Below are 72,089 nucleotides of genomic sequence, written 5' to 3'. Positions count from 1 at the left end.
GAGGGGGGTATAAATGGAAATTGTTGGCTTCTGGGACGGGAGATCAGTTTACAAAGATGGGGAACAAAGCCGGGTGACTAGGATGGTTGGAGATGTTGGTAGAAATGTATACACCAGGATGAGAGGAGCTGTGGAAAGATCGGGTGATAGAAACATAGAAACATAGAAATTAGGTGCAGGAGTAGGCCATTCGGCCCTTCGAGCCTGCACCGCCATTCAATATGATCATGGCTGATCATCCAACTCAGTATCCCGTACCTGCCTTCTCTCCATACCCTCTGATCCCCTTAGCCACAAGGGCCACATCTAACTCCCTCTTAAATATAGCCAATGAACTGGCCTCGACTACCCTCTGTGGCAGAGAGTTCCAGAGATTCACCACTCTCTGTGTGAAAAAAAGTTCTTCTCATCTCGGTTTTAAAGGATTTCCCCCTTATCCTTAAGCTGTGACCCCTTGTCCTGGGCTTCCCCAACATCGGGAGCAATCTTCCTGCATCTAGCCTGTCCAACCCCTTAAGAATTTTGTACGTTTCTATAAGATCCCCTCTCAATCTCCTAAATTCTAGAGAGTATAAACCAAGTCTATCCAGTCTTTCTTCATAAGACAGTCCTGACATCCCAGGAATCAGTCTGGTGAACCTTCTCTGCACTCCCTCTATGGCAATAATGTCCTTCCTCAGATTTGGAGACCAAAACTGTACGCAATACTCCAGGTGTGGTCTCACCAAGACCCTGTACAACTGCAGTAGAACCTCCCTGCTCCTATACTCAAATCCTTTTGCTATGAAAGCTAACATACCATTCGCTTTCTTCACTGCCTGCTGCACCTGCATGCCTACTTTCAATGACTGGTGTACCATGACACCCAGGTCTCGCTGCATCTCCCCTTTTCCTAGTCGGCCACCATTTAGATAATAGTCTGCTTTCCTGTTTTTGCCACCAAAATGGATAACCTCACATTTATCCACATTATACTGCATCTGCCAAACATTTGCCCACTCACCCAGCCTATCCAAGTCACCTTGCAGTCTCCTAGCATCCTCCTCACAGCTAACACTGCCCCCCAGCTTAGTGTCATCCGCAAACATGGAGATATTGCCTTCAATTCCCTCATCCAGATCATTAATATATATTGTAAATAGCTGGGGTCCCAGCACTGAGCCTTGCCACTAGTCACTGCCTGCCATTGTGAAAAGGACCCGTTTACTCCTACTCTTTGCTTCCTGTTTGCCAGCCAGTTCTCTATCCACATCAATACTGAACCCCCAATGCCATGTGCTTTAAGTTTGTATACTAATCTCTTATGTGAGACCTTGTCGAAAGCCTTCTGGAAGTCCAGATACACCACATCCACTGGTTCTCCCCTATCCATGCTACTAGTTACATCCTCGAAAAATTCTATAAGATTCGTCAGACATGATTTACCTTTTGTAAATCCATGCTGACTTTGTCCAATGATTTCACCACTTTCCAAATGTGCTGCTATCCCATCTTTAATAACTGAATCTAGCAGTTTCCCCACTACCGATGTTAGACTAACTGGTCTGTAATTTCCCGTTTTCTCTCTCCCTCCCTTCTTAAAATGTGGGGTTACTTTTGCTACCCGCCAATCCTCAGGAACTACTCCAGAATCTAAAGAGTTTTGAAAGATTATTACTAATGCATCCACTTTTTCTGGAGCTACTTCCTTAAGTACTCTGGGATGCAGCCTATCTGGCCCTGGGGATTTATCGGCCTTTAATCCATTCAATTTACCCAACACCACTTCCCGGCTAACCTGGATTTCACTCAATTCCTCCAACTCCTTTGACCCGCGGTCCCCTGCTATTTCCGGCAGATTATTTATGTCTTCCTTAGTGAAGACGGAACCAAAGTAGTTATTCAATTGGTTCGCCATATCCTTGTTCCCCATGATCAACTCACCTGTTTCTGACTGCAAGGGACCTACATTTGTTTTAACTAATCTCTTTCTTTTCACATATCTATAAAAACTTTTGCAGTCAGATTTTATGTTCCCTGCCAGTTTTCTTTCATAATCTATTTTTCCTTTCCTAATTAAGCCCTTTGTCCTCCTCTGCTGGTCTCTGAATTTCTCCCAGTCCTCCGGTATGCTGCTTTTTCTGGCTAATTTGTACGCATCATCCTTCGCTTTGATACTATCCCTGATTTCCCTTGTTATCCACGGATGCACTACCTTCCCTGATTTATTCTTTTGCCAAACTGGGATGAACAATTTTTGTAGTTCATCCATGCAGTCTTTAAATGTCTTCCATTGCATATCCACCGTCAACCCTTTTAGAATTAATTGCCAGTCAATCTTGGCCAATTCACGTCTCATACCCTCAAAGTTACCTTTCTTTAAGTTCAGAACCATTGTTTCTGAAATAACAATGTCACTCTCCATCCTAATGAAGAACTATACCATATTATGGTCACTCTTGCCCAAGGGGGCACGTACAACAAGACTACTAACTAACCCTTCCTCATTACTCAATACCCAGTCTAGAATAGCCTGCTCTCTCGTTGGTTCCTCTACATGTTGATTTAGATAACTATCCCGCATACATTCCAAGAAATCCTCTTCCTCAGCACCCCTGCCAATTTGATTCACCCAATCTATATGTAGATTGAAGTCACCCATTATAACTGTTTTGCCTTTGTCGCACGCATTTCTAATTTCCTGTTTGATACCATCTCCAAATTCACTACTACTGTTAGGTGGCCTGTACACAACACCCACCAGCGTTTTCTGCCCCTTAGTGTTTCGCAGCTCTACCCATACCGATTCCACATCCTCCAAACTAATGTCCTTCCTTTCCATTGCGTTAATCTCCTCTCTAATCAGCAACGCTACCCCACCTCCTTTTCCTTTCTCTCTATCCCTCCTGAATATTGAATATCCCTGGATGTTCAGCTCCCAGCCTTGGTCACCCTGCAGCCATGTCTCCGTGATCACAACTATATCATAGTCATTAATAGCTATCTGCACATTCAACTCATCCACCTTATTACGAATGCTCCTTGCATTGAGACACAAAGCCTTCAGGCTTGTTTTTACAACACTCTTACCCCTTATACAATTATGTTGAAAAGTGGCCCTTTTTGATTTTTGCCCTGGTTTTGTCTGCCTGCCACTTTTACTTTTCACCTTGCTACCTATTGCTTCTACCCTCATTTCACACCCCTCTGTCTCTACGCTCACACATTTAAGAAACCCTTTCCCTTTAACTCCATCCTCCACTATCCCATTCGACACCCCACCCCCCTCATTCGACACCCCACCCCCCATGTGTGGGGGGTTGCATTTAAGAGAATTATTTGTTCATAATGTTGGGTTGGAAGCAGCCCATGCAGAATATGTGGTGCTGTTCGTCCAATTCAGTCTTCAGTCGATGTTTTACTAACAAAACGATCATCATCTTTCTCTGCCCTAGCGTGATAACAATCATTTTAAACAATAATTTTAAACAATGAGTGTCATTCTCATGGAAGTGAAAGGGTCAAAAGTGAATCCTATATTTTATGCAATATACATGAGAATTAAACTACAACCTGCCTAGATATGGTCTACACCTCTCAAAGCCCTGTCTGCTCATGTGTCCATCTAAAGATCTCTTAAATGCTTCCATCATATCTGCTTCCAATGTTTCTCCTGGCAGCATATTCAAGGCTACCACTATGTAAATAAAAACTTGCTTTGTAAATATCCTTTTAAACTTTCCATCTCTCATTTTAGAGCTGTACCCTCCAGTATTTGACATTTCTAACCTGGGAAAAGACTGACTATCTACCATATCTATACTTCATATAATTTTACATATTTCTATCAACCTTCAACATTTCAGAAGTTCAAATATCTTAATCTTCCATTTAAAGCTAAATGGTTGTCATTGTTTCAGATGGAAACTGCATAGAATCACAGAATCATTGAGTAACACAGTACAGAAACAAGCCCTTCTGTCCAACTCATCCATGCAAGTGCCATTTGCCTGTGTTTGGCCCATATTCCTCTAACCCTGTGTTTTGCCCATATCCCTCTAAACCTTTCTTATCCATGCACATGTCCAAATGTCTCTTAAATATTGTTATTGTACCTGTCTGTAACTGCATAGTGAGCGGATAGGGGTGCAGTGAGATACTGTCTAGAAATGATATGCCAATATCTTTTAGCAATGTTATTCAATTATTAATTACCACATTGATTTCTTCAGATGAATCTTTGGAATGTTTCTCAGCAAATAGCCTCAGTTTAATGACTTCCCAAAGCTGAAATGTTTGCCTCAATTGATTGCTCCGATTTCCACAGTGCGCTCTAGTTTCTCAGTTTTCTGACTTAGTGATTATACTCCAGTATTAGATGACGTTTCCTGAAAACATCACAATTATCTAATTGAACATCCGGTTCAAGATCAGTAACTTGGAGATGACGATCTCATATAAAATTACTTTAAACTAAAAAGATGAATGTAAATAAAATCCCATGGTAATATTCATGGGGAAGAACTTCACAATGCCCTAGATAATATCCTTGCCTCAAGCAACACAGCCAAAAGCAGATTATATCATGCAAAGTTCATCCAGAGAATGTTATTGGGTGCAATGTAGTTGAAAGTTATTTTATTTCTAAGTCCAGGATTGATAAATGTAAACCATATGAATAGAATCTAAGATTAATCTTACATATTTGCATTCTTATTCCAGACCATATTTTGCTGGGAGCATATAATGGAAATTCATATGTGGAGATCAAAACACCCTGTAGAATTTTCTGCTGGAAGTGCTGGCAGTGAATAGGCAAGTCAGGAAATGATATGGAAAACATAGGAAATGACACACCAATGCCAAATACATCAGGGTTTTTTTATGACATGGTTGGCCAGATATCAAGCATAATCATTGCTTGTGTAGATATGCCATTCAGATTTATGAACTGGCTTAAAAGCTGTTAGAAATAAATCAGAAGTTTTAAATTTGAAGCGTTAATAGCAACTTGAAAAATTTTTTTTGCTCAACTTGAGCTGCAGGTGTCAGGCTTGTCCTTGCCACAGGGTGTGGTTTAAAGTCGCATTCCAAGGACTTGCACAGACTTCATACTACCTCTCAGGTGAATATGCGCTATTCAAAGAAGAGGAGGGGATTCTGGAGTTTTGACTAATGTCTAACCTTTGACAGCGAGCAATAAAAGAGATTGGTGATTAACTCTGATTGCATTTAAAGTGGGCATTGAGATTGCAACGTCCACCACAAAATGCACATGTTTGACTTGATGAAGAATGTTTAAAGATGTTGTGCCACAATCTCATTTTATGTGAGTTCACAAGCGGGCAGTGGTAACCATGCAGTTTGTTGTCTTGCTGTTTAAACATGTCGGCCCAACCTTGTGAATGGCTAACAAGCGATGATTAAAGGCATGCCTGCACCCAGAAAGGGAGAGTGCTGTTAGGCTGAATTTGGTGCTGGAAGACAATCTAGATGGCTCAACAACTTCCTGGAAGACTTGGCAGAACATGGGCAGCAGCAGGCAGTTCAGTTTCCTGGCATCTCTTCCAGGAAGTTACCTTTTGAACTCAAGGTGGGTGAGTTTGAGAAGAGAAATGTTTTTGACTTAGTCACACATCAGTGGGAGTAGGCAGCAGTTAAGGTCAATGCAAGGATTTAAACCTTAATGAAATTGGCTCGTGTTACAAGAGAATGTGTAGCATCCCACTAGAGGTCATGTCAATGAATATATAATCTAACGCCATACAGTCATCAGTTACATCATGAGCTTTGCATCTTGTCCCACATTGCCATTCACCTACTAACGACAGTCAGTCAAAGCTGAGGCAGATGTGGGAAAACAGCTGCATTGTCTCTTGGATGATTGGGTCTTCTTCTGAGGCCCTTTTCACCATCTTAATCCTCTATCTTCTGGAATGTAACTGATGTTTGCAGGATCCTCCTTATCCTCCTGGCCAGACTGCAAACTCAAACGAATCTCCCAATTCCATCAGGCTAAAGTTTGGCTACATCTTCAGCTGCATATTTACAAACCTCGGCAACATCCAAATATCAGATGACAGTTAATTTCCACAGTCTTCACTTCCTCCAAGTGCCAATCAGCAATGAGGTTGGGAGGGGAAAGAGGAGGATTCATTTCTATTGCTAAACGCTGTATTCTAAATCCCTATCATAGTGCATGGTCTTTGTTGGGTTGCTGCACTCATGTTTGGGGTCAAACACGCATTGGTGTCAAACAAGCATTGCACAAGGATTGGCACTGCTTATCCTACATACTTCAAAGCTGCAATAGTGAGGCAATGATACTGCCATGTCAATTCCCTGATCATAAGGTCATAAGTGATAGGAGTAGATTTAGGCCCATCGTCTACTCTGCTATTCATTCATGGCTGATCTATCTCTCCCTCCCAACTGCATTCTCCTGCCTTCTCCCCAAAATCCCTGACACCTGAACTAATCCAGAACTATCTATCTCTGCCTTAAAAAATATCGACTGACTTGGCCTTCGCAGCCTTCTGTGGCAAAGAATTTCACAGATTCACCACCCTCTGACCTTTTGAAAAATATATCTGTCAATGTCTTGATCTTTGAAAAATATATCTACTTTCTCTTTAAATAACTCTATCCTCTATTACTTTCAACTGATTCACTCCCCCGTGTTAGAAACGGTTCCTTTACACCTCTGGTTTTAAAGCCTTGTAGCCATTCTCCTTAATTGAGATTCTCCCACTCGTGGAAACCTCTTGAAATCTATCTGTCATACATCCTGAGAATCTATTAAATATCAATAAGATGACCAGTGATTCTTAAGAATATAGATTATGATGGTTTGAGTTTGTTGTGTGATCACTATAATCTCTATGACCTGTGCAGTTCTAACATTTCAAAAATATTAGATTTGCAGTCAGCATCTTTGGCTTGTCTAGTAATTGTCAATGTCAATGGGGGAGATATTGAATTGAATACTTTATTGTCACATGTGACAAGTCACAGTGAAATTCTTTGCTTGCATACCTTGCCAAGGTATGCAAATAGTCGCCAATACAGGCCACTTACAAAGTTACTAATTCCCCCCCGTGCCAGTTTCCTCTTTGTTCTTCCCCCCCCCCCCCCCCCCCCCCCCCGCCCCTTCTCCCCTCCCTCATGGCAGTCCCCCCACGCCGGGTTCTCCTTTGTTTCTTCCCTTGATGTTCCATCGTAGCCATGTCTGAAGAAGGTTCTCCACCCAAAACATCACCTATACGTTTTCTGCAGAGATGCTGCCTGACCCGCTGAGTTGCTCCTGCATTTTATGTCGATCTGAGATGTTCCATTGTTCTGAGATCTCCGATCATCTGTATCTCTGATAAAAGTCTGTTTTCCAGCTTCCTCCCATGCCACTGTAATCTGCCTGAAAATTGGTCCTGACCCACCTGTCCATTTCATTGACAGCTGCTGCCTGACCTGCTGAGTTACTACACACTTTGCGTTTAGCTTCGGATAAAGGTGTTATTTCCAGCCTGGTCCAGGGTGCTCCATACACTGCTATAGTAATTCCAGCAACACTGCTCCCGGTTAGAGACAATCTATCACTTTCATTGTGGAATTATTGTAACCCAACAAGACAGAAATAAAATGGATAAAACATATATTGAATCTGATTAAATTAATACATCTGATTTTGAAGTATGCATTGTCATTTTAATTGCTACTGTTACTGATTACTCAGAATCATGGTATGGGTGATCTTTTTAAACATAATTACCCCCATTTGTCGATGTGATTTCAGGAATAAATTCACAGAAACCAGCAATGCAGGTACAATAGTGAAAAATCATGCCCATGCAGTTTTATTGATTATAGTTTAGTCATGTTAGTAAATCTGTCCTATGGCTGGATAATTAGTAAAGATTGTATTGTATTTCTAACAAATTAAATTGTTGGAAATAACATGATGGTGCAGCTGTAGAGTTGCTGCCTTGCAGCGTCAGAGACCGGATTTGATCCTAACTACAGGTGCTGCTTGTACGGAATTTATACGTTCTCCCTGTGAACTGCGTGGGTTTTCTCCGAGATCTCTGGTTTCCTCCCACACTCCAAAGATATATAGGTTTCTAGGCTAATTGGATTGGTGTAATTGTAACTTGTCCTCAGTGTGTGTAGGACAGTGTTAGTGTGCAGGGATCGCTGATCAGCATGGGCCGAAGGGCCTGTTTCTGTGCTGTATCTCTAAACTAACCTAAACTAAATAACATAGTGTGCAGGGATCACTGATCAGCGTGGGCCAAAGGGCCTGTTTCTGTGCTGTATCTCTAAACTAACCTAAACTAAACAACATAAATCTGGCCAGATTAACAGGCTACTCAATAGCAGTGTGGATCAACAGTATTCATCTCAAAAATCTAAGGCTCGGATGCATTATTTTTCTGTTTGATGGAGGTTGGGGAAAGGCGGGATAGCAAAGTAGTTATTGTTTTCAGTCTGATAAGCGATAATCTAAAAAGCACTCACTTCCTCCCTGGTAAATGCACCCATTGCATTTAGATTAGCACCTGTTTGCCCGATTTATAGATTACAACATAACGTCAGCTGCTAGGCAGCTTCTACATGGCACGTTAGAGTTGCATTATGTATTTTTATTCATTTTAATAAATCATCCATGGTGCTATAATGCTCATTACCCTGTCAAGGGTCAGGGACTTGGAGAATGTTAAAGTTATCCTCATGGTGTCAGCACCAAGCATTCCATAAACTGCACTGGATGCAAATAGCAAATTAAATCTAGTGCCTTTGTACTGGTTGTTATCCCAATTATCTCTGCAGTTCATCTCTGAACACCATTGCCAATTAAGAGCTAATTTTCCTATTGTAGGCTACATGGCAGAAAATTGTCAATGCTTAATTATCCTACTACATTCAACCATCTGCGATTATTCAACAGGCATTCAACATATTACCAGCCTGCAGAAGGGTCCTGACTTGATGTTGCCTATCCATTTTCTCCAGAGTTGTTGTCTGACCTGCTATGTTAATCCAGCAATTTGTGCCTTTTTTTTGGTAAATCACAACCTACAATTCCTTGTTTCTACAAGGTCTTACTGAAGGCTTGGCTATGTTGCCCAAAGTCAAACATGACAATGGAATGAAGAATTGGATTAGAAAATAATTAGTTTCACTTTTAATTCCTAAATTGTATGTAAAACACATTCTGTGCAAGTTTTAAAGTATTTTTGAATTTTGAAGTCTATATTTTCAGTGCAATTAGACCTTACAAATATCCCAAGAACACATGGAAGCTGTTTGAAAATAAGTGTTGAAGTTGCTGGAAATCTGAAATAACAAAAATAAATTGTAGGAAATACCCACCAGACAGCATCCATGGAAAGATAGAGAGAAAAAAATAATGTTAATCTTTCAAATTGATGATGATCTGGTCCAGATGCAAATGAATCCCTCTGGAGTAATGTACTCATATATAGTATCCAATAAGCTACAATCTATGCCCACATTGAGAAAATCTGATGTTTAAAACAAAAAGCAAAACGTTAGCAATTGATCCTCAGTCATTGAGCATTAAATGCTCAGTAGAGCATTAATTTTTTTTAGTAGAACTCAATTTCAGAAATCAGGTTGCATTATTTTTCCACCTTAATACCATTTTTATTCATGAGATACTCATGTGTCATGACACATTAAAACGGATTTGGAAAAAATATCTCATCTAAAGAATGATAAAATTGCAGAAACTGGTATTATTTGTAGTGGGTGGAGCAATGAGTGTTTGCATTGAAATACTAACTATATATGCGTTGAGGGAAGAAAGGAATAAAAATGTACAGAAAATGTAATTTATGTGAGAGAGACTCGGGTGGGACATGAACCCTCAAAGCTTATATCAATCAAGCAAAATGTTTCTCTTCTGTAAATTGTATTTAATGCAGTTGTGCAATTTACACGCTTGAATTGATATTAATGTTCATTAAATTCAATTACAAATGACAAATTGAATGTTGCACATGACTGGAAAGTACCCAGTTTATAACTTTATTGTTGTGATACATATTAAACCTATTTTGAAGATGTTGAAATATAATTTTGATAGTTTATGAAACACCTGATCAAAGGTTCAAAGGTTCTTTATTAGTCACATACACCAATTGGTGTAGTGAAATGTGGATTGCCATTGCAGCACATTAAAAAGAATACAACATAACAATAATAAAGAAATGTAAACATAAAAACATCCCCCCCACAATGGTTCCCCATTATGAGGGAAGGCACAAAGTTGAATTGAATTGAATACCTTTATTGTCATTCAGACCTTACGGTCTGAACGAAATTTCGTGCCTGCAGTCATACATACAATCATACAATAATAGACAACAATAAACACAAATTAACACCACCACAGTGTATCCTCCAAGCACCTCCTCACTGTGGTGGAGGCAAAAATCTTAGGGTTACTGTCTCTTCCCTCCTCTTCTCCCTCTGCGCTGAGGCGATTCCCCACCGGGCGATGGCACAACAGTCCCGCGGCTCACCGAACCCCGCAAACGGGCCGGTTCAAACACCGCGGCCCGGGGGTGGTCGAAGCTGGCGCCCTCCAGTCCAGCACACGCAGCCGCTGGCCCGCGGCTCAACCCCGGACTCAGGTCACCGCTGCCAGAACACCGTCCCAGCCACCGGAGCACCGTTCCAGCCCCGAGCCGGATCGCCCTCACGTGAGTACCGTTCTCCCTCGGGCTGGGCCACTCCGACGGGAGTGCCGTTCTCCCTCGGGCTGGGCCACTCCGACGGGAGTGCCGTTACACCCTCGGGCTGGGCCCCTCCGACGGGAGTGCCGTTACACCCTCGGGCTGGGCCACTCCGACGGGAGTGCTGTCCTCCCTCGGGCTGGGCCACTCCGACGGGCCACAGCCCCTCACGGGAAAGTCTCTCAGCCCCTCGCCAGGCCGCTCTCACGAGAGCGCAGTTCCAGCCCCGGGCTGGGCCACCCTCACAGGAGCTCAGGGCGAGTCCTGTCAGCTGCCTCCAGAGTCCCGAGGTCGCCAGCTCCGCCATTAGGCCTCAGCGTAGACGGAGGCAGAGAAGGGGGATACGACAAAAAGGTCGTATTCCCCCGAAGGGAGAGACAGCAAGCCCCGTTTCACCCCCCACCCCCTCCCCCCCCCAACATAAACACGACCTAAAAACCAAAAACGTAACTAGACAAAACGAAAAAAATACAACACAAAAAAGTAAAAGACAAACGGACTGCAGGCGAGCCGCAGCCGTTCCCGGCGCCGCCACTTCCGGATCCTGAAATATATAAAATAAGTCCAGTCCCCATCCTCATGTCCACCCATAGTCGGGTTTATTGAGGCCTCCGCAGTCGCCTTTACGGAGGCCCGATGTTCCAGGCCCTTCTCGCCGGACGATGGCGCTCCGGCGTCGGGAGAATCCTCGCAGCGGCTTGGGATACCTGGAACGGCTGCTTCCTTACTCGAGACCGCGGCTTCCGAAGCCGACAGGCCACGCTGGATGGAACTCCACCACTGGCGATCTCTGCGAGAGATCCCAGGCTTCCGATGTAAAGTTCAGCGCTGTCGCCCGCAGTTGGCCGCTCCACAGCCCCGCGATGTTTTTACCGGAGTTCCAGCGCGGTGACCCGGGCAAGGCATCACCCGCTCTACTCCGCGATAACGTCCCAGCGCTGTGTCGCTGCCGAAGCCGAGGTTCTGGCCGGTCCCCTCAGGAAACGCTGCTCCAGACCCCGATGGTAGGCCGCGAGGATGGGTCGAAGGTGCTGCTCGGAGCAAAGCTGCCTCTCTGACCAGGTAGGGACCCTGAAGCACAGTTCCCCCCTTCCCCTCCCCCACCCCACACATAAAAAACACTAAACCTCCAAAACTAAAACACTTTAACTCACTAAAAATTTTAAAAAGAGGTGAAAATATAGACAGCTGCAGGCTGGGCAGCCATACCCATACAGGACGGCGACACCTACCCTATCATAGGCTTCAAGATTAAATTTCACAGGTTCACTTGACACACAAACTGAATTGTTGCATTCCTAGAATTATGTGGCTTGAGAATATCATGGTAATATTGTCCAATCTTCCTGAAAAATGCAAATCATCAAGCCCGACAAGTCTCAAATGATAAAAGTACACTGCTCCTTTGTTCGAAGTTCCTACTATCTGATAAACTAAAACAAGTTTGACAATTGCACCTTTGCGTTCATGTTTCCAGAGTATCACATGACATGAAGCTAGTGTATATCTACAGGTAACTGGGTGCAGGCATTTTCCAGCTACACTTTCAGGTGTAAGTGAATACAATTTTATGATATAATGTTTCTGACCTGATTTTGTTTTCTTTTAGGATGAAGGCAGGATGAGTGAAGTGTCAAAATACAGCATGAACTCCGTTGCACAACATCATTATCTCAAGAACAACACACAACGGATCTGAAACAAAACAAGGTTTGTCAAATGCTTTTCCAGGATGCAGATGTCCTTTTAACTCGATAATGGTAATATAGATCTTATTTACACTGAAAATGGGCATTTTGTATTGAAATCCTTTTTATATATTTCTCTCCTTTTCATTCCACTTATTTCAATGTTATTAGGTGCAGTTACATGGAAATCTACTGGAATTTACTTGGTTGCAAATAATTCTGCTTGGTATTCCTTCAGTCTGAAATATATAAAATAAGTGAAAACTTTTATTTGAATTCTTTAAGCACTTTCGGGAATAGGTAACAATCATTGCAGTTCATTAGAATGTATCATAACGAGTCACAAATTTAAGCACAATACACATGTCCTCAGATTCCGATGTAGACAAAAAGCAAAGCAAAGGGCTGTGCTACCTGTACCCAGATGTTTTCTTCTCTGAGTATAAAATGTGGGAAAAGTAGAAGATTATTTACCTCCTTAAAGTTCAGTCATTAGTTGAGATCATAAGTTAAAATTGAAGCTCTTTCAATTGCAATGTAATTAATATTGCATAAATTCCAAGTGAATTTAAAATTTCCACCAGTGTAAGTTTGTACATGATTTCAAAGTTCATGGCTCTATTTTCAAGACAAACAGAACACATTCTTCACCATTGATTCCATCTACACATTACGGTGACACTGGAAAGCAGCCAACATAATCAGACTTTTCCCAGCAGGCTCCCATTCGGCAAAAGAAACAGAAGCTTGAAAGTGCGCACCACCAGACGCAGGAAAACCTTCTCCCCCTTCAGATTTCTGAACAATCCTTCAATTAGCTTGCCCATGCTGACCAAGATGCCCCATCTACACTAGTCCCTCCTGCCTGTGTTTGGCCCATATCCCATTAAACCTTTCCTATCCATGTACCTGGGGAAGGGGAGTCAGTCTACCCCACGACAGAAGGGGAGGAGTTGTTCTGTTTGTTAGCTATAGAGAAAAAGGATCTCCTGTGGTGTTCAGTGCTGCATCTTGGTGGAACCATTCATTTGCTGAGGATGCTCCTCAGGTTGACCAGTGTGTCATGGAAGGGGTGAACTGTATTGTCCAAGATGTTGCAGTTTTGCAGTTTGAGGAGCATCCTCCCCTCCAAAACCATCTCCAGTGAATCCAACTCCACCCCCAGAATGGAATCAGCCTTCCTGATGAGCTTGTGTTCTGTTGGTGTCCGCGGCCTTCGCCCTGCTACCCAAGCACACAATAGCAAAGAAGATGGCCCTGGCCACCACCGATTGATAGAACATCTGCAGTATCTTACTGCAGACGTTGAAAGAGCAGAGCCTTCTCAGAAAGTACAGATGGCTCTGCCTCTCAAATTCCTATTAAATCTTTCCCCTCTCACTTCAAATATGTCCTCTGGTTCTTAATTCCCCTGCTCTGGGTAAAATACTACTCTACCTATACTGCATCTACTCTATCTATTTCCATCAAGATCTTATGCACCTCTGTAAGATCACCTTTCATCCTCCTTCGCTCCAAGGAATACAGTCCTAGCCTGGCCAAATTCTCTCTATAACTCAGGTGCTCAAGTCCTGGCGACATTCTAATCAATCTTCTCTGCAATCTTTCCACCTTAACAACATCTTTCCTAGAGCAGTACCAATGCTGTGTAGAGCTATAACATAACATTCCAACTTCGATACTCAATACCATGATTGATTAAGGCCAATGTGCCAAAAGCCTTATTGACCACCTTATCTACCTGCGATGTCCCCAAGAAACTATGTACCCGCACTCCTAGATCGCTCTGCTCTACAACACTCCCCAGAGCCCTGCCATTTACTGGTCCTGCCCTGATTAGACTTCCCAAAATTTACCATCTTGCACTTCTCTGTATTAAACTCCATTAACCATTCCAGTGCCCACTTGCCCGACTGATCAAGATCCTGCTGTAACCTTTGATAACCATCTTCACTATCTACAATACCTACCAATTTAATGTCTGCAAACTTACTAGTCCTGCCTTGCACATTCTCATCCAAATTGTTGATATAAACCACAAACACCAATGGGCCGAGCACCGAACCTTAAGGCAACAGGATGGTTGCTAGTAGTAACAGGATGGATTTATCTTTCTCTTCACTCTTCCAAATGTACTTGAGTTTGGTTTGATTATATTCATGCATAGTATTATCTAATTTAATTGGGGGGTATGCAAAAGAAAATGTTTCACTAAACTTTAGTACATGTTACAATCATAAACCGAAACATATTACAATAATAAAGCTAGCCTCCACATCCTTGTGCTACTAACTTCAACCACCAGCAATAATCCTTGAAATTAGTTTGTGTAAAATATTTCTGTGCACTTAATATGCACAAAGGACACCGGTACACTGCAATTATTTCAATCATAGCTCAATGCAGGTTAGGGATTAATGTGTGCAGTCACTCAAAAATCTGCACATGCGCACAATACCTTGTGTTGTGCAATGGATTTTGCACAAAGGTAGGATGGAATTGCTGCATCTGTGCTATACGGATGCAGTTTTAATTAAAGTATCAAGTTACCTCAGAAGGCCCTTCTCTTAAGAATTTGCTGTAGAGAGCTATGCATTCTGCATCATTATTATTCAATACTGAAAGAGATTGAAGTTTTGCCTACAGGGTAATCGACATTTATAGAAATGTAGGAAAGTATGGTTGTTCAGAAATGCTATAGGGCGGCACAGTGGTGCATGTTTAGAGTTGCTGCCTTGTAATGCCAGAGAACCAGGTTTGATCCTGACTATGGATACTGTATGTAAAAGTTTGTACTTTCTCCCTGTGGCCGAGTGGGTTTTCTCCGGGTGCTCCAGTTTCTCCCACATTCCAAAGACATGCAAGTTTGCCAATTAATTGGCTTCTGCAAATTGTCCGTGGTATGTAGAATAGAACTAATGTACAAGTGATCACTGGTCGGCCCGGACTCAGTTGGCCACATGACCTGTTTCCACGCTGTATCTCTGAACTAAACTAAACTAAATCAGATCAGCTTTAATCTTATTGAGCAGCACTTAGGGTTTGAAGTTTCCAATCGCCAACTCCAACTCTTAATTCTTATATTCTAACATACATTCTTTGTAGTAAATGCTCCTACTAGCATGGGTTTGCTCTTCCATGTCATTTTAGCATATGCCTTTATTCAAGGTTGCATTTCTAGGCTTTTTGCTCTCTCAAGGTCTATGGAAAGTAATTTTAGTTTGTACTATCTTTCCTATTAATTTAATTGTCAAGCCTGTATATCATGTATCACTGTTATCTCTCTCCAAAGCTAATATTTCATTGGAAAAGTGTGTTGCCCAAAACTGCTCCCAATATTTCAGTTGCATTCTAATCAGAATTAATAAAAAATAAACAGAATTCATATTAAATACACTGATTAATGAACAAGTAAATGACTCATTTTCTTCTCGAGGTTTGGGCATGTATATCCATCATTTTGGTCTCCTTTATTCCAAATTTGATGACTTTTTTTATACCTGTGCATAGAACTTCAATGATTGGTATACATGGGGATCTACATATAATTGAGATCTGCTGCCTTCAGGTTTTTACTCTGTTGAACAAATTGTGTTCTTTCCATTTTATGTTCAAAATGGTGGACCTCACATCTAACTACATTGAAATGCACGCCACAATTTTCTCCATCTATTAATTCTGTTGTTTTAATTTAATCTTTACCACTCTATTCCTCTACATTGTTTTCCATGATATCATCTGAAAATTTAAATATGTTGCTTTCTTTAGAACCATAAGCCACGTCTAAATATGATGACTAGTTGTGACTAACCATTATAAAATCTGGCTAATTACTTTCTGCCAAGTGGAGGATCTGTATCAATTGTCTGTTTCTGCTGCTCAACCAATTTCTTAGCCAAGTCAATAATGCATTTTTTTATTTTACAAGCTTTAACTGGGCGGCACGGTGATGCAGCGGTAGAGCTGCTGCCTTACAGTGCTCGCAGCGCCGGAGACTCCGGTTCAATCCCGACTCCGTGTGCTGTCTGTACGGAGTTTGTACGTTCTCCCTGTGACCGCGTGGGTTTTCTCCAAAATCTTCGGTTTCCTCCCATACTCCAGACGTACAGGTTTGTAGGTAAATTGGCATGGGTTTGTATACTTCGTATGTGTAAATTGTCCCTAATGTGTGTAAGCTTGTGTTAATGTGCGGGAATCACTGGTCGGTGAGGACTCGATGGGCTGAAGGGCCTGTATCTCTAAACTGAACTAAACTTTAGATAACAATCTCCTACAAGATATTTTATCAAATGCATTATGGAATTACATTTAAGCAACGCAAATACATTCTACTACATTAGTCACATCAAACAGACTAGTCAGATATGATAGCCATGTGCAAATTGCTTTTCTTAAATACAGATGATTAAGCAATAGGTTGACAATCAATGTAGTGATTTCTGGTGTGCACAGAAAATAATATTAAAAATAAAGTCACAGAATATTCAGCTGCAGCTTTCTGCTTATTGTCCAGTTTGTATCATTTTGGCAATTAAGGTATTGACTGGCAGAAAACCTGGTCCCTAAGTCAAATCTATAAACCATATTATATTACTGAGCTGGAATGAGATGAAAAGCAATATTCCTGCCCGGTTCATGGAATTTGGGTATCAGGTCAGTTCTGAAAGGTTGACTCTGTACAAACTACAATTTCAAGATTTTTTATTTTTCAGTTGCCTTAACTATGATGAAAAGCTAAACCAATTGTCACCAGAAAATTGAAAGAAATAAACTAAAAATACCAGGCCATTATTCAAGAGCGGCATAGTGTAAAATCCAATTAAACTTTTGGGTATGTTTATCCTATGTATATCTAGCATAAGATAGAATGGGAAAATAACTTGGACAAACATAATGGATAACGGCTTCATCAGCAGGTGATCCATATTTTCAACGGATGAGGCCTAGTTGCCTTCATCTACAGTACTGTCTCTTCACAACCGTCTTTGAAATAGTTTCCCCAATAGCTAGATAATATGAATTGGCTTTCTGTATACTGGAAGGACTGACATACAGGGTATGTATGTTTGTTTTTAGTTTTGGAGATACAGTGTGGAAACAGGCCCTTCGAACCACTGAGTCCACTCTGCCCAACAATCACCCATACACCTGTTCTATCCTACACACCAGGGACAATTTACTGAAGCCAATTAACTTACAAGCCTGTCTTTGGAATGTGGGAGGAAACCGGAGCAGCTGGAGAAAACCCACATGATCACAGGGAGAACATGTAAACTCCGTACAGACAGCACCCTTAGTCAGGATTGAACCCAGATCTCTGGCGCTGTAAGGCAGCAATTCTACTGCCGTGCCACTGTGCCACCATTATGAGGTTTTCACATGGCTGCAAACTATAGAGCAGTATTTTGATAACAAATCGAACTGGGACACAGTCCTAGAGTTGGGCACAGACTATCATCTCTACTTCTGGTAAGTATACATCATGGATTATTCTATTTTTTTTACTAAGAGACAACATCTATCAAATTAATTCTGAAATGACATGCATTTATATCTTTATAAACAGTGTCTACCATTGTGTTTTTTACCATAGAGTAATCCTCAAGTTGGAGATTTGAAATCTCCAATTTGAGGATTACTCAAAGTTTCAAGGTCAGTTTATTGTCACATGCACCAATTAAGGTACAGTGAAATTTGAATTACCGTACAGCTATACTAAATTAAAGCAACAAGGCACACAACTACATAAGTTAACATAAACATCCACCACAGCGGATTCACCACGTTCCTCACTGTGATGGAAGGCAATATCATCTAATTTACTTCCTCCTTATTCTCCCGCGGTCGGGGCAGTCGGACCATGTGCAGTTGGGGCGATCGAAGCTCCCACATTGGGGCGGTCGAAGCTCCTGCATCTTGGAGCTCCCGAAGTCGGTCTCTAACCAGAGACCGCGAGCTCCGCAATGTTAAGTCTGCAGGCTCCCACGGTTGGAGCTCCCGAAGTCGGTCTCCAGTAAAGGCCGCCAACTCCTCGATGTTAGGGTGCAGTGCGGACGGAGATATGATACGGAAAAAAAACTCCTTCGAGGTAAGAGATTTAAAAAAGTTTCCCCAACCCCCCCCCCACATAAAACAAGCTATAGAACACTAAAAACATACGTTTAACACATACTATCAAACATCAAAGAAGGAAGGGACAGACAGACTGTTGGCGAGGCAGCCATTGCTGGCGCCACCCAGTGGTACTCTATGGTAGACACTAGTCAAAAAGGAATTAAATGACCTTTACGACCACTGGCTACAGCGTGACCCAAGTGAGGGAATATCAGCTTCCATCATATTCAAAAAGAGGTGATGAGAGAGACTGCAGATCCAGGGAATCTATGAACTCATAAGCAGCGACTGCCATGACCAACATTTACTCTGCCAGCCAGGGTGCAGTCCTGAACCACACATCTCAGCCTCGGTGCTTGCACTAAGCTCACCACCAATTACCAGCCTTTACAGGCACCCTCTGCACACCACAAATGATTCTTTGCTATAGGAATGTCAATGTGCACTTGTAGGGAGGAGATGGGTTCACATAAGCAGTGCAGAAACTGATGGAGCTCTTATTTTAGATACAAGACCCGGGTCAGTCATGTAAAACCAAGCTGTGTAGGAACTTATTTCCACAGAACATGGAAAATCTCTGGATTGTCTACCCAGGAGAAAACACAGGGTACTGCAGATGCTGAAATCTTGAGCAAAACACAAAATGCTGGAGTAATTCATCATGTCAGGCAACATCTGTGGATGAAATGGACAAACGACATTGGAATTTGAGGGTCGTGGAAGCTTAATCGTTACAGGTATTGAAAGTATTTTTGAGAAATCAGGCAATTAAGGGTTAAGGAGAACTGGTGCACAAGAGAAGACGAGACCTGGGACAGATCAGACATGATGACACTAAATGATGGGATAGTTTGGACTAAATGGTCTATTCTTGCTCCCATGCTTCTATATTCCTATGTTCTTAAAGTTCATAGGTTAGGGCCTGTGAGTATATGACTGGAAACCAAGGAGAGCGCAGTGACAGACTGATTAAAAAAAATCAAATAGAGCTTAAATAGAGATATTAAATCTACCCATATTTTTTTTAAATTTGTTTATTGCTGTTACATGTGTATTCTAAGTATCACTGAAATATCAAACAATTTATTTGAGAAGCATTGCATTGCAGCCAAATAGAATCTCTCAATCAAATCATGGGAACACAGCAGTGTAATGTGTGGGCATCTTGCATTGAATTCATACCCGCTGTGTGCATACTATAACAATTTGATAGTTTCTCTGTTAAGTATCTTAAAATCTCTGAACTATTATTTGAAATCTAATGTCTACCAATGGAATGCCGAGTTCTAGAAGCATTCAGCACAGACGTTGGACATTTGGCCTACCATATCCAGTCCAAACATGAGGTATTCATTCATATTAATCCCATTTCCAGCATATCAAGTCCACATCCGAAACGTTGCGAGATTTTCTATCTCCAGCATCCCTTCAGCCAGCGTGTTCCAGATCCTGACACCATCGGGGTGAAAAAAATGTTTCTCAAACCCCCTCTAAACCTTCTACTCTGTATCTTCAACTTGTGCCCTCTGGTTTCAAGCATCTCTGCTTTAAGGAAAAGTTTCATCTGTTGTTTTACCGGAGTGTCAGTTCATGTCGCCAGCGTGGAGCAAGTCTCTAAGGAATCAACCTGTCATTCTTCCTTTCCTTTCAACTTGAACCGATTCGCAAACGCACTGCAGGATGCAGAAGTCATGATAGCACAACAGGAAATAGATATGCATGAGCCTTGAAGATAATCAAAGGCTTTTTGACATTGAATGATCCGTGGCTGTTGTTTATGTAGATCAGGGTATTGTGCACAGGTGCTGAAAGCCCTGCAATATGAAGCCCAAGTTCCCCACATTTCCAGTACAATTATTTCTTAAAAGTAAAAATAGTAATGTAAATATTAACAGTGTACATTTTGAGATGGATTGCAACATCCAGGGATGAAATAGCAAGTGCCGAGATGATTTGTCCTCCTTCCGGGGTGTCACCATCTTTATTTGCGAAATGGAAGTGAGATGATTTTTCATAGCCTAAAGGGCCTTGAATCTTTGGAATTCGCCAACAAAGGGGCATCACGGGAAAGTGGTGCTGCGCAGTGGTAAAGTTGCTGTCTTACACCGCCAGAAACCTTGGTTAGATCCTAACCACAGGTGCTATCTGTATGGAGTTTATACATTCTCCCTGTGACTGCGTGGGTTTTATTCAGCTGCTCAGATTTCCTCACACATTCCAAAGATGTGCAGGATTGTAGTTTAGTTGGCTTCTGTAAATTGTGTGTAGGAAAACTGTGTAAATAAATAGTAAGATTAAATGAGAACTTACCAGTTTGAAGTTTGATCTGTATTTTATGAGGAGTTACGATGAGGGATTACGTGAAGAAGCCCGCCAGGACGCATGCGTATCATTCTTCAAAGCAGCGGTGTGAAATCACAGATAACTGTAATGACTAAACATAGTAAGATTAGAGAAGAGATACCAGTTAAGTATATGATCAAGGGTGGGAGCGGAGGGCACGTAATCCCTCATCGTAACTCCTCATAAAATACAGATCAAACTTCAAACTGGTAAGTTCTCGTTTAATCGTACTATTTTACTTCGGAGTCACGTGAGTGACTACGTGAAGATTTTAAAGCTCTGTGATTTCATGCCGTGGAAACGAGTCCATGCATCACGTCTGCCTTGATGACTGTAGGTGGAATTGTGTTAACATAATTTGGACATGAATTCGACATTGAAATCATAAAATTTGTTAACACAAATTATAACCCCTTTTTATGGCTTTAAATTAATTTACAGAACTTAAAATTGTTTCTGCAAACGTTCCAGGTTTCATTACTGGTTTGTTGTAAAATAATTGGAATGTTTTTTCCCCAGACCATTCTGCTGCCTTGAGGATTTGGTCCATTGGTACATCCAACTGTATCGCTGCCGATGTAGCTGCAGCCCTGGTGGAATGAGATTTTAAAATATTAGTATGCACCCCAGCCTGTGTTAGCACCTGTTTCAGCCATCTTGAGATGGTCTGGACCGTCACTCTTTAGTGTGGTTGCTTGTGGCTGACCAAAAGTGCCTTCTCATTGCCTCTTAGGATTTTCGTTGTCTCCATGTATAACGACAGATGCCTTTCTATACAGAGACGGTCATCTGTTGGGTATGACCTAAATTGTATATTGAGGCCTGCTGATCCCTGTCTGTTCTGCTTTACTAACTCATAGATATGAAACGTAATATTTTCTGTTGAGGAAGTCATGTTGTCCAGTCTTAGTTTATGCAGTGACTGTACCCTCTGTGCCGTGACCAATGCCATTAGCATGACTGTTTTTAATGTCAGTCTGTGTAGGGACAGAGCTGTTGCTGGAGACCAATTCCTGAGCATCTTCAGGACAATACTTACATCCCATATTTGTGAGTAACTGGTTCTTGGGGGATTAGTATTAAAAATTCCCCTCATAAGTTTTGTTACCAGTGGGTGAGTCCCAACAGAGTAACGCTCTGTCCCCTGCCATAGGTAAGTCGATAGTGCACTTCTGGCGCAGTTGATGGCACTGTAACTGAGCCCCTCATCATAGTGGAGGCCTGCCAGATATTCCAGAACAGACGGGATGTTCATGTCTCTGTAGGTGATGTTGTTTTTATGGCAGTACATCTCCCACTTCCTGATATAGACCAGATACTGTTTTTTGGTTGACTGTCTTTGGGCCGCCGAGATCATGTTCACTGTTCGGTCCGTCAGTCCCAGTTGTAGTAGAGGTGTTTTTAAACTCTACAAATTAATAAGTTCAAATGTTTATGGCATGGGTGGCTATCCCTTGTTACGGGATGTAGCAATAAATCTGGTCTATGTGGGATGGTGATACATGGTTCTAATACCATGTTTAATACCACTGGGAACCATGGTTGAGTAGGCCAATCGGGTACTACCAAAATACCAGACGCAGAGTCTTGTTGTATTTTCCTTAATACCCGACTGATGAGGCAGAAAGGAGGGAATGCGTAAATAAACAATTTCCCCCCAATGCAGTGAAAATGCATCTGTCGCCACTGCCCCAGGGTCTGGTTCCCATGAAACATAATTTGATAACTGGTGGTTAAGTCTGGATGCGAATAGATCGATATCTGGTGTTCCATATTTTGCTGTAATATCAGCAAATACTTTTTTATTCAACATCCATTCGGTGTTTTCATTAAATTTGCGTGACCTGGTGTCCGCCACTAAATTTAGTCTTCCTGGTAGGTAAGTGGCTGATATCCAAATATCTCTCTGGATACACCATTGCCAAATTGTATTAGCCAGATTGTCACATGATGTCGATTTGTTTCCACCCATGTGGTTAATGTATGCTACCACGGTGGTATTGTCTATCTGTAGTCTAACATGCTGGTGATATGACCCAGTACAATATGACTTTAGGCCATGGAATGCACCCAACATTTCCAGATAGTTTATGCCCAGTGTGAGTAATAATGATGCCTCCTGAGCAGTCCATCTACCTCCACAGCTGGTGATGGTATTGGTGGCTCCCCACCCAAGTGCACTGGCATCAGTTTGTAGTACCATGGAAGGGTTACTGACAATGATTGGATTGGAACAAAGCCAGATCTATCCACCATTTTAGTTCCATTTTAGCTTTGATTGGTAGTTTCATAGGTCTGTCAAAGTGACCTGCATTAATTTTGAGTGCTTGTATTTTTGCTCTCTGTAAGTTTTGGTAATGTAGAGGTCCAAATTGTGTGGCTGGAAAGGCAGCCACCATTTTGCCAATTACTTTTGCTACCAATCTGATGGATGGTTTGCTGATGTCAATGAGGTTATTGCAAGCCTCTATTAAATCTTAAGCCTTCTCCTTAGGCAGAGTCACCGACATGTGAACTGAGTCAATGGTGAACCCCAAATAGTCCATAGTAGTGGAAGGCGTTAGTTTAGATTTAACTGGATGGATAATAAATCCCAGTTTTTCAAATAACTGTTTTGTGGCTGTTACCGTTTGTTTGGCCAATTCCAAAGTTTTGCCCACAATGAGTATGTAATCTAAATATGCCATGACCATGTGTTTACGTTTCCGTAGAAACGCTAGGGCTGGCTTCAAAATTTTTGTGAACAGCCTGGGGGCTGATGATAAACCATTTGGCAGTGCTTTATACTGCCAAATTTGTCCCATCCAGTTGAATTTTAAGTAACATCTGTGGTCACCTCGTATAGGCACTGAATAGTAAGCATCTTTTAAATCGATGCTGGCCATGAAGTAACCTTTGGAAATTAATTGTTTAGCAGTAACAAAGGTTTCCATTTTGAAGTGAATATATTGTACAAATGTATTCAATTTTGTCAGATCTATGATGATGCGCCAACCACCATCTTTTTTGTTTTTGGTAAATATATTGGACACGAATTCTAATGGTTCGTGTTGAGTTTTCTCAATTACACCTTTTACGTATAGCCGCTCCAGTTCAGCTTGCGCTTTTGATTTTTCTTTATCAGAAAGCACGAACATTCGGTTCGGTATATGTAGAACTGGATACTGCTTAAGATGTAAGTATCGGTTGTTAACATGCTCCATGCATTCAGAAAAGAGTGTAATCTCCCCCCAACCTCCATGCTCCCTGTATTTTGTAGGGAACCAGACCCACCTACCTCCATACTTACCAGTGGCAGGTTTACTTCTTTTTTGTAGGTTCTTCGCTGCTGTTGTTGCGCTGGTGTCTGGATTTTCGGTTTGGTTGGCGTTGGAGGTCCCCGCATCTTCCAAGAAGGCCGGCCTGGGCCATGGCCTAAAAAGACTCATGTTTTGAGTACCGGGCCTTCGAGCTTTCACCAGTTCTGCTGGCGGGTGCGTAGGGGTGCTGTCTTTGGCTGTAGTGGGTTTTTGTTGGAGTCCCTTTTATTAGTCCCAGGATTTTTGCTTCCTCATCGAGCTCCTTGACTTGCTTTGATAGGTTGCCTCCAAACAATAGTATTGGTGGTTTTGTGGTCCCAGGTTTGCACAGTCCCTGCACCCCTTGCACACTTGTCTTTCCTTCTGCGGACCCCTCTTCCAGGTCAGCCCAGAACTGACCCGCAGTGCTCCCCTCTGATGAGGTGGAAGCACTGTGCAGCCCTTCAAGAGGTACTGCTGTGGGTTTATCATAGGGCCCACAGTGACCTGACTCCATCTCCCGGAGTCTGTCACGTTGGAGCAAATGCTCCACACACCGCTCCATCCGGCTCCAGCGCTCTCGGTCGCTGGCCGCCCGCAGTTGCTCAAAGTCGGACTCCTCTAAGTCCACGACCTTGTTTGTTTTGTGTCTAGCCTTACCGACCGGCCGCGTGGATCTGGCCGGTGCGGAGGCGACATCGGGCACAGCTGATCCCACTATCGGTGATCCGAGTGCCGCTGGCTGCTGCTGGCTGCCCGCTGCTCCGCGGTCCTCCCTCACCAGCTTTGTCGCAGCCCGTTGGTTTCTCCACCTGTAATCAGCATGGGAAAACACAAAAAGACCGCAGCTCTTACCTGCAGGTCCTGGTTTAAATTGTCGCTACGGGGGAACGTCGTTCCACCCCGCCTCCTCCGTTTTCGACTTGTCAAAAGTCGACGGCCCCATTCTGAATAGTTTCCCGCCCGGCCGTGGTGTTCTGGCAGGCGCGGGACAAAAAGTCGGCACAGCTGATCCCTTACGGGGCTTGTGCCTTCAGCTGCTGCTGGCTCCCGCAACTTCGCAGTCCTCCCCAGCCAGCTTTACTCGCAGCACTTGTGGACACTATTTTGTCCAGCTTCCCCCCCTGTGCAAAAACAGCGCGGGGACAAAAACTACCGCAGAGTAAATCACTTACCTGCAGGTCGCGGTTTCAAACTTACCGCTGCGGGGGAACGTTCCACCCCGCCTGTCGTTTCGCAAGCGTGAAAGCGATATGACATGCATGTGTCCTGGCGGGCTTCTTCACGTAGTCACTCACGTGACTCCGAAGTAAAATCTGCAAAACTATCTTCTAACATGGAACTAGTGTATGGGTGATCGTTGGTTAGCATGGATTTGGTGGGTCGATGGGCCTGTTTCCAAGCTGTATCTCAATACCTATTTCTCCAAACTGAACAATATTATCCATGATCTTATTCAATTACAAAGCAGCTTCACGGTGGAGAGCCTGCTCCTGCTTCAGCTTCTTATTGACAACTTTGTTGAGGGAAATAATATTTTTGTTCATTCAGTCTAGGACTCATAACTTTTTACATCTCAATTAAACTCCTCTTAGCTGCCTGGCCAGTCACAAATTCCCAAATCCTGGCAAAATTCTCATATATCCAGCCTATACGTTGCCTGGCACATTTTCATGCTTCCCGTGGCCTACCCAGTGTGTTAAATAACATAAATATGACTTTAACTCTGGGCTTTAGTCACTAAAAGAAAGTATCCTTCCATTATTTTCCATACCTGTTTTCTTTAGGGTAGGGTAATTAATTGGCTTGATAAATGTAAAAAATTGTCCAATATAAAACTGTCCAACTTCCAGTATAGTCCCTGATGGAATCTTCGGAAGGTACAAGGAACAAGGGTAAATGGAAGATCTATGATTGTGTTAAGGGCGAAGGAGCAAATGAAACAAAAGGGATAATGGTGTAAAGCGAAAAGGAGTGATTATGGGACAAATAATGTGATAAAGACTTGAAGAGGTAGAAATCATTGCATAAGTGTTTTTAGTGTGGATAACTAGGACTAACGGAATTGTTTTTTTTAAAGAGTAGAGATTAGGTGCACAATGAAAACAGGTTGAATTCTGTCAAAGGCCAAGGAAAAATAAATCAGAATGGTAGTGGTTTGAACAATTAACGTGGCAATTAACCAGTGAACAGTTAAGAGTGTATGCTAAATTAAGAGATATATAATGAAACCACTATTTAACCTATAAGATCTTGACACACAAAACACAAATATTGAGGTTCTGTCTTTTAAAGGTGACATTGTTATGTCAATTTCACTTTGTAAATGGTGCATGAAGATTGCAAACCTCAGTTACAAGGTTGACATGTCCTTGCAGCACAGTATTCCTGATGATATGTTGTACAGTTCTCGCACTGCAAAAAGTCTCCTTATGTTTGACAGTTTGTGCAGTACAATACTACAATTCAGTAGTGAGCAACAAGCTATGAGATGTGTCACATGTCAGCAATGAAGAATGAATGAATGATATTTTATTAGCACAGTGAAACTCTTTGTTTTGCGTACCATACACGAAGTATGCAAAGAGTCGCTATTTATAGGATGGCGACAAAGTTACATAGTGTTGAATGTAGTTCCAATGGTCCCTCATTGTCCTTGACTGACCTCCTGCACCCACCGCGGGCCTGTCCATCCTCCAGCACCATGATCTAGGAAACTGAGAGGGATCATGATCTTGATCTCAATGGGCAAATTACTCGGCAGAAATTCCACAAGCAATTTGTTGCCTTTCAAAAATATGTGTAAAAATAAGTTTTCTTTTAAGTCTCAATACATTTCAGCCCTGCAATATTTTCACATGAAACAAATAATGAACACCAATTGTATGTATTTTTAAAAAGTATATATTTTTAAAGGCATCATCTGTACATCCACAGAATACCTTTGCACTGAGGTTACAATTATCTATTTACAACAAAAGCAATGATAGGAGACATTTCCTGGACTCCAACCATACCTAACTGGAAACTTTGAAATTTACTGTATATCTATCAATACTATTACTAAAACTCGTTGTCTTGTTTGTGGCTGTATGTGTGTGTGTGCCAATTTCTATTTTCCTATTTTTTTCCAAATGCTAGGCCAGTCTTCCCAATTTCACACATTCTACACACATCTTCCCGTCGCATTCCCACCTATATTTGAAGTTTGAAGTTTAAAGAAAAGCCAGAAACTCGCCCATTTCGGGGGAAATAAAACCCCGAGTGATGTCACAATCGACTCGCAAGGCAGTAAGAGACACTCCGGGAGGGAGGGGCACTCCAGCGCACTCGTGTGGCGGCCACTGCCGGCATACGACATCCGACATCTGGTGGCGAAGGTGGTGCCGCGGGCCCTGGCTGGAGCCGAGCCTGGTGCTCGAGCTGGAGTCAGAGCTGAGCCCGGGGCCGAACAAAAAGCCACCGCTGAAACCAAGGACAAGCCTGGATTCAGGGCCGGGCTGAGTACGAGAACCAGGCCGAGTTCCAGGCCCTGGCGCTGCTCTACGACCTGGGTAGGTGCTGGGACAGGGAATGGGAGTGAGGGGAGGAAGATGAGGGAAATGAGGAGGAGGAAGATGGGGAGGGGACTGGGGTGGTAGAGGGAGATGGGGTGGAGAGGGGGGGGGGTTGTTGAGGAAGGACTAGAATGTGGTTAAACACTATATACTGTATCAGAAATATGATCATCCTTCCATAGTGCAGGAGTATTCAATGGGATACAAAAAATAACTAGAAATGGTCTGACATATAGAAGAATGAAATGTTATTCAAGAGCTTCCTAATTTTACTTCGGAGTCACGTGAGTGACTACGTGAAGAACCCTGCTAGGACGCATGCGTGCCATATCGCTACACGTATTGCAACGAGTCACAGCAGGGGGAACGACGTTCCCCTTAGCGGCAGAATTTAAAAGCCGGGAACAGCAGGTAAGGAGACTCTGCGTTCTTCCCACTTACTTTACAGGTAGAGGCATGGACAGATCCACGAGAAACAAGAAGGCTGCGAAAAAGCTGGCGGGGGAGAACCGCGGAGTTGCGGGCAGCCAGCAGCAGCAGCCAACGGCACGCCAATCTCCCGTAATGGGAACAGCTGTGCCCGACTTCGCTCCCGCACCGGCCAAATCTACACCACGGCCGGGCGGTAAAGCGAAGCAAAAAACAGACAGAGTCGTTGACTCCGATGAGTCCGACTTTGAACAGCCGTGAGCGGCCAGTGCCCGTGAGCATTGGGGCCGGTTGGAGCGGCTGGGGGAACAGGAGCAGACGCGAGTGGCCTGTGCCGGAGAGCATAAGAGCCAGTTGGAGCGGCTGTTGGAGGAAATACTCCAAAGTGGCAGGCTCCGGGAGATGGAGACTAGTCACAGTGGGCAGCTAGTAAGTCCTACAGCAGTACCTCTTGTGGGGCTGCACAGTGTTTCTCCCTCATCAGAGGGGAGTACGGGGGGGGTCAATTCTGGGCTGACCCTGAAGAGGGGTGTGCAGAACATACCCCTAGTGTGCATGGGGTGCAAGAAAACCTGTTGGATATGGTGTCCCAGTTTATTCAACCCGACCAAACTGGCCAAAACCTGGAGCCCAAAATAGGACAGGCATTATTGGACACCACAGCAAGACACTTACCACCATGGAACTGCAAGTCACTAAATGTTCCCAGTGTCAACCAGTGCATTTGGAAACATGTCGGGGCATCGATCAGAGCCAGGGACTTGAAAATACAAAAAGTTCTGAAAGTCCTAACAGCGGGAATTACGGCTTTCGCCCGCACATTGAACGAACAAGACATGACTCAAGATCACCAAGATGCACTGGCTTTATTTTGCAACTCCCAATACGAGTTAAATAGTATTAGGAAGAGTGCTATCCAACCGGCTTTAGACCCCAAATTTGCAGGCCTCTGCAAACCTGGAACCTCCAAACCACCAATACTACTATTTGGAGGGGACTTATCCAAACAGGTCAAAGAACTTGACGAAGAGGCTAAAACCCTGGGGCTCATAAAAGCAGCGTCCAAAAACTACTTCGGCCAGAAACAGCACCCCTACGCACTCACCAGTCGGCCAAGACAAAGTGGTGAAAGCGCGAAGGCCAGGAACACCCAACATCGGTCTTTTTTAGGCCATGGCCCAGACCGGCATTCCTGGAAAATGCGCAAACCCTCAACACCAACCCAACTACAGACCCAGACACCGGCGCCTCAACGTCCACAGAGGATGCCGAAAAAGTAACAAACCCACCACTGGTAACCATGGAGGTAGGTGGGTCTGGTTCCTTACGAATTGAAGGGAGCATGGAGGTTGGTTGGAGATTACACTTCTATCTGGATGCATGGAATAAGTTAACTACCGACACTTATATTTTAAGCAGTATCCAGGGTTATACCATCGAATTTATACAAAAACATAACCCTCCAGTTCAGCATGTACCGAACAGAATGTTCGTGCTTACAGGCATAGAAAAATCAAAAGCACATGCTGAACTACAGCGGCTTTATAAAAAAGGAGTCATTGAGAAAACCCAACACGAATCACAGGAATTCGTGTCCAACATCTTTATCAAAAACAAGAAAGATGGTGGTTGCCGCATCATCATCGATTTGACTAATTTGAATACTTTTGTACAATATATTCATTTCAAGATGGAAACCTTTGTTACTGCTAAGCAATTGATTTCCAAAGGTTACTACATGGCAAGCATCGATTTAAAAGATGCTTACTATACAGTACCCATAAGAGGTGACCACAGATGTTATTTAAAATTCAACTGGATGGGTCAGCACTGACAGTACAGGGCACTACCTAATGGCCTAACATCAGCCCCCAGGCTGTTCACTAAAATTTTGAAACCAGCCCTAACGTTTCTGCGGAAACAAAAACACATGGTAATGGCATATCTAGATGACATACTTATTGTGGGCAAAACTTTGGAATTGGCTAAACAAGCGGTAACAGCCACAAAACAATTATTTGAAAAACTGGGGTTTATCATCCATCCAGTTAAGTCTAAATTAACGCCTTCAACCAAAATGGATTATCTGGAGTTCACCATTAACTCAGTTCACATGTCAGTGACTTTGCCGAAAGAAAAGGTTACAGCCTTAATAGAGGCTTGCAGCAAAATCATTGACATCACTAAACCATCCATCAGACTGGTAGCAAGAATAATTGGCAAGATAGTGGCTGCATTTCCAGCCACACAATTCGGACCTTTACATTATCGAAATTTACAGAGAGCGAAAATAAGAGCACTCAAAATTAATGGTGGTCATTTTGACAGACCAATGAAGCTACCAACAGAAGCCATAATGGAACTAAAATGGTGGGTAGATAACATTAGGCATTGTTCCAATCCAATCATTATCAGCAACCCGTCTATGGTACTACAAACTGATGCCAGTGCACTTGGTTGGGGTGCCCATGTCATAATTATACAAACCTATTAATTTGTAGAGTTTGAAAGCACCTCTACTACACCTGGGACTGATGGACCGAACAGTGAATATGATTGCATCGGCCCACAGACAGTCCACCAAAAAACAGTACTTGGTGTACATCAAGAAATGGGAAAAGTACTGTCACAACAATAACCTCATCCACAGATCTATGAACATTCCGCCTGTTCTGGAATTCCTGGCAAGCCTCCATTACGATGAGGGGCTCAGTTATAGTGCCATCAACTGCGCCAAAGGTGCTCTGTCAACATACCTGTGGCAAGGAACAGAGCGGCATTCTGTTGGGACACACCCTCTGGTAACCAAACTCATGAGGGGCATTTTTAATGCTAATCCCCCAAGAACCAGGTACTCCCAAATATGGGATGTGAGCATTGTACTGACCATGTTAAGAAACTGGTCTCCACCTACAGCTCTGTCCCTACAGAAACTGACTATGAAAACAGTCATGCTGATGGCCTTGGTCACGGCACAAAGGGTCCAGTCGCTACAGAAACTAAGGCTGGACAACATGACTATTTCATCTGGGAATTTAACTTTTCACATCTATGAATTAGTCAAACAGAACAGACAGGGGTCAGCAGGGCTAAAAATAGAATTCAGGGCCTACCCGACAGATAATCGTCTCTGTATTGTAACTCACTTACTATTATATATGGAGTATACAAAGATCATCAGAGGCAAAGAAATGGCACTTTTAATCAGCTTCAAACAGCCACATAAAAAAGTGACAGTCCAGACCATCTCGAGATGGCTAAAACAGGTCCTAATAAAAGCTGGAGTAGACACTAACATTTTTAAATCTCACTCCACCAGGGCTGCAGCTACATCGGCAGCTATGAAGTTGGATGTTCCTATGGACCAAATCCTCAAGACAGCAGGATGGTCAACGGAGAAAACTTTCCAACGATTTTATAACAAACCAGTCATTAAACCTGGAACATTTGCAGAAACAATTTTAAGTTCTGTAATATGATTTTACCCCATAAATAGGGGCTATAATTTGGTGTTAATAAATTTATCGTTGTTTTCAATATCGTATTGATGTCTAATAATGTTAACACTATTCTCCCCATAATCAAGGCAGATGTGATGCATGGACTCGTTTCCACGACATGAAATCACAGCTTTAAAATCTTCACGTAGTCACTCACGTGACTCCGAAGTAAAATAGTAAGATTAAACGAGAATTTACCAGTTTGAAGTTTGATCGTTATTTTATGAGGAGTAACGTTGAGGGAATACGTGCCCTCCGCTCCCACCCTTGATCATATACTCAACTGGTGTCTCTTCTCTAATCTTACTATGTTCAGTCATTACAGTTATCTGTGATTTCACACCGTTGCTTTGAAGAATGACACGCATGCGTCCTGGCGGGGTTCTTCACGTATTCCCTCAACGTTACGCCTCATAAAATAACGATCAAACTTCAAACTGGTAAGTTCTCGTTTAATCTTACTATTAAATGACGGTGCATGCACTATATGAACCACAGCTGTTGAATGTTTCTAGTTCATATTCCAATGACTGATAATCTCATGCTAATTTCTAACTTGATCTGAGATTAATAATTTTATGCCTTTTCATTTTCTTGCCCTTTCAAGACACTTTGGATCAGTATTCAAATAATGATTTGCTGCTATGGGAATGCATAGCACCTGTACACAATGCAATGTATTTCTCTTTAATGCTTCACTTTGCTTAATGTGTAGATTGATCTGTTGTTTATACTAGAGTATAAAGTCTACTTGAAATCATTTAATTGTCATTTGGACATTTAAGAATGTTAACAATGGCAATAATGCCCATATTAATGGTTGTTTAAATATTTGGGTTTGCCTTGTGCCAATACAATCAGAGAGCTGATAAAATCTACCCACTCTCATGTATCCCTGCACGTATACATGCAGTGCCAGATGTGGCACAATTTGTAGAAGTTTTCTTCTGAGTTAGAAGGATGGCAGGTTCAGTGTTTCATCCCAAAGATCGAAGCACAGGAATTCAGTTTGTCACTGCAGTGCACTACTGAGGAATAGCTGCTTTGTTGAAAGTGTTGCCTTTCACAGATCCTGCTGGAACTCCTGACCCTAGGATGAGATTAAACCAAGGTAACTTCCGATCGATCATCTGGCCATTACCACAGTTGTTTACAATAGATTACAGCTTGCAAATAGACTGCTGTATTTCCTGCATTGCTTCAGTGAGCACACATCAATAAATACTCTATTGAGTTTATGGCGCCTAGAGATTCCTAAAATGATAAAATTCACACCAAAATTACATATTCAATTTATTTATTTGAATTCAATATGATCTAAGTATGATTCTTTATATGTTCTAATCAAGTCTTGTTTCTACATGAAAATGGGATAGATAGATGAATGGAAACATTTTTATAGTTGATTCAGAAAAGCAGTATAATCAAGGGCCTGTCCCACTTAGGTGACTTTTTAGGCGAGTGCAGGAGACTGCGCTCGCCACATGGTCGCCACATGTTCGCTGGTGGTCTCTGGTGAGTCTCCTGCATGGTCGCGAGGAGTTCCCACATTCTGGGAACTAGTCGCGGCCTCAGTTTTATTTTTATTTTTTTTTTGTGTGCGGGGGGCGGGGGGTGGGGAAACTTTTTAAAATCTTTCCCCTGCACGGAGAACCCGACCTTTTCTCTGTCGGGTCTCCGTTGTCGTTGGGGCCAAGCACCGTGGAGGCTCCAGTCGCGGAGCTGCGGACATACTTACCATCGTGGAGCTGGCCGAGTTCGGAGCGGGAGGAGCTGTGGTGGCGAGCTGCTGCAGCCCGACCCCAGATATTTGGGGGCTCCAGCCGTCGGCCCGGTGGTCGGTGACACTGGGAGCTCGCCGGGCCCTGCTGGGAGACCGCTTTTCGGGGCTTCCGCAATGGCGACTTCTCCCGCCCGAGTTGCGGGGTTGAGGATGACCTGGAGCGCGGCCTTGCATCACCCGGAGCGGCTTTATAATTGCCGCGGGACTTATTTACCATCGCCCGCAGGGGGCTTTGACTCTGACATCGGGAGGAGAACGAGGAGTGCAGGGGAGAGATAAGACTTTGCCTTCCATCACAGCGAGGAGGAGATTCACTGTGATGGATGTTCATGTAAATTGTGTTGTGTCTTGGTTCTTCGTGTTTGTATGACTGCAGAAACCAAATTTCGTTTGAACCTCTGGGTTCAAATGACAACAAATAAATTGTATTGTATTGTATGGTCGCCGCAAATTTTTCAACATGTTCGCCATGGAGAAAATCGATAATCCTGTAGTCGTAGGTGCAGTTGTAGTGGGGTCACCATGTAGTTATGGGTAGTCGAGGTATTCGTAGGTAGTTTTAGTTAATCGCCTTTGCTGACCATGCATTTTCATTGGCTCATCGGGGAAAAAAAATGTAAGCACGAGTTTTCAGAACCAAGGATAACCGACCGGTAATGTTAAATGCCCACCAAACTTAACAGCTGTGTATCTCTGGCTTATTAAAAGTTGTCTGGCTTCTCAAAAGTGTCTCTCCCCCCTTCTACCCCCCCTTCTACCCCCCCTTCTCCCCACCCCTTCTCCCCACCCTTCTCCTCCCCCTTCTCCCCTTCTCCCCCCCCTTGCCCCCCCTTCTCCTCCCTCCCTCTTCCCCCCTCCCTTTCCCCGCTCCCACTCTCCCCCTCCCTCTCCCCCCACTCCCTCTCCCCCCCTCCCCTCCCCCCTTCCCTCTCCCCCCACTCCCTCTCCCCCCCCTCCCCTCCCCCCTTCATGATCTGCAAATTACCAGTAAACTTCTTCTATAAGACACAACTTATGTAAGGCATATTTCTCAAGATATTCTTTATCAGAACATCGACTTTCTAAAGGATTCAGTCTACAGAATTTTATGAGACGAGTGCTCGGGTTTAAAAAAAAAGCTCTACAATAAGATTTAAAAAAGCTCTACAATAAGATTGTGCAATTATATGCTTCCTCACAATGCCCTGATATCACCCATAAATCAATGAAAGAGTTCCGTTGATACACATAATGACAACATGGTTTATCCTTGCCTGCGGGTTTACTAGTATGTGTTGCTGAGATCCTTCCTTTACGATATGACAGAACTTTATTTATCCCACGAGGGAAATTGATCAATGAGCGATTGCAAGAGTGTAATCTTTTATTTTTTTTAAGCTGTTACAGACAATAGACAGTAATAATAATAATAATAATAAACTTTATTACGGACTCAAGGCCCAGACAAGGGGCAACATTACATTAAAAATGCATTGCATATCAAATATCATAAATATATATAAAATCATGGTATATCACATAAAAACATCATAATTTATATTTAACAAAAACCCACAATACTTAAGTTAAAAATCCAGATTAAAAGGCTTTCAATTGTTTAGACAGATCATCAATATATAGAATAAAAAGGACTGGGGACAAAATTCCCCCTTGTCTAACACCATTGCTAACCCCAAATGGGGCTAAGACCCTATTGCCCCATTTTATTTGCATAGTCTGGTGGGCATACCAGTAGGCCAGAATTCTAACAATGTAATCAGGCACCCCTCTTTGACTCATTTTACCAAACAGCTTTCTGTGATTAACACGGTCAAAGGCTTTGGAAGCATCAATAAAGCACATATGGATTGAAGAGTTTTTGCCTCTATATTTGTTTACAATCTCCTTTAGGGCATATATGCATAAGTCAGTGCCATGTTTAGCTTTAATGCCAAACTGGTTATCTGTGGAGTTAACAAACTCATTTATTCTATCCAGCAGAACTCTTTCTAAGACTTTTGACAATATTCTGGCTAAAGCTATGGGCCTGTAATTATTTAGGCTGCCTACTTTATCAGCTTTGTCCTTAATGACCGGCACTAACAGGACAGACAACATTGAGTCTGGTAACAAGCCATGAATCATAAAGCCAGTAAAACAAATAGCTAGGAGACGAGCTATCCTCATACTCGCATACTTAAGATGTTCAGCAGAGATATGATCCAAGCCACTTGCTTTGTTGTTGGACAGCTTGTTAATGGCATGATACACCTCATGTGACATAATCACCATCGAGTCATTACTCTCAATATTTTCCACCCTATACAAGTCACCTTGGACACAGTTGAATAAAGTGCTATAATGTTGTCGCCATAACTCCGCGATATTAGCTGTTCCGGAGATTCCATCTACAGTACATGGTAGAGATGTTTTGCAACTGCTAAGAGCTCTCACTTCCTTCCAAAAATCTGTAGCATTGTTACTTAGCAGCTTCTTAGCCATGGAATCAGCCCTCATAGCTTGCTCATTTTTACAGATGAAGCGAACAGCATACTTATACCTTACATTAGTGAGCTTCTTGTGCTCAAACACAGGCCCCTGTGTGGGTCTACCTGCCATAGCCCATGATTTGGTGGCTTCACGGGCTTCAGTATGATACTCAGCTACATACTTATTCCAGCCAGGTCTGATATTATGTGTCTTATTTTTATGCTTGCAGTAGGGCTTACTGCCTACATATAAGGCGCTTACTATATCATTATACATGGAGCAGACATCTCTCCTATGCTTCATATCTTTACAATTAACATTGCTACATATTATTGCATCTTTAGGTAGATGAATATTGCTTAAGGATTTATCTGTATGGGCATAATAGGCTAGGATGTCTTCCTTTGTAAGCGTTGACCAGTCCAGTTTTTCTGTATTAAAGCTATTTCTATCTCTGGATACCACAGGTATGTGTTCAACATTTATTGTCATAGCAACAGGTATATGATCAGTCATTGCTGCCCCGTACAGAATGCTCATACACCCCAATGAGGCATGTGCATCAGCTGTACTAATACAGTGGTCCAGCCATGATGTGGTGTGCCGGGCCTCACTAATATAAGTATAGCTATCTGTAGGTAAAAGCACTTTGCTTGACAATATTAAATTATTATCTTGACAGAACTGAGCCATATGATTGGCAAATAATGAGTTCCTATCTGAGATATCTGCATTCATATCCCCAATGACATATACACTACAATAATTATTGTTTTGAATGAAAGAATAGATGAAAGCAAGTCTATTTAAATATTCATCCTCATTCTGATGGCATCCATAGAGTGTATATACATTCAGGATAACAAATTCCTTGTCATTGTGAGTAAAGTGTATGGCAATGCACCAGTCAACATCAAGCCGAATCACATTTACTGATGAGTCAAGCTTCTTGTTCCATAGAATAGCCACACCACCTGGTATCCTACCTCTGACTATTCCCATGCCAAGGTCAGTTGTAGACTCCCCAGCCCCATGAAAGTTGTCATTGAGACAATAGACAATAGGTGCAGGAGTAGGCCTTGAGTATTAGAAAGGCGCTATATAAATCCCATCCATTATTATTATTATTATTATTTGGCCCTTCGAGCCAGCACCACCATTCAATGTGATCATGACTGATCATCCCCAATCAGTACCCCGTTCCTGCTTTCTCCCCATATCCCCTGACTCCACTATTTTTTAAGAGCCCTATCTAGGTCTCTCTTGAAAGCATCCAGAGAACCTACCTCCACCGCCCTCTGAGGCAGAGAATTTCACAGACTTACCACTCTCTGTGAGAAAAAGTGTTTCCTTGTCTCCGTTCTAAACGGCTTACCCCTTATTCTTAAACTGTGGCCCCTGGTTCTGGACTCCCCCAACATTGGGAACATGTTTCCTGCCTCTAGCGTGTCCAAACCCTTAATAATCTTATATGTTTCAATGAGATCCCCTCTATATATAAAGTGCTATTACTATATATCCTTTTTTAAAAACATTTAGATGTTCTACTTTTATTTAACGACATTAATACTTTTCTTATTGTGACACATCATTAAAAAAAACTATAATCAATCCAATGAGATGGCATTAATTAATGACAGGAAATTTAGGTAGTGACTAGTTTTCCACAAAGGGTTTAAGAATCCAATTAACTATATCGAGAAGAGCAGTATATTCTCAAATAATCAGACTTTAAAGGTAACTTTTACCATTTGTAATAACTGCTTTTAATTTGTTTGATTTGATTGGATAAGTTGGTCCTCCCCCTCGGTTATCATACTACTTTACAGTTAATATGTACTTCATGACTCAATGTGACTCGCTTATCCTGCTCTCTGCTGTACACCACTCCTTAAAAAAAAAAGCATATTTTACATTACCCTTGGAAGGGAACTTACATCCCAACTTCTATACTCAATGGTACACAAAATTGCTGGGGAAACTCAGCGGGTGCAGCAGCATCTATGGAGCGAAGGAAATAAGCTACGTTTCGGGCCGAAACCCTTCCTCAGACTGATGGGGGGTGGGGGAAAGAAAGATGGAAAAGGGGAGGAGGAGGAGGAGCCCGCCGGCGGATGGGAGGGTGGGAGGAGACAGCTAGAGGGTTAAGGAAGGGGAGGAGACAGCAAGGGCTAGCCAAATTGGGAGAATTCAATGTTAATGCCATAAGGACGCAAGGTCCCCAGACGGAGTATGAGGTGCTGTTCCTCCAATTTCCGCTGTTGCTCACTCTGGCAATGGAGGAGACCCAGGACAGAGAGGTCGGATTGGGAATGGGAGGGGGAGTTGAAGTGCTGAGCCACCGGGAGGTCAGGTAGGTTATTGCGGACTGAGCGGAGGTGTTCGGCGAAACGATCGCCCAACCTACGCTTGGTCTCACCGATGTAAATCAGCTGACATCTAGAGCAGCGGATGCAGTAGATGAGGTTGGAGGAGATACAGGTGAACCTTTGTCACACCTGGAACGACTGCTTGGGACCTTGGATGGAGTCGAGGGGGGAGGTGAAGGGACAGGTGTTGCATTTCTTGCGGTTGCAACGGAAAGTGCCCGGGGAGGGGGTGGTGCGGGAGGGAAGGGAAGAATTGACGAGGGAGTTGCGGAGGGAGCGGTCTTTGCGGAAGGCAGACATGGGGGGAGATGGGAAGATGTGGCGAGTGGTGGGGTCACGTTGGAGGTGGCGGAAATGGCGGAGGATTATGTGTTGTATTTGCCGGCTGGTGGGGTGAAAGGTGAGGACCAGAGGGACTCTGCCCTTGTTGCGTGTGCGGGGATGGGGAGAGAGAGCAGTGTTACGGGGTATGGATGAGACCCTGGTGTGAGCCTCATCTATGGTGGCGGAGGGGAATCCCCGTTCCCTGAAGAACGAGGACATTTCCGATGCCCTGGTATGAAATGTCTCATCCTGGGAACAGATGCGGCATAGGCGGAGGAATTGGGAGTAGGGGATGGAGTCTTTACAGGGGGCAGGGTGGGAAGACGTGTAGTCCAGATAGCCATGTGAGTCAGTGGGTTTGTAATGTATGTCGGTCAGGAGTCTGTCCCCTGCGATGGAGATGGTGAGGTCAAGGAATGGTAGGGACGTGTCCGAAATCGTCCAGGTGTATTGGAGTACCGGATGGAAGTTGGTGGTGAAGTGGATGAAGTCAGTCAGTTGTGTGTAGGTGCAGGAGGTGGCACCAAAGCAGTCGTCAATGTAACGGAGGTAGAGGTCGGGGATGGGGCCCTGGTACGTCTCGAACAAGGATTGTTCAACGTACCCGACAAAGAGGCAGGCGTAGCTGGGGCCCATGCGTGTGCCCATAGTTACGCCTTGTGTTTGGATCCCGGTGGCTCAGCACTTCAACTCCCCCTCCCATTCCCAATCCGATCTCTCTGTCCTGGGTCTCCTCCATTGCCAGAGTGAGCAACAGCGGAAATTGGAGGAACAGCACCTCATATTCCGTCTGGGGACCTTGCGTCCTTATGGCATTAACATTGAATTCTCCCAATTTGGCTAGCCCTTGCTGTCTCCTCCCCTTCCTTAACCCTCTAGCTGTCTCCTCCCACCCTCCCATCCGCCCGCCCTCGGGCTCCTCCTCCTCCTCCCCTTTTCCTTCTTTCTTTCCCCCACCCCCCATCAGTCTGAGGAAGGGTTTCGGCCCGAAACGTAGCCTATTTCCTTCGCTCCATAGATGCTGCTGCACCCGCTGAGTTTCCCCAGCAATTTTGTGTACCTTCGATATTCCAGCATCTGCAGTTCCCTTTTGAACACTTCTATACTCAATGCTCTGATTTATAAAGGCCAGCACACCAAAAGCTTTCTTTACCACCCTATCTACATGAGATTCCACTTTCAGGGAACTGTGCACAGTTATTCCCAGATCCCTCTGTTCACCTGCATTCTTCAATTCCCTACCATTTACCATGTACGTCCTATTTTGATTTGTCCTGCCAAGATGTAGCACCTCACACTTATCAGCATTAAACTCCATCTGCCATCTTTCAGCCCACTCTTCCAACTGGCATAAATCTCTCTGTAGACTTTGAACATCTACCACATTATCCACAACCCCACCTATCTTAGTATCATCTGCATACTTACTAATCCAATTTACCACACCATCATCCAGATCATTGATGTACATGACAAACAATAGTGGACCCAACACAGATCCCTGTGGCACCCCACTAGTCACTGGCCTCCAACCTGACAAACAGCCATCCACCATTACTCTCTGGCATCTCCCATTCAGCCACTGTTGAATCCATCTTGCTACTCCACCATTAATACCCAACCATTGAACCTTCTTAACCAACCTTCCATGAGGAACCTTGTCAAAGGCCTTACTGAAGTCCATATATATGACGTCCACTGCTTTACCCTCATCAATTTCCCGAGTAACCTCTTCAAAAAATTCAAGAAGATTAGTCAAACATGACCTTCCAGGCACAAATCCATGTTGACTGTTCCTAATCAGACCCTGTTTTTCCAGATGCTTATATATATTATCTCTAAGTATCATTTCCATTAATTTGCCCACCACTGACGTCAAATTAACAGGTCTATAATTGCTAGGTTTACTCTTAGACCCCTTTTTAAACAATGGAACAACATGCGCAGTACGCCAATCCTCCGGTACTATTCCCGTTTCGAATGACATTTGAAATATTTCTGTCATAGCCCCTGCTATTTCTACACTAACTTCCCTCAATGTCCTAGGGAATATCATGTCCGGACCTGCAGACTTATCCACTTTTATATTTCTCAAAAGTGCCAGTACTACCTCTTCTTTGAATCTCCTAGTTTCCATAGCTACTCTACTTGTTTCCCTTACCTCACATAATTCAATATCATTCTCCTTGGTGAATACCGAAGAAAATAAATTGTTCAATATCTCCCCCATCTCTTTTGGCTCTGCAGATAGCTGTCCACTCTGACTCTCTAATGGACCAATGTTATCCCTCGTTATCCTTTTGCTATTAATATAGCTGTAGAAACCCTTTGGATTTACTTTCACCTTACATGCCAAAGCAACCTCATATCTTCTTTTAGCTTTTCTAATTTCTTTCTTAAGATTCTTTTTACATTCTTTATACTCCTCAAGCACCTTATTTACTCCATGCTGCCTATAATTATTGTAGATCTCTCTCTTTTTCCGAACCAAGTGTCCAATTTCCCTTGAAAACCATGGCTCTTTCCAATTTTTACTATTTCATTTCAACCGAACAGGGACATAAAGATTCTGTACTCTTAAAATGTCACCTTTAAATGTCCTCCATTTCTCTTCCACATCTTTCCCATAAAACAAACTGTCCCAATTTACTCCTTTTAAATCCTTTTGCATCTCCTCAAAGTTAGCCTTTCTCCAATCAAAAATCTCAACCCTAGGTCCAGTTCTGACCTATTTTCCCTGATAAGCAATGCAACACCTCTACCTCTTGCCCCTCCAATTCTATCACACCTGAAGCAACGAAATCCTGGAATATTTAGTTTCCAATCACAGCCCTCCTGCAACCATCTTTCACTGATGGCCACAACATCATACTTCCAGGTGTCAATCCAGGCTCTTTCGCATCTCCTCAAAGTTAGCCTTTCTCCAATCAAAAATCACCACCCTAGGACCGGGTCTGACCCTCTCCATAATTATATTGAAACTAATGGTATTGTGATCACTGGTCCCGAACTGTTCCCCAACGCATACGTCTGCCACCTGACCCGTCTCATTTCCTAACAGGAGGTCCAGCACCGCTCCTTCTCTAGTAGGTACTTCTATGTATTGCTGCAAAAAACTATCCTGCACACATTTTACAAACTCCAACCCATCCAGCCCATTTACAGAATGTGTTTCCCAGTCTATGTGTGGAAAATTGAAATCTCCCACAATCACTACCTTGTGCTTACTACTAATATCTGCAATCTCCTTACATATTTGCTCTTCCAATTCTCGCTCCCCATTTGGCGGTCTATAATACACCCCTATTAGTGTTGCTACCCCTTTCCCATTTCTCAGTTCCACCCAAATAGCCTCCCTAAACGAGCCCTCTAATCTATCCTGCCAAAGCACTGCTGTAATATCTTCCCTGATAAGCAATGCAACACCTCCACCTCTTGCCCCTCCAATTCTATCACACCTGAAACAACGAAATCCTGGCGATCATGTTTCACTGATCGCCACATCATCATACTTCCAGGTGTCAATCCAGGCTCTGAGTTCATCCACCTTTCTTACAATGCTCCTAGCATTAAAATATACACATTTAAGAAACCCACCCTCTCTTATTCTCTGTTTATTGTCTTTTTCTTCTCTCTCCCCTACACTTTGGGTCAGAGTGCTACCATTCTCTGCCTCCTGCCTCACACACTAACTGCTAGCTTTCCCAATTTGAGTCCCTCCCCCCAACCATACTAGTTTAAAGTCTCCCCAGCAGCCTTTGCAAATCTCCCTGCCAGGATATTGGTCCCCCTCGAGTTCAAGTGCAACCCGTCCTTTCTGTACAGGTCACACCTTCCCCAAAAGAGGTCCCAATGATCCAGAAACTTGAATCCATACCCACTGCACCAGTCCCTCATCCATTCATTTATCCTCCACCTCGCTCCATTCCTACTCTCACTGTCGCATGGCACAGGCAGTAATCCTGAGATTGTTACCTTTGCAGTCCTTCTCCTTAACTCTCTACCTAACTCCCTAAATTCTTCTTTCAGGACCTCTTCTCTTTTTTTACCTATGTCGTTGGTACCTATATGTACCACAATCTCAGGCTCCTCTCCCTCCCATTTCAGGATTTGTTGGACACGTTCAGACACATCCCTGACCCTGGCACCAGGGAGGCAAACTACCATCCGGATCTCCTGTCTGCATCCACAGAATCGCCTATCCGACCCCCTGACTATAGAGTCCCCTATTACAATTGCCCTCCTCTTCTTTTCCTTACCCTTCTGAGCAACAGGACCGGTCTTTGTGCCAGAGGCCCGGCCGCAGTCGCTGCCCCCAGGTAGGCTGTCTCCCCCACCCTTACTCAAACATGAGTACTTATTTTCAAGGTGTACAGCCACCGGGGTACTCACCAGTCCCTGCCTCTGCCCATTGCCCTTCCTAACTGTGACCCAGTTTTCTGTCTCCCGTGGTCTTGGAGTGACCACCTCCCTGTAACTCCTTTCTATGACCTCCTCGCTCTCCCTGAGCAGACAGAGGTCATCAAGTTGCTGCTCCAGGTTCCTAACACGGTCCCTTAGGAGCCCCATCTCGATGCACCTGGCGCAGATGTGGACGTCTGGAGGGCACTCAGACTCCATGACCTCCCACATCTGACATGCAGAACAGTAAACTGCCCTGGCCTTCATTCTCCCCCTTATCCGAATACAATAAAGCCTTACCCGGGATACAAGCCAATCAGCTGCTTCCTCTAGTCTTGCATTATATATTTCTCATTCTTCCCTTACATTCATATCACCAAGAGGAACATATGCTTAATGTTATCGTAGAGTATTTAATTTCTTATTATTCCAAAGCAAATATGTTTGATTGCGTCCTCTTGTGCGATTTTTCGTATTACTTGTCATCCTCTAAACAAAGGGGAATACGTATTCAATTTCATCAGTTATGCGTATTTCAGATTTCTCAAAGGGTCAACTTTATTTTGTATGCTAATACTCTGAGTGAAGACTTCAAACAATTTTATTAAAAGATATTGTCGTTCTTCATTTTGTTACAAATGTAATCTTTAAATTTCGAATTGGTTAATCCAGAACATTTGCTTTTCTTAGTAATAAATTATCCTTTGTAGAATGTTTACCTCCAAATATTTATTCTTAATGCAACAAGTCTGGGAACAAATGCATTTCATCTTCATGATTTATAAAGAATATTTGTGCAGGTTTCTCATCACCTGAAAAGTGGGAAAATAGCGTCTCTTTTCAGTTTGTGCACTTAACAATAAATGTTGACTGTATATAGATAAGGCGCGTGTTACAACAGTAATTTAGTAATCCTGCGGTGAATGGCATACCTCCTAACTGGATTTTGAGCGCAGTTTTGATCTTCTTATTGGGGGAAAGATGTCTTTGCCATGGAGGGGTTTCACAAAGGATTATTAAACTGATTCTGGGGAATGCAAGACTGGTGTAGAAAGACACATTACGTTATTTAAGCATTAAATCATTAGAATTCAGAAGACTGAAGTTTAGTTAATTTAGTTTAACGATACAGCGAGGAAACAGACCTTCGGTACACCGAGTCCATGCTGACCATCGATCCCCGTACACTGGCACTATCCTACACACTAGGAACAATTTTACAATCATTGCCAAAGCTGATTAACCTACCAAACTGTACGTCTTTGGAGTGTGGGAGGAAACCGGAGCACCTGGAGAAAACCCACGTGATCAAGGGAGAACATACAAACTCCGTACAGATATGACCCGTAGTCAGGATCGACCCTGGGTCTCTGGCACTGTAAGGCAGCAACTCTACCATTGTTCCATCATGCCATCCTAAAAGGGGGTCATTTGAACCAAATCTGTTTATTACAGGTAATAGATCCTCTATCAAACTACGTTAAGATTTTAATGATGTTGATATATTTGAAGAGTGAACTTCGGGGAACTAAAGTAACTGTACTCTGCTATCAATCTGACCTGATCCCTGCTTCCTTAACTCGTAGAGCATATATAGAACATAGAACAATACAACACAAGCACAGGCCCTTCAGCCCACAATATCTATGCCAAACGAGATGTCCACACCAACTTTTATTTGCCTGCACATAATTCATGTCTCCTCATTCCCTGCATATCCATGTTCCTATCTGAAAGTCTCTTAAATGCCACCATCATATCTGCCTCCACTACCACCCTCAACAATGTGTTCCAGGCCCTCACCATCCTTAGTGCAAAAAAAAATTGCCACACATCTTCTTTAAACTTTGCCCCTCTCTCTTTAAAGCTATACCCTCTAGTATTTGAATATCCCATCCTGGGAAAAAGGTTCTGAGTATCTACCCTATCAATGCCTCTCATAATTTTACATACTTCTATCAGGTCTCCCCTTAACTTTGGCATTCTATATAAAACATTCCAAGTCTGTATAACCTCTCTGTGTCGCTAGTACCCTCTAGTCCAAGCATCTTTCTGATAAACCTCCTCTAACATTTTCAAAGCCTCCACATTCTTTCTGTATTGTGATAACCAGAATTGTTCACTGTACTGCAAATACGGCCCAACCAAATTCCTATAAAGCTGCACCATGACTTCCTGATTCTTATGCTCAATGCCCTGACCTATGAAAGCAAGCATACCGTATGCCTGCTTTACCACTCCTTCCACTTGTGTTGCCACATTCAGGGAGTTATGTCTCTGTACCTGGACCCCAAGATATGCTCTAAATCAATGCTGTTATGGGTATTGCCATTAATTGTATATTATCCCTTTATATTCGACTTCCCAAAGTGCAACACCTCACATTTGCTTGGATTAAATTCCACTTGCCATTTCTCCACCCATTTCTGTAGCTGATCTATATCCTGCTGTGTACTCTGACAGCCTTCCTTGCAGTCTGAGACTCCAGCAATCTTGCTAACAAACTGTTTGGTTTTTACAAAGATTTAATTAGGCATTCCACAAAGGAATGCACTCTGTGGAAGGACAGCACAGATTAAAGGGAGTATAAAAAATCCTCAGTGATCAATGTGGAAGAAAATATAGCAGTTCATAAATCAATGAAAATTAAAAAAATAAATAAAAGGCTAAGTACAATCAAAGATATGATCCTTCAGCTATGTTCATCACACCAATGTAATGCTGTATTCATAATTATTTTCCTTTGTTACTGTTGGATCATATGATCTTGGTTTTATGTCTGCTGCTATCATTGACCATCTTGGTGGCAGAGATGAACCCAAGTGCTAATTTTAACACCGATAAGTAATTAAGAGCATGTTACCTGCAATTCAGAAACAGAACCACTTAAATTATGTCCTCATTCACGGTGTTTGGAATTTAAAAAATAAAATATGTTCAATGAAAAAACCATTGCAGAAAAATTATTTTAAAACACTTTTAATGGCAGTTATTCAAACCACACAAAATGGAATACGGCACAATCATGAGCATAAGCCCTTTGAGACCTATTTGATTTTAATTTATATTAAATGATCGATCATGGCCAGTTCATGGGTTAAGTATAATACTGCAGTATATTGGGCAAAGAAGATGATGCACAGTGCCCTCCATAATGTTTGGGACAAAGACCCATCATTTATTTACTTGCCTCCGTACTCCACAATTTGAGATTTGTAATAGAAAAAATCACATGTGGTTAAAGTGCACATTGTCAGGTTTTATTAAAGGGTATTTTTATACATTTTGGGTTCACCATGTAGAAATTACAGCATGTAGAAATCCCACAAACACCTGTCCGACAGATCAGAAACACTCTTCAGGAGTCAGGTGTGGATTTGTCAATGACTTCTTGAACAGAAATACAGAGGCTACACTGCAAGATGCAAACCACTGGTTAGCCGCAAAAATATGATGGTGTAGAAGTCCACTCGTCGTGTAAACACTTTGTTTAATAATTAACCGACACAGCCTCGTCGCTCATGCGCGCTTCCAGTTAATATTTAATTACTGCCATGCCGTCACTGGTGAACATACCTGAGTTAAACTTTAACCGGCAAATCCTTTTCTCTCCAACCTCACGACGGCCCGCCCCTCTGACCGCGTGATTGGTCGGCCCAGATCACGCCCGGTCCACGCGAGAGTTCATCCCAACCTACGACGTTTCGATACCAAAATGGGTCAGCCCACCACAATGCCCCCCCCCCCCCTCAGAACCGGAGTAATGGAGGCAGTTAGGCTCACGAGTGAGGCAGCCTGATCTTGTGCACACATCTCATGTGTTCAGGGTCACAGCTGGCAGAGTTACAGGTTCCAGTTTGCCAAGAAGTTCTTAATAGAGCAACCACAGTTCTGGAAAAAGGTCTTGTGGACAGATGAGATGAAGATTTACATATCAGAGTGATGGCAAGAGCAAAGTATGGAGGAGAGAAGGAACTGCCCAAGATCCAAAACATACCACCTCATCTGTGAAACACAGTGGTGGGGGTGTTATGGCCTGGGCATGTATGGCTGCTGAAGGTACTGGCTCACTTATCTTCATTGATGATACAACTGCTGATGATAGTAGCATAATGAATTCTGAAGCGTATAGACACATCCTCTCTACTCAAGTTCAAACAAATGCCTCAAAACTCATTGGCCGGCGGTTCATTCTACAGCAAGGCAATGATCCCAAACATCCTACTAAAGTACCAAATAAGTTTTTCAAAGTTAAAAATTGGTCAATTCATGAGTGGCCATCAGTCACCCGATCTGAACCCAATTGAGCATGCCTTTTATATGAAGAAGAGAAAACTGAAGGGGACTTGCCCCCAAAACAAGCGAAAGATGGCTGCAATACAGGCCTGGCAGAGCATCACCAGAGAAGACATCCAGCAACTGGTGGTCCATGAATCACAGACTTCAAGCAGTCATTGCATGCAAAGGATATGCAACAAAATACTAAACATGACTACTTTCATTTACATGACATTGATGTGTCACAAACATTATGGAGCCATGCAAAGGGGTGACTATGTATAAACACTGCTGTAATTTCTACACGGTGAAACCAAAACGCAAAAAAATGACCTTTATTAAAATCCGACAAGTGCACTTTAACCACATGTGATTTTTTTCTATTACAAATCTCATATTGTGGAGTACAGAGGCAAATAAATAAATGTTGTGTCTTTGTCCCAAACATTATACAAACTGTCTTAGCTGCATTAGAGACTGTGGGCTTTTAAAAAATATTTATTTAACTTTTTTTGTTTACAATGAGTACTGTGTTTACAGATCTGTTATGCTAATGCAAGTAGCAATTTCACTATTCTGTTTTCCGTGCATACACGAAAGTCAAGGTTAAATATGCTTGACCTCAGAAATATATAAAATGCTGGAGTAACTCATTGGATCAGGCAGCATCCCTTAAGAACATGGGTAGATGATGTTTCAAGTCGGGACCTGTCTTCTGGAAGAAGGATCCTGACCCAAAACTCACCTATCCATGTTCTCCAGGGTTGCTGCCTGACCCGATGAGTTGCTCCAACATTTTGTGTATAGTCAAGGGTGTTTAACCTTGACTTTCCTGTATGCATGGAAAACAGAACAGTGAAATTGAGACCCTTCTTCAGACCCTTGGTCTGAGCTGAAACCTCACTTATTCCTTTTCTCCAGAGATGCTGCCTGACCCGCTGTTGCTCCAGCAATTTGTGCCTATCTGCAGGATGTTATGCTCTTCTTTTGACAAGTTTGATGATGTCCTTTTTTACCAAGAACATATTTCAACAAAACTTCTGGTATATGTTCCATGTAAATTGTAGTGAAGTACAAACCACTAATTAGACACCTAATCACATAGCATTCTATTTGGTTCTAAAATCTTATCTGTATAAAAGTACTGAATTAAATTCCAAAAGGCTCATTGTGATAAACAGAGAACTTCAAAGAAGTATAAGTCTGTGGAAACAAATAAAACTGGTGTGGAATTAAAGTAACATTTTGAGATGGGGTGGAATTCTTTGTAAAGATTTTCTTCCTGATTTTGAACCATTTATTTATTATTTCATTTCTCACTTAAGAATATTGCCAGTGGGAAATAAGGTAGCAGTTACTTGCATGAAAACTTACCAAAATACTGAGACATTTTTCATGGAAGAAGTCCAATATGTTCAAGGGAAATTACAGACATATTCATGTAGAATAATAATCATTTCAATGCAAAATTGGAACACTTTCAAGTGAAACAATCTTCAGTTATTGGCTTAACAATAGACTATTTATTAAACCTTATTTTGTTAGATCAGTATATTGATTCGAAAAAGAGTGCAGTGCAATTACCAATTACTGTGAGTCTCAAGTAGCAAAGAAATCCAGACCAGTAAGCCCAGCAGATTGATTTCCACCAGACAGGCATTTATGACATTCTAGTAACTTAATTGCATTGAATACTGTAATTGGAGTCAGGAAGTCACAATGCAACTTTATATAACTTTGGTGAGGCTGCATTTGGAGTATTGCGAGCAGTTCTGGTCAGCCCATTACAGGAAGAATATGGAAGCTTTGTAGAGGGCCCAGAATCGGTTTACCGAATGGAAAACTATATGAATAAGAGAATATTAGCTACAAGGAGAGGTTAGACAAACTTGAATTGTTTTCTCAGGAACACTGAAGTTTGAGGGGAGATCTGATAGAAATTTGTAAAATGATGAGGAATAGATACAGTAGACAGTCAGAACCCTTTTCCCAGAGTGGAAATGGCAAAGACCGGACAGGATAGGTTTAAAGTGATCGGGAAAAATGTTTAAAGGAGATGTGCAGGACAACTGTTGTGACGGCTGTCAAGGGTGGTGGTGGTGGTGTCCGATTTAAGAGTGGCATTTAAGGGGCTTTTAGATAGGCATATCAATATGTAGGAGGGTTTTGGATCATGTGCATGCAGATGAGATTAGTTTCGCTTGGCATCATGTTCAGCGCAGACATTATGTGGCTTCAGTTGTGTGAGCATAAGAGAACATCATGTACATTTGCCATCAGAGATTTATATGTTTACTAGACCAAGTGGAACACGTTGGGCCCCGTTCCCCCAATGCAAGGTTAATTCCCGGGATGGCGTGACTGTCAGAGAAGATGAGAGTTTTAGTAATATAGTAGACCAAGTGGGACCCGTTGCCTCCCTGTCACATGGGGGGCCTGGTCCCCCCAATGCAACCCATTTCCCCAACGCAATATTCCATCACTCACCCATAGCCCCCATGGGAGGCCTGGTGCTGGTCCTCCAACGCAACATGTTCCCCAATATTCCACCACTCACCCGTTCCCCCAACGCAACCCGTTTCCCCAAAGCAATATTCCACCACTCACCCATAGCCCCCAACTGCGCTGGGGCGGATCATTTCCCCTTATTCTCCCTCCCTCTTTTTAAACTTTACACCACACCACAGGACAATGGTGAGTAAGGTGGTCCAAAAATTGTAGCACTATCGTGTACCGTTTTGGCGTAATTCAGGGCATGAATCACACACAGACAGACTGATTAACAAAAAAGATGAGAGTTTTAGCAATATAATAGGACTCTATTGTCAGCTGTTAGGACACCATGTAAAACCCATAAAGCTGCTGGAGAATTTTTATTCCATTTTTCTCCAGTGTGTTAGCTTGTAACTTTATCATCTGCACTTTACTATAAATACTACTACTTTTTACAAGGATGGTACCAGGACTGGAGGATCTGAGCTATAGGCAGAGGTTGAGAGGGCTGGGACTCCATTCCTAGGGGTGCAGGAGGACGATGGGTGATCTTATAGAGGTGTAAAAGATCATGAGAGGAATAAATTGGGTAGATGCACAAAGTCTCTTGCCCAGAGTAGATGAATTAAGGTCCAGGGAACATAGGTTTAAGGTGAAGAGGAAAAGATTTGATAGGAATCTAAGGGGTAATTTTGTCACACATAGGGTGGTGGATGTATGGAACAAGCTACAAGAGGAGGTAGTTGAGGCAGGGGCTATCCCAACATTTATGAATCAGTTAGACACGTACATGGATAGGACAGATTTGGAGGGATATGGACCAAATGCTGGCAGGTGGGACTTGTGTGGCTGGGACATATTGGCTGGTGTGGACAAGTTGGGTCAAAAGGCCTGTTTCCACATTGTATCACTCTATGACTACAGGTGCACAACCTTTTATCCGAAAGCCTTGGGACCAGACACTTTTCGTAATTCGGAATTTGTCGGCCTTCGGAATGGAAATTTTTTTGCGTAGATTTTAATGGCTGGCTCAGTGGTAGAGTGCTCGGCTCATATCCGCAAGGTCGCGAGTTTGCGCCTTGATCCCGGCAGTTCCTCGGTCGCGAGTTTGAGTCTTCAATGTAGTTTTTTCTTGCAGAATAAATGTCTGTATGAAATGCAGTGTGTTGAATGAATTCCTGAATTTGTAAATGTGACCGCAGCATTGAATCACCTCTCGCACTCATGTCACCCTAGCGGGGCTACATGCCCTTAGGCGACATTTTCACACTCTTATATCCGTGTGCAGCAGAGGCGACGTGCGTTTGGCGCCAAACGTGAGCTTTGGTGAGCTTTGGTGTGCAGACGACATCCTGGAAAAAATGTCCGGTTTCTTCCAGGTAGGCGATATACACTCCCGGGCAATATACCCACCACTTCTCTTTTATGAAGGGGATTTTGTTCCCCTTTCTTCCAGGACCGACCGGAGGTTCCGCTGTCACCTCTGCGGGCCGCCCTCGGTGAACGTCCTGTCTCCCTGTCCCTGGGATAGTAGGGGGCGATCAAACAGCACAATACCCCCCTCCCCCTCCAACTCCAGAGGAATCCGCTCCCCGATGGACCGCTACGGCGACAAGTGGCAGTTCGCCCACAGCCCGAGCTGCGCCACCCCAAGAACAAGACGTACCTTGCACACCATCAGCTTCTGCCCCTACGGGGAGCGTGTTCCTCTGGAGTTGGAGCGGGGCTGGGCTGGAGTTGCTGATCTGGGATCTCCGTGCTTGCAGTGGGCCTGGGGGTCGGTGTCCCGATGAGGGGGCGCAGCTCGGGCTGTGGGGGCGAACTGCCACTTGTCGCCGTAGCGGCCCATCGGGGAGCGGCTTCTGGTGGTCCTGACGTCTCCTGCCAGTTTGCAGTTTTCCTCTGGAGTTGGAACGGGGCTGGGCTGCTGCTGGCTGTGGGTCTCTGGGATCTCCGTGCTTGCAGTGGGCCTGGGGTTCGGTGTCCCGTTGGTCCTGACGTCTCCGGTGACTGGCACTGACCTGCTAGCATCGCCGACATGAAGACAGTGCAAAGCCCCCGCGCCGGTGCAATGGGCGGGGAGCTGGAGAGGGGAGGGAAGGGGTCACACACGTGGCCGGGAAGCAGAGGGGTGTAGGTGGGGTGAAACTGAAGGGAGCGACAATCTGCTGCTGCCTGCCCGCTGAGTTAAAAAGTTCCCACGCAAGACTCACGATACACTGTGAGTCTTGGAGCGGGGCTGGGCTGGAGTTGCTGATCTGGGATCTCCATGCTTGCAGTGGGCCTGGAGGTCGGTGTCCCGATGAGGGGGCGCAGCTCGGGCTGTTACACGGGTGCAATATTTTTTTTTTCTACAGCAGGACAGAGCCCTGCCTTTGGGCTCCTTGGCCCTCTTACAGCTGTACAGCCACTGGATGACTCAGGCATTGTGCTCGATGACCAAGAGAGCAGAGGGCCGGGGGCTTGTTCTTCCACTGGTGCGGCTCGTTGCTGCTATCGCTGCTGCTGTGCCGGGACATCTTGCTCTCCGATGCTGGGCAGCTCATGCTGCAAAACTTGAGGGCAAGGCTTTCGAAGGCGGTGTCGGCGGCAAACTTCTCCCTGGCCAGGTTCTCGATCACCTCGGGCTCGAGTCCTCAGTGCTCGAAGAAAATGTCCAAGCCGAGAAGGCTCGGGAAAAGTGGCAGCTGAGATCGGAGTGCGAGCACGGCAATCTGCCTTCCCCAAACCGCTGCTTGAGCGGCTCCTTGGGGTGACCTGCTGCTGCTTCTCGGGGTACTGCTGGCGTGGTTACATGTGCACCCTGGGATGCTGCTGGTGTGGTGACTGGTGCTTCCTGGGGCACTGCTAGAGTGGTTACTTGTGCACCCTTGGGTGCTGCTGGTGTAGTTACTTGTGCACCCTGGGGCACTGCTGGAGTGGTTACTTGTGCACCCTTGGGTGCTGCTGGTGTAGTTACTTGTGCACCCTGGGGTGTTACTGGCGAGGCTGCTGTTTCTCTCTGGAGTGCTGCTGGTGTGGTTACTTGTGAACCCTGTGTGGTTACTTGTGCACAAGCTGCAGCCACTGCACCCTCTGCTAATTCTCCCCCTTCCGACGTTGCTGCTCCCGTTGCCGGCCTCTGCTGCTTGTCACCCAGGCCACTGGAGTTGGGCAGCAGCCGACGGACCAGGCTGCCACTGCCCTTGAAACTGCAGGTGCTTCTGGTGGCTGCCGTTCCTCGCACAAACTCGCACTTCTGCCGGTACATGACCAGCGTGTCGGGCCTGAACTGCCTCTTGGAGCTGGAGGGACGCACAATGTCAGGCGGGAGCCCCAGCTGCCCGCTCTGCTGGGGGCTGCCGGAGGCCAGGTAAGTCTTCATGCTGCTGCTGGCCCCGCTGCCGCTGCTGCTGCCTTCCTCGGGGGCAGAGCTGCCCAAACCATTGGGCTCCACTTTGCACCCCCTCGCCATCTGGCTCTTCACGTACTTGGCCTTGTCGGCAGCCACTCTCTCCACGGCGCTCTGTCGACCCCGCCTGTCCCCCTCCATTTGACTGCGGAATAAGCCGGGACCTTTGGTCAGGAGCCTGAGCGGCAGAGAGAAGCTCGCCTCGGGCGGCATGCTTGCAGTGCGCGTGATCTCCCTCGGCATCTTACTTTGATCCAGCCAATGAGGACAAACACGAAGAAGAAAATGAGGACATCCATGAAGAAGAAAAGACCAGGACTTTCATGAGCAATGACAGGCTGTCTCAAATCGCCTTAATCCACATTCACTATGACTTTGCCCATAACTTGGAGAAAGTGGTGACTAGGTTTGTGCAATTATATTCTTGGAAAATGGAACTGGAAAACATGATTTATGGCTAAATGACAATATATGCCGACCTGCCATGAGTGTTGTCAAAGTCTGTGAGAGGAACACTGAACTGTCTGCTAATCCCCTCACACTTTGGGAGCCCAAACCGGGCACTGCAAGAAGAGGTAGAAGTAGGGCTTCCTACATCAGTGTACTAGCTGCGGAATGACACAGGCCTTGGACAGCGTTAGCGAACTGAGGACTGCCATTAAAGATAAAGTCACACTTTGGGAGACCAAACGGGACACTGCAAGAAGAGGTAGAAGTAGGGCCACCTACATCAGTGTACTGCGGAACCACACATGCTTTGACAGCATTAACAAACGGAGGACTGCCATGCTGGATAAACTCTTCTGAGGTGCTATATTCGTGGAACCAGGGATGGCATATAGGCCAAGGCCAACGAATGCCCTTGCATTAGTAGTAGTAGTGATAAATGGCAATAAACATTCAGGAGCACCTGAATAATTTTGCTGAGTGACAGTGAACTTAGAACTCATTCCAGTCATGCTAGTCAGCATGGCTCAACAATAGTAACACTGAGTGATTTAAAAAAAAATGTTCTTTTAAAAATATTTAAATATATATATATTTAAATATTTATTTTATTAGAAGCAATTGTACAAGGAGAAAGTCATCGACATAACAATTATACAATTTTCATACATCTTCAATTTTAACATTTTATAAACTAATAACTAAATCGGAAAAAAGAAAAAAAGAAAGGAGTAAAAGGAAGAAGAAAAGAAATAGAAAATAAAGAATTTCGAAAAAGACACGAAAGAGAAAAAAGAAAAACCCCTGAACTAACGAAGAAGTGAAAAAAGCAGAAATGTATCCCACTACCCTTCCCTACGCCCGCTCACCCGATCCTAGCGTCGGTTTTGAATTTGTGTTCAACCATTATGTTGTTGAAGAATTGTTTTGGAAAATTGATCTGGTTTGTCAGACAAAACAAGCCTTATTTTTCCTAAATGTATTGTCTGGGTCATTTCTGTGATCCACATCTTCACTGTGGGGATTGTTATCTTTTTCCAGAATTTAAGTATGTTTTTTTGCAGTTATTAAACCATAGTCAAGGAAGCATCTTTGGGATATCGTTAACTTAGGGCAGCCCTCTGACATTCCTAATATTATTAATTTTGAATCTGACTCCAATTGAATTTTTAGTGTTTTAGAAATGATATTGAATATTCCTGTACAGAAGTTTTGTATTTTTATATAGGATACAAAATAATGAGTTAGGGTGGCTTCTTGGAAGTGACATTTATCACAGAGAGGAGAGACAGTTGGGAAGATCTTGTTCAATTTGGTATTTGAATAGTATAACCTATGCAATACTTTAAATTGTATCAGGGAATGCCTGGCAATTAAAGAACAGTAGTATATGTATAATAGGCTTTCCATATATCTTTAAAATGGGTAAACCCAGTCGTCCTCCCATGCTCGCCTATAAATCTCAGAAGGTGGGGTATCAGTATTTAGAAGAGTGTTATAAATGTAAGATATCAACTTACTTGTATCGGCATGTCTATTCAAACAATCGTCTAATATATCTGGATCCATAAGAGGACAGTCTTGTATATATGTTTTCACATAATCTCGGATTTGAAGGTATCTAAAGAAATTGTTGGCATTCAAGTGATATTTCTCCTGTAGTTCTTGAAAAGAAGAGAGAGTCCCCTTCTTATAGAGGTCTCCCACAGTAGTGATTCCCAGGTTCTTCCATTGAACAAACACCATATCTAAAGTAGACAGTTTAAACGAGGGATTGTTTGCAATAGGAAGAAGGAGACATATTTCTCAATTTAAGACTGAATTTCAGCTGTTTCCAGATATGGATAGTACTATGTATTATCGGATTTTGCTCATACGTTGACTTATTCAAATGTATTGGAGATAGGAGGATTGAGCCTATATTAAAAGGCAAACAATCTTCCCTCACCATTTTAACCAATTTACATGTTGACATGTATCGTCCAACCAGAAAGTTATATTTTTAATATTAGTTGCCCAGTAGTAAAAAAGAAAATTAGGTAGAGCTAAGCCTCCATTTTCTTTGGATTTGCACAAATGTGTTTTGTGTATTCTATGGGTTTTGTAGTCCCAAATAAAGTTAGTGACAATAGAATCAATCAAAAAAAAAGCTTTTAGGGAGATATATCGGTATTGATTGAAATAAATATAAAAGTTGCGGAAGGAAGATCTACCAATAATGGAGATAGGAAGTGTTTTCCAAAGTTGGATGTAGGCATATAGTTTAGTGATTAATGGTGGGAAGTTTATTTAAAAAAGAGAGGAATACTTTCTAGTCACATAAATTCCAAGATATCTGAACTTTTCAGTAACAATTCTGAAAGGAAATTGTTGGAGTTGAGAAGGGTCTTGTTCTTTTATTGGCATGATTTCACTTTTATTCCAATCTATATTACTAAAAGTAAGATCTTGACTACTTCCAGTTTTCTGTTTCATAATTTTTGAAAAAACGCTGACACTTCCGGCTGTGATTTTTGGCCATCTTATGCAGAGTCCCCCTCCGCTGCACAGGACAAGAGGATTTCCCCCATAGATGAAAAATAAAAGAGTTATTAATGTTTTAAAAATGTTGACATTCTCTCTGCTGCCCCTGCTGGTGGGAGGGGGAGGGACAATTAAACCCGGAAGTGTTGTGCCTCACTCAGTCTCTGCAACATGGAGGAAGCGAGAGGGTCACGTCTCTGAGCTGTGAATAACACTGAACCAATTTCTACTCAACTGTGAGTGCCCATAATGTGGTTTGAAAATGAAAATGTGGTTGCTTTGAAATGCTGCACTGCAAAAATGGCTGTTGTTGGTGGTGGTAACTGCTTTGAAAGACTACACTGCAAAAATGGCTGTTGTTGGTGGTGGTAACTGCTTAGAAAGGCTGCACTGCAAAAATGGCTGTTGTTGGTGGTGGTACCTGCTTTGAAAGGCTGCACTGCAAAAATGGCTGTTGTTAGTGGTGGTAACTTGACAACTTCCTGTTTGCACTGTTTATTGATTTTAGATAAAACGCTACCACTTACGGCTGTGATTTATGGCCATCTTACACAGTCCCCCGCCGCTCATCAGGTGCAGAGGATTCTTCCCATCAATGAAAAATAAAAGTGTTAGTGTTTAAAAAAATATTGAGAATCTCTCTCCTGTTAATCACGTCATGATGGTCACGCCCATTCCGGTTGGAGGGGGGAGGGATTATAAAACCCGGAAGTGAGGGTGTGGCTTAGCCTCTGCAAAATGGGGGAGGGAGCGGTCACGACTGTCTGAGCTGTGAATCAACTGAACACACTGAATGTCTACTGAACTGTAAGTGTGGTGTATATGTGGTGTTTTGTGTAGTTTTATGGTGGTTTTACCCTGCTTGAAATGCTATGAAACAGCACTCGCATTTGCTGGTCTTGCACCCTGCTTGAAGTGACATGAAACTGCATTTGAATTTGGTGAACTTGCACCCTGCTTGATGGCATGAAACTGCACTTGAATTTGGTGGCTTTGCACCCTGCTTGAAGTGGCATGAAACTGCACTTGAATTTGGTGGCCTTGCACCCTGATTGAAATGGCATGAAACAGCACTCGCATTTGGTGGCCTTGCACCCTGCTTGAAATGGCATGAAATCGCACTTGGATTTGGTGGCCTTGCACCCTGCTTGAAATGGTATGAAACTGCACTTGAATTTGGTGGCATTGCACCCTGCTTGAAGTGGCAGGAAACTGCACTTGAGTTTGGTGGCCCTGCACCTTGCTTGAAGTGGAATGAAACTGCACTTGAATTCGATGGCCTTGCACCCTGCTTGAAGTGGTAGGAAACTGCACCTGAATTTGGTGGCCTTGCACCCTGCTTGAAGTGGTATGAAACTGCAATTGAATTTGGTGTCCTTGCACCTTGCTTGAAGTGGTAAGAAACTGCACTTGAATTTGGTGGCCTTGCACCCTGCTTGAAATGGAATTTCAAGGAATAGCTGTGAGTCAACTGCTAGCCCACCAGCCGTGAGTGAGCTGCCAGCACATCAGGCTTGAGTGACTGAGCTGCCACCCCAAGAATCCATTTGTCCCACAATGTCCATACTATCCCTCTGGAAACCAGTCCCTTCAGCCCACAATACCCATACTAGCGCTCCTGAAAGCACCCCCCCCCCCCCACTGGCCACCAATATTGGAATTGGTGGAGAGGTGGTATATTGCGTTGGGGGACCAGCCCTCCCGTGTGAACATAGGAACCAATGGGTCCCACTTAGCCTAGTTTATTCTGTATCCAGAGAAAGAACCAAATTGTTCTGTGATGTTTAGAACATTTGGAATACTAACTTGGGGATTGGTAATGTATAAAAGTACATCATCTGCATATAACGAGATTTTATTGGTGGTATATTTGGTATTATATCCATAAATGCCTGAATGGGACCTGATACCCTTGGCAAGAGGTTCTATGGCTAAAGCAAATAACATTGGAGAAAGAGCACATCCTTTTCTGTTACCCCTAGATAAATATAATTTAGGTGAATGCATTTGATTTGTCAGTATTCTAGCTGTCGGATTAGTGTTTAAAAGCTTCACCCATAAAGTAAAGTTTTCTCCCAATTGAAATGTTTCCAACACTGTGACGAGATAAGACCATTCCACTTGGTCGAAAGCTTTTTCTGCATCTAGAGAAATAAATGTTAAACTTCATTTGGCATTCTCTGTGAATATATTATGTTAAACAAACGTCTCAAATTGTAAAACGAGTATCGTTTAGGTATAATCCCAGTTTGATCTGGATGTATTAGTTTTCCGATAACTAAGCTTAATCTACGAGCCAAAGTTTTAGTTAGTATCATCTGATCCGTATTTAAAAGGGCTATTGCCCTATAGGATCCAGGCTCCTCGAGATTTTTTTAATTTTGTTTTGGAATTAATGTAATAGTTGATTCAGCAAGAGTTTGTGGTAAAGTCTGTTCTTTAAATGTTTGAATATAAAGGGCTTGTAAGCGTGGAGAAATTAAATTATTAAATTATTAATTTTTTATAAAATTCGTTACTAAACCCAACCGGGCCAGGAGTTTTTCCACTTTTCAATGATTGTCTCTACGATGTCTTTGTTTGTTATCTCTGCTCCTAATTCATCCCGTTCCTCCTCATTAAGGAATGGGAGATTGCAATTCTCAAGGAAACTTTTCATCTTTGCAGGATCGGCTGTTGTTTTTGATGAATATAGCGTTTGATAGAATTGTAAGAATCTTTCATTAATATCTTTAGGCAATGTAAGCAGATCTCCTTTTTCTGATCTAATTTTGTGTATTGTACGGTCATTGTCTAATTTGCGGAGTTGACGTGCAGTAGCTTGTGTGGTTTATCACCAAATTCAAAATGTTTTTGTTTAGTATATTGAAATACCCTAATAATTTTTGCAGAGAGAATCTGGTTTAATTTGAATTTTAATGCAGCTATCTTATTATGTTTTGCAATGGTTGGGTCAGCCGCGTTTATATTTTTTATATGTTATTGAATCAAAATCAAGAATTATAAATTCACATTTCAAAAATGGTTTCACAATTCAGTAGTACTGATTTTCAGTATTCTATACTGATATTTGAAAATACGTGAGGTTGCATGCAAAATACTGATTTTCAAAAATCCAATTTCTGTGTTGTACGTTCTATTGCATTTATGCGACAAATACCGATTTCCCCCAACAAAATACTGATTTTCAACAATGATCGCAATCACCCCATTCCACCCACTCATCATTGTCTCAACCAAAATTATTTCTGAAATATTGGTCATAAATTTGGTGTGTAAATGCTCCAAAATAAGGCTCAGAATGCACCAGAGAGCATCTAAAACCCCTGAGCTTTTAGATCCCGTCCGCGAGGGACTTCGCGCTTCATGCTCATGATGTGCGCTGCACACACATTTTTTCACATAAATTTTTGTAATCCTGTCATGCCACCCCCGTTTATGAAAAGCTTCCTACGGGCCTGTCATGTGCCTAATAACGTATATTTACAGACTAGCACAATGGGGAAAATTAGAGTAAAAATTGGGCTCTCCAGCAATTCTATGGATGTTACATGTTGTCGTAACAGTGGAAAATAGGGTACAACATCAACACATAAATCTCTGATGGTATGTGTACACAATGCTGCCCTAGTGCCTATGCTCACTCATCTGAAGGCAACATACTAGCAGGCAGATTATGCAATCAATCACTGACTTGGCGCCAGTGCTCTTACTTTCAAATGCCGTGCTGCAGCCTACACCCTATCCTAACTTTTGTCCTGGTGAATATAAACAGCATGGAGAATTGTTCTCTCCACAGCTACTTAAAGGGATCAGGCTAAATCCAAGTTATTTGTTGAATTTTTCTCTGTTTGCCTTCTGGTGGAAACTTTCCATATTCTTTTTAGCTTTCCTTTTCTTGACTAGTCTCTTAGAATAGTCTGCAGGGAGTTGGCTGGTTGGTGTAGAAATACCTTCAATTAAAAGCTTGTGCTGAAACAAATTGCCTCCAGGTATGTGTTCTGTTATTACAGGCATGAATGGAGATCTTCATTGTCTGGGAGCAAGTGCATTACCTGCACTTATTGAACTGCATCACTCACCAGTGTACCTTGAGCAGAAAGCATACATTGTAACCCTCAACAACATGTGATTTGTAATCTGGAAATAAACATTGAAGCTACAGATTTATGTCTCAAGGTGAAATTTAGAAATGGAGCTTTAGGAACATACCAATCCATTCATTTATACCCATAAAATAATGAGCAATGTGGCTGGAAATAGTAAATGAGACTGTCAGTATTTTATTCACTAAAATAGCATTGATATTTCAATTGTGCTGGATTGGGCCAGAGTATGAACGTGGAAAATTTGACTCTTTAGAAAAAAAAACAATGAACAAGGATTATGCAGATGTGGGAGGTCATGGAGTCGGAGTGCCCTCCAGACGTCCACATCTGCGCCAGGTGCGTCGAGATGGGGCTCCTAAGGGACCGTGTTAGCAACCTGGAGCAGCAACTCGATGACCTCTGTCTGCTCAGGGAGAGCAAGGAGGTCATAGAAAGGAGTTACAGGGAGGTGGTCACTCCAAGACCACGGGAGACAGAAAACTGGGTCACAGTTTGGAATGGCAATGGGCAGAGGCAGGGACTGGTGAGTACCCCGATGGCTGTACACCTTGAAAATAAGTACTCTTGTTTGAGTAAGGGTGGGGGAGACAGCCTACCTGGGGGCAGCGACAGCGGCCGGGCCTCTGGCACAAAGACCGGTCCTGTTGCTCAGAAGGGTAAGGAAAAGAAGAGGAGGGCAATTGTAATAGGGGACTCTATAGTCAGGGGGTCGGACAGGTGATTCTGTGGACGCAGACAGGAGACCCGGATGGTAGTTTGCCTCCCTGGTGCCAGGGTCAGGGATGTGTCTGAACGTGTCCAACAAATCCTGAAATGGGAGGGAGAGGAGCCTGAGATTGTGGTACATATAGGTACCAACGACATAAGTAAAAAAAGAGAAGCGGTCCTGAAAGAAGAATTTAGGGAGTTAGGTAGAGAGTTAAGGAGAAGGACTGCAAAGGTAACAATCTCAGGATTACTGCCTGTGCCACGCGGCAGTGAGAGTAGGAATGGAGCGAGGTGGAGGATAAATGAGTGGATGAGGGACTGGTGCAGTGGGTATGGATTCAAGTTTCTGGATCATTGGGACCTCTTTGGGGGAAGGTGCGACCTGTACAGAAAGGACGGGTTGCACTTGAACTCGAGGGGGACCAATATCCTGGCGGGGAGATTTGCAAAGGCTACTGGGGAGACTTTAAACTAGTATGGTTGGGGTGAGGGACTCAAATTGGGAAAGCTAGCAGTCAGTGTGTGAGGCAGGAGGCAGAGAATGGTAGCACTCTGACCCAAAATGTAGGGGAGCGAGAAGAAAAAGACAATAAACAGAGAATAAGAGAGGGTGGGTTTCTTAAATGTGTATATTTTAATGCTAGGAGCATTGTAAGAAAGGTGGATGAACTTGGAGCCTGGATTGACACCTGGAAGTATGATGTTGTGGCGATCAGTGAAACATGGTTGCAGGAGGGCTGTGATTGGAAACTAAATATTCCAGGATTTCGTTGTTTCAGGTGTGATAGAATTGGAGGGGCAAGAGGTGGAGGTGTTGCATTGCTTATCAGGGAAGATATTACAGCAGTGCTTTGGCAGGATAGATTAGAGGGCTCGTTTAGGGAGGCTATTTGGGTGGAACTGAGAAATGGGAAAGGGGTAGCAACACTAATAGGGGTGTATTATAGACTGCCAAATGGGGAGCGAGAATTGGAAGAGCAAATATGTAAGGAGATTGCAGATATTAGTAGTAAGCACAAGGTAGTGATTGTGGGAGATTTCAATTTTCCACACATAGACTGGGAAACACATTCTGTAAATGGGCTGGATGGGTTGGAGTTTGTAAAATGTGTGCAGGATAGTTTTTTGCAGCAATACATAATAGACAAGGGGCGGTGCTGGACCTCCTGTTAGGAAATGAGACGGGTCAGGTGGCAGAGGTATGCGTTGGGGAACAGTTCGGGACCAGTGATCACAATACCATTAGTTTCAATATAATTATGGAGAGGGTCAGAACTGGACCTAGGGTTGAGATTTGTGATTGGAGAAAGGCTAACTTTGAGGAGATGCGAAAGGATTTAAAAGAAGTAAATTGGGACAGTTTGTTTTATCGGAAAGATGTGGAAGAGAAATGGAAGACATTTAAAGGTGAAATTTTAAGAGTACAGAATCTTTATGTCCCTGTTCGGTTGAAATGAAATAGTAAAAATTGGAAAGAGCCATGGTTTTCAAGGGAAATTGGACACTTGGTTCGGAAAAAGAGAGAGATCTACAATAATCCAATAATACAGCTATCTGCAGAGCCAAAAGAGATGGGGGAGATATTGAACAATTTCTTTTCTTCGGTATTCACCAAGGAGAAGGATATTGAATTATGTGAGGTAAGGGAAACAAGTAGAGTAGCTATGGAAACTATGAGATTCAAAGAAGAGGAAGTACTGACACTTTTGAGAAATATAAAAGTGGATAAGTCTCCAGGTCCGGACAGGATATTCCCTAGGACATTGAGGGAAGTTAGTGTAGAAATAGCAGGGGCTATGACAGAAATATTTCAAATGTCATTAGAAACGGGAATAGTTCCGGAGGATTGGCGTACTGCGCATGTTGTTCCATTGTTTAAAAAGGGGTCTAAGAGTAAACCTAGCAATTATAGACCTGTTAGTTTGACATCAGTGGTGGGCAAATTAATGGAAAGGATACTTAGAGATAATATATATAAGCATCTGGATAAACAGGGTCTGATTAGGAACAGTCAACATGGATTTGTGCCTGGAAGGTCATGTTTGACTAATCTTCTTGAATTATTTGAAGAGGTTACTCGGGAAATTGATGAGGGTAAAGCAGTGGATGTTGTATATGTGGACTTCAGTAAGGCCTTTGACAAGGTTCCTCATGGAAGGTTGGTTAAGAAGGTTCAATTGTTGGGTATTAATGGTGGAGCAGCAAGATGGATTCAACAGTGGCTGAATGGGAGATGCCAGAGAGTAATGGTGGATGGCTGTTTGTCAGGTTGGAGGCCAGTGACTAGTGGGGTGCCACAGGGATCTGTGTTGGCTCCACTGTTGTTTGTCATGTACATCAATGATGTGGATGATGGTGTGGTAAATTGGATTAGTAAGTATGCAGATGATACTAAGATAGGTGGGGTTGTGGATAATGAAATAGATTTTCAAAGTCTACAGAGAGATTTATGCCAGTTGGAAGAGTGGGCTGAAAGATGGCAGATGGAGTTTAATGCTGATAAGTGTGAGGTGCTACATCTTGGCAGGACAAATCAAAATAGGACGTACATGGTAAATGGTAGAGAATTGAAGAATGCAGGTGAACAGAGGGATCTGGGAATAACTGTGCACAGTTCCCTGAAAGTGGAATCTCATGTAGATAGGATGGTAAAGAAAGCTTTTGGTGTGCTGGTCTTTATAAATCAGAGCATTGAGTATAGAAGTTGGGATGTAATGTTAAAATTGTACAAGGCATTGGTGAAGCCAATTCTGGAGTATGGTGTACAATTCTGGTCGCCAAATTATAGAAAGGATGTCAACAAAATAGAGAGAGTACAGAGGAGATTTACTAGAATGTTGCCTGGGTTTCAGCAACTAAGTTACAGAGAAAGGTTGAACAAGTTAGGGCTTTATTCTTTGGAGCGCAGAAGGTTAAGGGGGGACTTGATAGAGGTCTTTAAAGTGATGAGAGGGATAGACAGAGTTGACGTGGATAAGCTTTTCCCACTGAGAGTAGGGAAGATTCAAACAAGGGGACATGACTTGAGAATTAAGGAACAGAAGTTTAGGGGTAACATGAGGGGGAACTTCTTTACTCAGAGAGTGGTGGCTGTGTGTAATGAGCTTCCAGTGAAGGTGGTGGAGGCAGGTTTGTTTTTATCATTTAAAAATAAATTGGATAGTTATATGGACTGGAAAGGAATGGAGGGTTATGGTCTGAGCACAGGTATATGGGACTAAGGGAGAATACGTGTTCGGCACGGACTAGAAGGGTCGAGATGGCCTGTTTCCTTGCTGTAATTGTTATATGGTTATATGGTTATATATGCACACTGGGTGTATGAATGGATGCAGAGCAGAAAATCAGTTATTTGAAAATTTCTTACAAAGTTTAGCAAAGCAGTCAGCAGATGCAAGTTCAAGGAAATGGATAACGTTAGTTGACGATCATATTTAGGGAGGTATAGTGGTGCCAGTAGTGGAACTCCAGCAACCCAGATTTAATTTTGACATGTGGCACTGTTACATAGACTTGCTACATAGACAGTGCCATGACTTCCTTAAGTGCAATATCTTACATTTGTCCAGGTTGAACTCCATATGCCATTTCACTATCCATTTCCCCAACAGCTCTATATCCCTGCTGCATCTTTTGACAGCCTTCCTCATTATCTTCAACTCCTCCCTGTTTGTGTCACCTGCAAACTTACTAATCAACCTCTACATTTTTGTCCACGTTATTTATTAAAATCCAAAGGAAAAACAAAGTTGTAACAAACCAATGCAATGCTGACAGTGTATGGAGAATGTAAAATGCCACAAATCATAAGGGAGGGGGGGGGGGAGGACCACAAAAGGGAGATGTTAACTCGCAGTATATTACAGAAGCCAAAGGATCTGCCAAACTGGCCCTGATAAGTGGTGGTGAGGAACTGCAGTTTGATCTCAGTGAACCATAAGATTGAGGAGGAAACACTAGAAATTTAAAACAACATGATGATCAAAGCAGACCGAATCCAATTACACTTGGAATATTTTGAGTTGTATGCTTTGATGATTTTGAATATCATATCTTGGACCCCCAAACAAAACCACTCATCTCTCCACTTTATTGAAAGGACCAATCATGTTGAAGAAATTCTGACGTAGATTGGATGAAAGCACTCATCTTTTTCTCAGGAATAAGAATTCGAGATTTAAATTGAGAGCAGAAAGATTCTTATTCCTGGGATACCTTCGCATAGAAATCTTATCAAGTTGTCTAAATCTCTTCCCATGAGCACATTGGCACATCTAGTAGAGCTGCTGCCTCACAGCGCCACAGATTCGGGTTCAATCCTGACCTCAGGTGCTGACAGTGTGGAGTTTGCACATTCTCCCTGTGACTGCGTAAGTTTCCCCCAGTTGCTCCAATTTCCTCCCACATCCCAAAGATGTGCAGGTTTGTAGGTTAATTGGCCTCTGTAAATAGCCACTAATATGTAGGGAGTGGATGGGAAAGTGGGTAACATAGAACTAGTGTGAACGGGTGATTGATTGTTGGCATGGACTTGGTGGGCTGAAACGCCTGTTTCCATGCTAAAGATACTCTTTATCTGGATCTGGCAGCATCCTCATAGCATGTTAAGTGATAACGGCTGTAAAGATACCTCACTTTCCAGTGCCTGATTTTGGCATCAAATTTAATGGAAACTTTGGCCTCTGCCACAATGGTGTCATTTATTGTAGACTCACAGTTTGGCAGTGTTCCCCCTCAATCACCTAATTCAAGTCTCGAGACTTGGTATTTCTTTATGCATCCATTCGGCTTCTCTTTCGCCACAATGGGGGTTTGACCCCATGTAATGTAAGGGTTAAAACAGAATGTTCAGCTAAAATTGAGTTGTCTGTTAACAGTCCCTATGTCAAGCAAGCAGGCTCACCTAAAAAACAATAAGTTGCTTAGGAAAATAATTGGACATTTGGAAGAACCGATAAATTATGAGGCCTCAGTTTATGCAGATGCAAGGACGTTATAGTCGTAAGTTAAGACAAACTTCTGTAAGTTAAGACGAGCTATGTTCCTGATGTAATAAATAACCCTTGTTCCCATCATTAAGGCGGATACCTAGGCTTATCAAGAAAACATAGATGACTGTTTGTAGATGTGGGAAGAAGCTCAGGCTTGATTATACATTGCTGCAAATAAGCTTGTTGGACTTTACCTCGGGCTACGAGTCTGGAGTAGAGCTAAGACCGTAGATTTTAAGATGCAATTGCCGTAATGCATCAGTTCATGAAATGCATTTCCTGACATGCTTTCTTGACAAGGTTTTGCAAGCTTCTGCATTTGAACATGTGAGGCTCAGTGTTTATTCATTTATTTGCTGCTGTTTAGTTGTAGTTTTATTATAGTTTTATTGTAGTTTTAATAAATTATTTTTCCTATTAATTTTATATTGTTTGAGTGTTCTTCCTCCATAATTGACCCGAATCCTCAAAACCACTTCATTTCTTGTTACATCCCATTCCATCAGTGATTTTTTTTTGCTTTGGCTCTTAACCTCTTTGGCATCATTTAGCCAGAGAGTCATACAACACAGAAGCAGGTGCATTGGCCCATCTTATGCTGACAAAGGTGCCTCATTTAAACTAGTCACATTTAATCCATGTTTGACCCATATCTCAATTATGTCCTAGAGATGTACCTGCCTCCACTACTTCCTCTGGCAGCTCGTTCTGTACTCACCATCCTCTGTATGAAAAAACCCATCAATCACCCGTTCACACTAGTTCTATGTTACCTACTTTCTCATCCACTCCCTACATATCAGTGGCAATTTATAGAGGTCAATTAACCTACAAACCTGCACATCTTTGGGATGTGGGAGGAAACTGGAGCAACCGGGGGAAACTTACGCAGTCACAGGGAGAATGTGCAAATTCCACACTGTCAACACCTGAGGTCAGGATTGAACCAGTGTCTGTGGCGCTGTGAGGCAGCAGCTCTACTAGTTGTGCCAGTGTGCTCATGGGAAGAGGTTTAGACACATTGATAAGATTTCTGTGCTAAGACGTCCCAAGAGATAAAAGATGAGAAAGTAGGGGATGTGAGAAATTGTGGAGATACAAGGTTATATTAATTATCTTCTAAAGGTAGGCAGGGAGATTTATAAAAGATCACATAGACCACTTCATCTCTGCATGTTACCCAAGAGAATAGCAAGAAAGTGTTTAAGTACATTCCTGGAATGAGTAGTACAATTATTGAAGGAAACCTGACACTAAGCACGAAGGGAGATAGCCACAGTGTGACACCTTAACTGGGTCCAGAGATGAATGCTACATCAATAATATCCGTTGAGTCTTCAGGATCAGCACAAACTACACCAGCACCGTGTGATTGCTCCGTATCTCATGTGAAAGACAACACCATTAATTGTGCAGCATTTATGTCTCCGGTGATGGAGGTCAACTCAGAACATCAGGATGCAAGAGGAGTCAATGCTACCAACTGCGCCACACCTGACAGTCAAGTCAAAGACAAACTGCTATATTTTAGTAATGATTCTAAAGCCACTTTATGTCAATTATCAATAGCCCTGGGCTGGATTTTAACTTGTGGATGTACCAGGTGCAGGTGTGGAAGAACTACTCTGGTATTTTATGTGAGATTAACATCTGATTATTGAGTTCTCTACCTAATTACCTACAGAGCGGACGTTATTGCTGCTACTTCACCATTGCCTTCCCAGATGTGCTCCTGGGGCTGTGAGAACTGACAGAGAGAAAATGTACCACATCCTCCCACATTCTGGGCAACTTAAAACAAGTTTGATTTCTAACATTTATTAATTCCAATGAAATGTAATTGACCTGAAATGTGAACTCTATTTCTTTCTCCACAGGTGTTGTCTGACCTGTTAAGTATTTCCAGCTTCTGGTTTAATTTCAGTTATCTGACATTTTTATTTTTTGCTTTCTAGTTTCCATGCATTAATTGGCTGCTGCATAATCCTGCATGAAAATGCAATGTGGACAATGCTCCTTGAGACCTTTTTTGGTCGTAGACTCCAACTGTTTGGATGTTGAGTGTGAATATGTAGCTTTTGAAGAAGGGCATGTGTGGTACGGGGTGTCATAGGCTTGTGTAAAGATGTGCATGTAGTTGAGAAGACCAGCAAAATGTAACTTCTGAGAAATTGAGGCACTGGTGAAGAATAAGGAGGCATGGGGCAGGTATAGGCGCCTAGACAGGCGCCGACCTGTAGGGTAGACAGGCGCCGACCTGTAGGGGGTATGGCTGCCTAGCCTGCAGCTGTCTGTTTTTCATTTCTTTTTTCTTATTTTTAGTTAGTTTAGTGTTTTGTTTTTAAGGAGTTCTAGCTTTTTTATGTGTGGGGAGGGGGGGGGAAGGGGGAAACTAATTTTCAGGGTCCCTACCTGGTCGGAGATGCAGCTTTTCTCCGGGCTGCACTTTCGAACCGTCCTCGCGGCCTACCAGCGGGCCTGGAGCGGCATTTCCTGAGGGGGCCGCCCGGAGCCTCGGCATCGGCATCGGCAGCGGCGGCATCGGCGGCGGCTGCGGAGCTGCGGGTCCGAGGAGCGAGGGGACCGCCCGGAGCCTCGGCATCGGCGGCGGCGGCTCCGGCATCGGCGGCGGCGGAGCTGCGGGTCTGAGGACGGCGGTGCAGCGCTGGAGTGCCATTGCGGGGCGGGCGGTGCCTTGCCCGGGTCGCCGCGCTGGAACTCCGGTGAGCTGGGACCGGCGTTAAAAACATCGCGGAGCTGCGGGCGGCGGCGCTGAAACTTTACATCTGGAGCCTGGGATCTCGCGACGAGATCGCCAGTTGAGCTCCATTCGGCGCGGCCTTGTCGGCTCCGGAAGCCACGGTCTCGAGTAGGGAGGCGGCCGTTCCAGGGTTCCCATGCCGCTGAGAGGACTCTCCCGACGCCGGAACATTATCACCCGGCGAGGACGGCCTGGAACATCGGGGCAACTGTGGAGGCCTCAATAGGCCCGACTATGGGTGAACTGGGGTTGGGGACTGGACTTTGTGCCTTCCCCCATAATGGGAACCATTGTGGGGGGATGTTTTTATGTTAAAGTTATTTATTATTGTTATGTTTGTATTCTTTCTTATGTGCTGCATTGGCAAAAGGAATTTCACTACATCTAGGTGTATGTGACAATAAATCAACCTTTGAACCTTTGAACCTTTGAGGTTGTTGGGATCAAGTGCATCCCTGGATGAGTTTCTGGAACTGAGGAGCATTCTTAAAATGGAAAACCAGGAGGGCATAAAGGGGATAGGCAATTTCTCTGACCGATAATATTAAGGATATTCACAAGGAATTTTATAAATACATTAAGGAAAAAGGGTAACCTGAGAGAGAGTGGGATCGCTCAGGAATCAAAGCGGTCAACTCTGCATGGAGCCACAGGAGATGGGCATGTTCCTAGAAACATAGAAACATAGAAATTAGGTGCAGGAGTAGGCCATTCGGCCCTTCGAGCCTGCACCGCCATTCAATATGATCATGGCTGATCATCCAACTCAGTATCCCGTACCTGCCTTCTCTCCATACCCTCTGATCCCCTTAGCCACAAGGGCCACATCTAACTCCCTCTTAAATATAGCCAATGAACTGGCCTCGACTACCCTCTGTGGCAGGGAGTTCCAGAGATTCACCACTCTCTGTGTGAAAAAAGTTCTTCTCATTTAAAGGATTTCCCCCTTATCCTTAAGCTGTGACCCCTTGTCCTGGACTTCCCCAACATCGGGAGCAATCTTCCTGCATCTAGCCTGTCCAACCCCTTAAGAATTTTGTAAGTTTCTATAAGATCCCCTCTCAATCTCCTAAATTCTAGAGAGTATAAACCAAGTCTATCCAGTCTTTCTTCATAAGACAGTCCTGACATCCCAGGAATCAGTCTGGTGAACCTTCTCTGCACTCACTCTATGGCAATAATGTCCTTCCTCAGATTTGGAGACCAAAACTGTACGCAATACTCCAAGTGTGGTCTCACCAAGACCCTGTACAACTGCAGTAGAACCTCCCTGCTCCTATACTCAAATCCTTTTGCTATGAAAGCTAACATACCATTCGCTTTCTTCACTGCCTGCTGCACCTGCATGCCCACTTTCAATGACTGGTGTACCATGACACCCAGGTCTCGCTGCATCTCCCCTTTTCCTAGTCGGCCACTATTTAGATAATAGTCTGCTTTCCTGTTTTTGCCACCAAAATGGATAACCTCACATTTATCCACATTATACTGCATCTGCCAAACATTTGCCCACTCACCCAGCCTATCCAAGTCGCCTTGCAGTCTCCTAGCATCCTCCTCACAGCTAACACTGCCCCCACAGCTTAGTGTCATCCGCAAACTTGGAGATATTGCCTTCAATTCCCTCATCGAGATCATTAATATATATTGTAAATAGCTGGGGTCCCAACACTGAGCCTTGCGGTACCCCACTAGTCACTGCCTGCCATTGTGAAAAGGACCCGTTTACTCCTACTCTTTGCTTCCTGTTTGCCAGCCAGTTCTCTATCCACATCAATACTGAACCCCCAATGCCGTGTGCTTTAAGTTTGTAAACTAATCTCTTATGTGGGACCTTGTCGAAAGCCTTCTGGAAGTCCAGATACACCACATCCACTGGTTCTCCCCTATCCACGCTACTAGTTACATCCTCGAAAAATTCTATAAGATTCGTCAGACATGATTTACCTTTTGTAAATCCATGCTGACTTTGTCCAATGATTTCACCACTTTCCAAATGTGCTGCTATCCCATCTTTAATAACTGACTCTAGCAGTTTCCCCACTACCGATGTTAGACTAACTGGTCTGTAATTCCCGTTTTCTCTCTCCCTCCCTTCTTAAAAAGTGGGGTTACGTTTGCTACCCGCCAATCCTCAGGAACTACTCCAGAATCTAAAGAGTTTTGAAAGATTATTACTAATGCATCCACTATTTCTGGAGCTACTTCCTTAAGTACTCTGGGATGCAGCCTATCTGGCCCTGGGGATTTATCGGCCTTTAATCCATTTAATTTACCCAACACCACTTCCCGGCTAACCTGGATTTCACTCAATTCCTTAATGAGTTCTTCTGTTTTTACCGTGGAGAAATATATGAGGACTGGGGAACTTGGGGCATTCAATGGAAGTGTCTTGAGGGCAGTCAGTATAACAGTCGAGGAGGTAGTGAACATTCTAATACGTATGAAGGTAAACAAATCTCCTGGGCCTGATCAGATATATCCGAGGACACTGTGGGAAGCTAGAGAGAAAATTGCAGGTGCCCTGACTGAGATTTACGTGTCGTCACTTAATATGGAGGATTGCAAATGCCTCTATTTAAGAAGGACTGCAGAGAAAAGCCTGGGAACTATAGGCCTGCAAGTCCAAAACCTGAGATTTTTGAAAATGTGACCAAAAAGCTGGATGATGGCAGAGTTGTTGACATTGTATCTATGGATTTCAGCATTTTACAAGGTTCCTCATGGTAGGTTGCTCTGGGAGGTTAGATTGCATGGGATCCAAGGAGAGTTATAGGCTCCAAGGAGTGTTCTACGGAATTTGCTACATGGAAGGAAACAGTAGGTGATGGTGGAAGGATGTTTCACAGACTGGAGGTCTGTGACAGGTAGTGTGCCTCATTGCTATTTGCTGAGCCATTGCTATTTGCCATCTACTGAATATCAATTATTTGAATGAGAACGTACAAGGCATGATTAGTAAGTCTGCAGATGACACTAAAATTGGTGGTATTGTAGATAGCAAAGATGGTTGCCAAAAATTGCAGCATGATCTTTATTGGTTGGCAGATGGGCTGAGGAATTGTTAGCAGAGTTGAATATCGAGTGAATGGCAGGGCTCTGGGTAGTGTTGTAGAGCAGAGGGATCTAGGAGTGCAGGTACATGGCTCCTTGAAAGTGGCATCAAAAGTAGATATGGTTGTCAAAAAGGCTTTTGGCACATTGGCCTTCATTAGTCAGCATATTGAGTATAGAAACTGAGAGGTCATGTTACTGATGTACAAGACATTGGTGAAGCCACATTTATATTAGAGCATATTATAATCCCAACAATGCAATGTGCCAGTAAACTTGCATTTAAGGCAACTGTTCCCATAATGTTTCAGTGGCCCTTCTTGGTACAATAGGCGATTCTATGTGA

Source organism: Amblyraja radiata, chromosome 2 (genome assembly GCF_010909765.2).
Source record: "Amblyraja radiata isolate CabotCenter1 chromosome 2, sAmbRad1.1.pri, whole genome shotgun sequence".
Taxonomy (NCBI): Eukaryota; Metazoa; Chordata; class Chondrichthyes; order Rajiformes; family Rajidae; genus Amblyraja; species Amblyraja radiata.
The sequence above is the reverse complement of the archived record's forward strand: the minus strand, read 5'-3'. Positions refer to the sequence as shown.